This window comes from Drosophila novamexicana, unplaced genomic scaffold (genome assembly GCF_003285875.2).
Source record: "Drosophila novamexicana strain 15010-1031.04,08,12 unplaced genomic scaffold, DnovRS2.1 tig00001690-arrow-arrow-pilon, whole genome shotgun sequence".
In the NCBI taxonomy this organism is placed as follows: Eukaryota; Metazoa; Arthropoda; class Insecta; order Diptera; family Drosophilidae; genus Drosophila; species Drosophila novamexicana.
The window spans coordinates 313038-385126 of record NW_020824876.1 but is presented as its reverse complement, the minus strand read 5'-3'; the positions used below and the strand labels follow the sequence as shown (position 1 = coordinate 385126).

The 72089-nt window shown below is 42.3% G+C and overlaps 2 protein-coding genes across 2 annotated transcripts; both read left to right on the top strand.

Annotated features, from left to right (window-relative positions):
- Positions 1–17411: 17411 nt before the first annotated feature.
- Positions 17412–21164, top strand: LOC115768152 (mucin-19; the record flags this gene model as incomplete). Its single annotated transcript, XM_030712647.1, has 4 exons — positions 17412–18985; positions 19951–20103; positions 20159–20881; positions 20944–21164. Coding segments are annotated over 4 exons (2671 nt in total), but the record flags the coding sequence as incomplete, so codon positions are not given.
- A 27449-nt stretch (positions 21165–48613) lies between these two features.
- On the top strand, positions 48614–57538 carry LOC115768129 (protein yellow). Its single transcript, XM_030712624.1, has 2 exons — positions 48614–49076; positions 56082–57538. Exons 1-2 carry the CDS (start codon positions 48827–48829, stop codon positions 57452–57454), a joined length of 1623 nt encoding a protein of 540 aa, XP_030568484.1. The 5' UTR covers positions 48614–48826; the 3' UTR covers positions 57455–57538.
- The last annotated feature ends 14551 nt before the right edge of the window (positions 57539–72089 follow it).

The following is a 72089-nucleotide window of genomic DNA, read 5'->3' as shown; positions in this document are numbered from 1 at the left end:
GGGGAATGCTGTTCACCTTTTACAGCTGGTTCGAGCGGGGTTCGCTTTGGTTCAGATATGTCAGTCACTGCAGCGTCTATTACAACTGCTTCTTCTTCTTCTTCCTCAGTTTCTTCTTCTTTGTCTTCTTCTTCTTTTTCTTCTACGTCACCTGCTCCACCTGAGCGAGAGACACACACACACACACACACACACACGCGCGCGCAGACTGTCGCATGCAAATGCCAAATGCTCTGGCATCAGGTTTTCGCCTGTGGGGGGTATGCCCCTCTGCCACTCCCTCTGCCCCCCCACCCCTCGCCCCCCCCTCACTCACTCTCTATCCCACTCTGTCTTTCTCGAGTCCCCACTCACCCTCGCCCGTCCCCGGTCGACTCATTTGCAGTTATGCTTTGGTCCCCACAACTCAATCTCTGAATCGTTTTAATGCCATTTTATGTAACTTCGAGGCTGCGCTGCCGCTGCCGGCGCCGACGTCGACGCCAGCTGCGCAGTCAGACGCCGTGACTCAATTTCAAGTTAAACAATTTTAAATTAAACAAATTTTGTAATGAAAGAGCAGCAAAAAGGAAACAACAACAACAACAACAACAACAACACAAACATCTTAAAGTGGGTCAAAAACTACAACGCGATTAAATACCGAATACCGCAAAAGTGAATACCGAATACCGAATATATGTATTCGTTAACGTATTCGTTTACGTATTCGTATTCACAACTGCAAAACTTGATCACAATTTAATAATCAATATTTGAGTGTAGTTTTTTTCTGTATTTTATTTTGCACTTGGAATTGAGACATTGCGCGAGACTTTGGCTGGGGCGCAAAATGCGGCTGCTGCATGGCGCATTTCAATGGCGCATTGATTGATTGATTGACCGATTGATTGATTGATTGATTGTTGGCCTGATCGAGCCAGCGACTGCAACGGCGGTCACTCATTAGACAGCCTTTCAGGTTTTATGCTCATGATCAAGCTGCAGACCTGCAGACGGCTTGACCCATAGAAAACCCCAACACAATTTGACAGATGATACCACATTCCACACACACACACACACACACACACACACACACACACACACACACACACACACACACACGCACACATACCAAATAGCCCACTCGAGGAATGTCAAACATTTCATTGAGCTTTAAGCAGGCAATTCGTATAACTAAGAGTTTTTGCAGGCGCAACAGAAATTGTGCTGAGGAAAATGCATTTTCTTCTCGATGCGTTTGCTTCTCTTGAGTCGCATCTTGTCACGCTTTTCTTTAAAGTCAATCATTTCCATATATAAATTATCTTATTTCCCACTGTCGTTTATATAATCTATCTATCTATCTATCTATCTAACTATCTATCTATCTATCTATCTATCTATCTATCCAAGTATATCTATTTATCTATCTATATATCTATATATCTGTATCTCTATATACATATATATATATAGATATATCTATTCAGCTCCTCACATCGATCTTCATATTTCCCTATACACTTCTGTCTGTCTCAAATTCTTTTTAGCGCATTGAAATCAATTTGTAGGCAAATTTGTTCTACTCGAACTGCATAAACTTAAGTCTAGGAAGTTCTTTCAGCTCCATATATGGCATATATGGCTTTGTCCTTCCCAGCTTGATCTGTTTGGTATGCAGTTCAGTTTGCTTCCTTGATAAATGCTCTTTGTTTGCTTGTGTATTTTGGGTTTGTGCGAGCTGCTCTATAAATAGGTAGATGATTTAAAAGACCTCCAGATGAGCACCTCAGACTGTTGCCAACTTAATTATGCACTACTCGAACTTCAAGAGTGACGACTGACTGACTGAATAATAATAATAATACAAAAAAAAACCCCCAGACCGGAAGTCGTGGAAACGCCACGACATTGAAGGTCGCAGTTCAGCCAAGTTTTTGCAAAAACTTCAACAACAAAAAAAAATGCAGTGAATCATTTAATAAGAGCCTACATCAGATCCATCATCATCATTAAGCTAATGATCATTATAATAGTCATTATTGTTGTTGTTGTCATGCTTCTGTCAATTGGCGCCCCACACACGCACGCGATGCGTGCCACAAGGTGAGGTTCTTGAGGCAACTCGCCAACTCAGGCACCTCAGGCACCTGGGGCACCTCGGGCGCCTCTTGAGCCCGCGCAATTGACGTACATTGAACCCAGGGGAGGGGTGCGGTTCGAGCCATGATTCTGCTCGCCCGGGGCACTCCCAAGAACAATCAGTGCCAGCGGCCAATAAAGAACCAAAATTAAAACCAAAAATAAAACGACAAGAGCAGAACGAAAATATAAAAAAAAAGTGCTGAAAGAAATGAGAAACAAACAAGATATCAAATAATTGACCGGGTCTGGTAAACAAGCTTCTCGCTTCTGCTAACTACGAAAAGCCGAACTACAAAGATACCCTGTAAAATGATTCACAATGTATAGGAATCTTGTGATTGAATTCAAAGCGCAGTGCGGGAAATATGCCTAAATCTGTTTATAATCAAACAATTATCAGTTAGATATCTATATATCACTTACCCAATCTATCTGGTATAAGGTAGTCAGATTTTCTGAAAGAACAAAAAGAAATAGAATACGGATTAGATTAAGATTCGGATAGGATAGATAGGAAAACAGACAGAGATAAATCAATGAGAGGGAGAGAACGAGATAAAGTGCAACAGAAAGAATTGCAGTGAGAGAAGTTTATGATTCATGAGAATCGCAAAGAAGGGCGATATATTTCTATATCTATATCTATATCTATATCTATATCTATATCTATATCTATATCTATATCTATATCTATATCTATATCTATATCTATATCTATATCTATATCTATATCTATATCTATATCTATATCTATATCTATATCTATATCTATATCTATATCTATATCTATATCTATATCTATATCTATATCTATATCTATATCTGAGAGCGATAGCGGAGCTATATCTAGAGCTATAGCTATAGCGATAGCATATCAGAGCGAGATCGATAGCGAGAGCGAGAGCTAAGCGAAGCGAAGCGATATCTAGGATCTATATCGATATCGAGAGCGAGATCGATAGCTAGAGCTAGATCGATATCTAGAGCGAGAGCTATAGCGATAGCTAGCTATATCTATAGCTAGAGCGATAGCGATATCTAGAGCGAAGCTAAGCTATATCGTATATCGAAGCTATAGTCTAGATCTATATCTTAAGCGATATCTATATCTATAGTCTATATTATCTATATCTATAGCTATATCGATATCTATATGCTATATCTATATCATAATCTATATCATATCTATATCTATATCTTTCTATATCTATATCTATATCTATATCTATATCTATATCTATATCTATATCTATATCTATATCTATATCTATATCTATATCTATATCTATATCAATATCTATATCTGTATTGGTAGCTATATCGATCCATATCTATCAATATTTAGGTTACAGGGTATACGAGGAGCGTATCACAGCAATAAAAGATATTTCGAGCCGAGAAAACAATATGGCAAGAGGCGGCTCACAGGCAACGGGAATGCCTTTTGAACACTGGACACTGGGTTCGGGCATGGGATTGGGCAATGGAATGAGGAATCGGGAATGGAGCCATGGAGGAGGCTAGACGGGTGGTAGGGGGTACGGCGGGGAAGGGGGTCTCTGTGTATTGAGTACTACGTGTTCCGATTTTGCGAGTGGATTGCGGTATGCTTCTTATTCAAGTATAGATACAGACGATACTGGAGTCAGGGAGGACCGTTGACTGTAAAGGGTAGAGCGGGGCAAGGGGGTAGGGGGGCGAGCTGTAGGGGCCACTTAATTTCGGTTAACTGTGCGTGCGTGTGTTTTTGAGTGTTGGTAAAGTGTTTATAACTTTGGCCAGTGCTCGTCTCCGTCGCCCGCTGTCTGTCTGTCTGTCTGTCTGTCTGTTTGTCTCTGTGGGCATTCGCTGGAGATTCGGGTATTTCCTGATTGCTTTCCGTGGAGCTGAAGGAGAAGCAGAAGAGGAGGAGTAGAAGGTGAAGGAGGAGGTGAAGGAGGAGGTGGAGGTGCTGCTGCTCACAGCTCTTGCATAATAATTGACAGTTATAAATTTTACTCGACGACGCGGCAGACTGTCGAGATGTGATGGCAGGGGAAGGAGCGGAAGGGGGTGGGGGGCGGACAGTTGCAGAGGCCGGTTAATTCTTTTGGCTTTTGTCCAGCTGCCGACGTTACCTGCGCCTCGGCCACTTATCGCACTTAACGGACAACACGGCGCATGCTGCCCCACACACACACACACACACACACACACACACACACACACACACACGCGTACACACACACACACACACCCTACGCCCTGTGCTAAGCTCACGTAACTCTTGGGCTCAGCCCAGCGCCGGGCTGGGCTGGGCTGGGCTGGGCTGTCTCTGTCTCGCTCCGTCGCTGCGTTGCGAGCGTTGGTGTTGCCGCTGACGCTGGCTGCGCTGTCGGCGTCGACGTCAGCGTCGGCGTCGCTCTGTTGCCTACGTGCGACTCTTTTGGAGTGGCTCTCGGCAACACCAACGATTGCAGCGCATTAACATTCCAAGTTGGCCACTCCTGTATATTTATACACTACACACACACACACACACACACACACACACACACACACACACACACACAGAGAGAGACACACTCACACACAGAGACACACTCTGATGTTGTCTTCCAAAACGGTTGAATAACAGTTGTTGTTTATTTTTATTATTTTTGTACTTTTTACTTTTTATAACAACTTTATTTTTATTTTTCACGCCAGGCGCAAGCCTGTGCCTATCTCTCTCTCTCTCTGTGTGTGTGTGTGTGTGTGTGTGCTTGTGTGCTTGTGTGTGTGCGCTTGTTGTCTAAGTTCCTTTTGGGTGGCTCGCTTAGCAGCAGCAACAGGCCTACAACAACAACAACGACAACAATTTGAATGTCATTTGGATTCGCTTTTCGGATTTTTTCCAGTTTCAAAATTTAGTCATCGTCTAGGGTATGGGAAGGGAGAGGGGCGGGAGGCTCAGGTGCTAGAATGCAAAAAAAAAACTAATAAATAAGCAAAAAAAAAACTTTTGACAGGGCCAAAAGCCAATCAACAGCTGAGCTGACTCAACTGGCCAAAAAGTGGCCGACTGAAGTCTTAACTCTGCCAAGAATTTTAAATCAAGCCAAATTTAGCTTAATTCCAGCTAAAAACAAATGCGTTAACAAACTCATCTCGAACCGTTTGTATGCTTCGCAGAAACAATAAGAACGCAACGAATTCTGCGTACCTCACTTTATCTTGCTTTAATCTGGCTTTTAAATTAACTTGACTACACTTAAAACAAGCACAACGAGCTTTACACTTAAGTGGCAGATTATTTTGACGAGCTTTGAGCTTTGAGTGAGCTTGACTTAACATACGAAACAGAAATGCACGTGTCTTCAAATAACAACTAAGTTTTGCATTATTTCTGTTTATTTTTTTGCAAACATATAAAAAGCTCAGGATTAATCATGCACTTAGCAGCTCTTAGCAAGTGCTTTGAAAAGATCGCCTTTTGCATTAAGCTTTTACAGCTTTTGTGCTTTTTCTGAGATTAAGCTTTAATGCGCTTTTATTATGCATTATGCTTTAATGAGCTTTCATTCTGCATTATGCTTTTACAGCGTGTGCTTTCCTAAATTTCAAGCTACAATAATAATTTCTTGTGGGTGTTTCTTTTACAGCCTGTGCTTTTACTAAGCTAAAGCTTTAATGAGCTTTCATTCTGCAAAATGCTTTTACAGCTTATACTTTTTCGCACATGAATTAAAAAGCTTTTTGTTACGGTCCAAGCACAATTTCTGTCACTGGATATAATAAAAGCAACAATGTGCTTTTTAACTAAAAGTATATATTTATATATAAAGCTTTTTGAATTTGGAACTTGAACTTAACATTTGTAATGCCATGATCAACTTTTGAAACATTTGTTTGTCTACTTGATAGAATAAATCATAGCTGAAGCCCTAATGAGCTTGCAAAACTGTGTGTCAAAGCTTTAATGTGCTTTCAAAGCTAGCGTAAATGATTGAATGTACATATGTGGCGCCCTCAGCTCAGAAAGCTCTGCTCATGACAAAGTGTTGTCGACTACCTTTTAGCTGCTATGCAACACTGGTTTCAGTTTAAACGAATGTCATTGTTTCTTGCGGGAACAGACTCCGCAATGACTGCAATTACACAGCCGAGGCATTTCTTACTGTACGAAACACACATGATTACAATTATTAGCAAGGCCTGGAGTCGAGTGTCCTTCGGCTCTGGGCACGCCTTCTTGCCCTCCTGGCTGCATTAACACTGCGATGGTTGTTGCTTTTGCTGTGTTGTTGCTATTTGTTTTTTTTTTACAACCATCGGACGGGATCGACAGCAATTTCTGTTGCCCGTTAACGAGGCTCGCTTCGGGTCTGCCGGTAACTTGATAAACGTGACCTCGGAATAACTTGACTTGACTCATTTTCATCTTGGCACAACCGACTCGACTGAGTTCTGGGGCCCAGCCAGGAAAACGGCAGGCGGTGATCACATGAAATTTAATCGGGCCATCTCCAAGGCCACAAAAGAAAAAAACAAAAAACAAAAAGCAGAAGAAGACAACAGCAGAAAAACTGCGCCGTAATAATGAGGGGGAATATACGATCCAAAAAAAAAAAAAAAAAATGAAACAGAGGTAAAAACCCAATACCTTAATTACATGAACAGCTTTGGGCATTTTTTTGTTTTTTGTATATTGTTTAATTTGCTTCTGCTTTAATGTCTGGAGAGGATCGCTTCCCGGTTCGCTGGCCCGCAGCATATTTGGACTGTCCGTAAGCGTTTTTGCAAGCATTTGTCATGTTTTCAATTGCAAAGGCAAACGGCTAGGGAAATCAAAAGCAGGCCAGCAATAATTTATCGATCAATGCTAATTAGAAAATCGATTGATCAAGCGCAGGCAAACAAGCCCAAGCAACAGGCGTAGGACAACGGGGGCACAGCCGAAGTTGGCTCAAAAACAAACAATGACAAAACCAACAAAAAAAGTTAGCAAAGCGGGAATTTTGACTTACTTTCAAGCCAGGCCCGTTGTCGAGCTGGACTCCAGTTAAATTTGACTAGACTAGACAACTAAATGTGTTAATTAATCAGTTTTAGTTCAAGCTTCGGGCACAGGTAGCTAGATTTTGAGCAATTTTTCTCAATAAGTTGTGGATTTAGAAGCCTTTTCCCATATATTACAATATTATCAATATTTTGTTGCCAACTTTATCATATTTGTTGCGCTTTTCACACAGCTTTAGATGTAAATTGGGCATACATCAATACATTTTTATATCATATACATCGCTTCTTGGCTGTACATCAGTGTTACATCAGAAAGAGCTTAAATCCTCTTTCTTTTAACTGAATTCGAATATTTTCATAAATGAACTCTTTTAGGACTCCTTTTTACACTGCCTTAGATGTAAATTGGGCGTACATCAATAATATGTCATATCATATACATCACTTCTTGGCTGTACATCACTTTTACATCAGCTTTTGAGCTTATTTTGAACTAAAATTCGATTAAGCCTCTTTCTTTTCTCTAAATTCTAATATTTTCACAAGTGAACTGTTTTTGGAATCCTTTACATCAATACATTATCATATTATATGCATCAATACTTGACTGTACATCAGTTTTACATCAGCTCTTGAGCTTATTTTGTACACAAAATTCGATCTGTTTTTTATAGCCAAATTTTCTTTTAGACTACTTTTACAAATCACTTTCAGAAGTAAACTTTTTTGAACTCCTTCGTACGCTCTTTTGCAGCTCTTTTAAGAAGTCTTTAATTTCAATTTGAGCGTCGTTTAGGTCTGGGGTAAGCCTGGGTCCACTTGAAACTCGCTTTAATCCCACTTTGTTTGTTCTGTGAAAACCTTCAAACTTTTCTTTGAAGGGCCTCTGCCCCTCCCTCTTCCTCTATCGAAGCCGCTTTTTTGAACACTTCTAAACCAATTCTGACTGCATAAAATCGCCATTTCGAGACAGTTTTTTTGGGCCCAATTGACATCACTTTGGATTTCGGTTTTATTTGTTTTATTTGGCTACTTTTGAGCCTTCTCCGAGTGGCTTTTGGGCCCACTTGAGGCACTTTTGCGTCACTTTCGAAATGAGCTCATAAACCAATCCAGATCCAATTATTCAATAGCTGAGACGTACGCATGGAACATTCCCAGATTACATTTCTCAGCCAAAGATCACATTTCACAAAAAAAAACTATACAATTAAATAAAATACAAAATAAATAATAAGAAATGCACTTGATAAGCATGTCGGAACCAGTTCGACGGACAATTGGCAATTCGAATCCGATGCACGAATCCGATGCGATTCAATGCGATCCGAAAGTGCATTTCGCAGTCAGCTGAAGAGCGGCTCGCAGCATTTCACTTTGTGGGCAAATGAAAGAGCGAAAGGGGGGAGGGAGGGGGAGAGGCAGGGGGAGAGGGGCAACAAAATTGTGGCATAAATGATAAAAATTGCATAAATAGGCAAATGAACAACGGTTAATCAATAAGCCAAAAGATTGAATAATAATATTTACAGCAGCAGCGACAACAACAACAACAACAACAACAACAAGCTGCGGATTGCGCAGCTGGCTAAAAAAAGAAGAAGAAGAAGAAGACGAAGCAGAAGCAGAAGAAAGAAAGAAAACAAAATGCGAGCCGGCCGGAGCTGAAGCCAAATCTTTGGCATAATTTACATGAGGCGATCATCTGCGTCGCTTTTTGTTGTTGTTGTTGTTGCTGCTGTTGTTGTTGTTGTTGTTGTTGTCGCTGCCGGATTCGTCTTCGGCTTCGGTTTCGACTTCGGTTGCGGCTTCGACTTCGGCTTTTGGGGTTCGGCATTTTGGTGCCCTGCTAATTGCAGCTAAAAGCGTAGCAAAGCCGCGGCCAGCGCGTCGTATGCGTAATGCGGTTAATCAACGATGCCAATGATCATAAACGGCTCATGCTAATGATCATTATGATGGTCGCTGCCGCTGCTACTGCTGCTGCTGCTGATGACGACGACAAACGGCCTTGAGGCCAAGCAACAGCAGCAACAGTTAACCAGTTTGCGCTTATGAAATAGCAGCAAAGAAAGACAGACAGAGAGCGCGAGAGCAACAGAGAGAGAGACAGAGAGAGAGAGAGAGAGAGGGGTAACGGGTTAATGTGTGCGTGTGTGCGCTGCAGCTTAGAGCAAAGTGGAGTGGAGCAGAGCAGAGCGTCGCCGAAATGCAAGTGAATGTCGCTGGGTTTTGCCCCAGCAGCAGCAGCAACAATCGGGGCAACAGCAGCAGCAACATGCAACAACAACATGTAGCTGCAGCAGCAAGTGTTGCAGCTAAACTGAACTTCCTAGTCCCGTTGCAGCGCCATTGAAAAATGGCTGCGTTTCAGAAAGTATAACACGACAGCAGCAACAACAGCAGCAACAGCAACAACAGCAACAGCAGCAACAACAACAGCAGCAACAGCAGCAACAACAACAGCAGCAACAACAGCAACAGGTGTGAATGATTTAGTGTTAACATGGCCATAACTAAAGCCAAAGCTCCTGCCAATCGTGCTGCTGCCGCCGTTGCCGCCGCCTGTTGCTGTCTCTGTTGCTCTGTTTTATGTTGCTGGCGTCGCTGCTGGCGTCGCTGCCGCTGCTGCTGCTGCTGCTGCTGATCGCTGGCAACGGCAACGGTTTTCGATGTCTGTTGCGTTCATCATTTTGCCATTTCACGTTCAGCTGGCAGCGAAATCGAAAGTGATTGCTCCGTGAGCTGCGAGCCAAGATCGAAGACGAAACAGCCCCAAAACTTATATATATACATATATATATATATAAATCGAAATAAAAGTAATCAATTTAAATATTTCAAAATAATAAATGTAAATTAAAGTAAAGCACAAGACGTGCAGGCAGAGCCCAGACTGCCTTTTACATGGTATAAAACCAACAAATGCATGAGTGTGCATGCGTGTACATGTGTGCGTGTCTGCATGTGTGGCTGCATGTGTGTCTGCATGTGTGTCTGCATGTGTGTTTGCATGTGTGTCTGCATGTATGTCTGCATGTCTGTGTGTGTCTGCTTGTGTGTGTGCGCGTGTGTGTGTGTGTGTGTGTGCGTGTGTGTGTGTGTGGATATGGGCATATAAAGGCAGCCGCCACAAGTGCCGCGACTTCATTGCATATGCGACGCGAAGAAAATCAAAACTAAAAGACAAAAATCAAAACTTAAAAAAAAATAAATAAAAATAAAGTTGAAAGAAAAAAAACACCGCAAAAAGCGGCAAAGTGCAAGCTTATAAAATTATTTATTTTTTTTTTGATTTTGTGTTTTTTTTTTTTCAAAAAATTATATCAATAAATTTGTAACACACACACACACACGCAAGCACACACATGCGCGCACATGCAAATGTTGTGTGTGGCTGAAGTTGGAAATTTGTAATTGATTTTGGTGTCGAAAAAAGTGAAAAGTGAAAGTGCAACAATGTGAATATAAACAACGGCAACAGCAACAACAAGTAAACAAACACTCAAAGCAACAAACAAATAAACAAATACAACAACAACAACAACATCAACAACTATAAATGGCCGCAACTCGCGTGACATTCGATAAATAATCATAAAACATTTATTTTAACATTTATTTATATATATATTTTTTTGTTGTTTACTTTTCGTTTATTTCTTGTTTTTTTTTTTTGTTTTATAAATAGTTGAACATTTGACTTTCAAAAGTGCAAATTTAATAAACAACAGCAACAAATAGCTGCTGCCGGAGACACAACAGCAACAACAACAACAACAACAACCACACAAGCAATAATGCTGCTCAAAATGTGAGTATGATAAGCAGAAGTTGTCAAGAATATATATAATTATAATCCATTAAACAAACAATTGAGTAAACTTAACAGATCCATGCTAAGATATTCCAGGCTCACAGTTATAGTAGCCGATTTTTGCTATGGCATCTATAATATGAAAAGTTCTCATATGTAAAACGCTATTCATATGACAGCATATATACACAAATTTATCTATATATACTTTATATATAGTCGTATAACAGATCCATGTTTAAACATGCCGCACTTCGACATAGCCCAGTTTTCCCAAGGTATACATGGCATTAGAGACATAGTCGTCGTGTTTGGCATTTGGGACATATTTTGAGGTCGATTCATATGAAATAATCTATTCCCACGAAAAACTCTATTCATAGTGCAGCTATACCATATAAAAGTATATATAATATATAGATAGTAGTAGATAATATATAGTAATAGTTGATATATATGTAGTTGGAGGTCGACTGATTTGTAGTTGGAGAAAGTCAAGAGTTTTGCCAGGCAGGACCTTTACAGAGAGCAGTACACAGAAGAAGCCTTGCCTAGTTTCGGCACGGAACACCCTTGCCCCACATTATTTGCATTCGATTTAATGGCCAATCCTCTTGCCAGTTTGGCTTAAGATATAACGCAAAGCAAGCAAATGGAGTCTGTTTTAAATGCTGGCAACTAATGCAGCAATGTGATGTAAGATGATGTACAGATGATGTACTGATGTACAGCTCGATTTGGTTGACTTAGTTCAGGCATATGCCAAAGCTAATAACTCGTTTCTTTTAATACAGATCCAAAGTGTCTATATATATAAATTTATGTACATAAAGAGCGGGAGAGAGAGAGAGAGAGAGAGAGAGAGAGAGAGAGAGATATGCACTCCGCACGTGTTAAACTCTCGGCTAGAGTATTCGATAAAATACCGATAAAATATATTGCAAGCCGCATTAAAAAAGTTGCATTCATTCATCAGCCAATCAGGCGTGGGGCGTGCGGGAATTGCGGGAGCTGCGGGCCAACAATTGGCTATTAATTAAAAAGTTTTGAGCCAATGATCCTTTTAATAGAGCGCCGCGCAGGAATTTATTGGCAAGCCGCATTCTACTTATAATAACAGCGAAAAATTGAAAAAATAATTAATTAAAAATTTTAAGAAAATATATAACTGAGATAAACAAATTGTTGAAGCACAAGCAGCTGTAGCTTGAAATTCAAGCGTTCAATAAACGTAGATAAAGTCAGCTTCAACTTGTATTTATCTAAACAAAGATAACGATATGATTTGACAAGAGGAAAAGGTTTTCCTGCATACAGAAATCAATTTTGCAGCAAGCGTTGCCCTGAAAGCCATGTGATATATTGTTGTATGGATGTATGTATATATTGATGTATTCATTTTGATGTATTCGTTTTGATGTACTGCATCCGGATTTACATGGAATATATAAGAAGCAGCTGTGGCCAATCTGTTGAGCAGAGCTTCACGTTTCAGTTTCGATACGAGCAAACATATTTCTTGATGTGGCTGCAACTTTTGAAGCTTTTCGAGACATTTCGTAATTAAATTATAAAGCTTCCCAGCAAGGCTATCAACTTGTTTGTCTGTCATATTTCACAAATGTTTATTAACATATTCATTTAAAAGTAAATAATCGTATATATTTCTCTACAAAGACTGCAAACGACCTTAACAAAGAAAAACTTCAATAATATGCGCTTAAAGTTTTCTTTGAATGTTAACAATTCTTGAGTCTCGTGATATTTGGAAACCGATTTCAAATTGAGCTCAGTTTCTTGGCATTTACTCAACGAATTTTGGCCTTAAATAGCTTTTGGCATTTTATCTCGTCAAGTGATAGCTGCCCCCGCTCCCCGCCTCCCGCTCCCCGTTCACACATCCTTTCGAGCGCATTGCGTATACGCAGCGTGTGCCCAAGCTTATAGTTAGCTGCCTTTCACCTCCGACATTAGCTCCAGGGGCTGCCGTCTACAGTTAGTGGTCACTGGCTGTTAACCTATACACACACCTACACACACACAGACATATAGGTGAACTGTGCACAACAATGTTTTTGGCTTTAGCTAATCCCTCCGGCTTATGGTGGTTGCCGCCTCTCGCCCAGCTGTTATGTGTGCTTACAATGAGCGCAGAGCATAAAAATGAGTGAAGATGTGCTGCGGATAGGGAGGGAGGGGGCTGTTGGTTAGGGGGGAGGGCGTGACACAGTGAAAACAGCTCACGAATTTGGCATGCAGATTGTTGGCCTTGCACAGAGCCAGTTTTGGCTGATGATGTTGGCCAAAAGCGGACAGCCAAGCAGGCAGGCAGGCAGTCAATCAGTCAATCAATTTAATATGACTGCAGTTAAGAGAGAAGCCAACTAATTGACGAAACGAGACACGCTGAGAATTTTGGCCTGTGCTGGCCACGGCTGCACGAGGTGTGACAAAAGGTCAGCTCTAAAGGTAAAAAACATGGCCAAAAGCAGAAGTCAAAAACCTTTGGCTCCAAAGACGCAACCAACAATGCAACTGAAGAAGAAGAAACCAGCAGCAACAACAACAACAACAACAACAGAAAATACAACTTATTTTACATTTCATGGTTGTTGTTGTTGTTGTTGTTGTTGTTGTATGCTTCACTGCGCTCTCAACGCTTGTCGCGACGTCAATGGCCTCCAAGTGGCGTCTTAAACAGATACACACACACACACACACACACACACACACACACATAGCACACTCGCACACACACGCCGCCAACGCAGCCGCCGCATCAAATGGCCAAAAAAAAAAGCAGTCAAAACGCATGCGCAGCCGCTTTTCGGCTAACAAACAAAAAGCCAAAACGCAATTGCCAAATGTAAATTACAAATTGCATGCCACACACGCTAAAATGTGCTCCCCTCCCCGCCCATCACACTCTACTTCTCCCTACCGCATCTAAAGCTGCAATTGCCAATTGGCCTTTCCAAATGTCTTCAAAAGGAAGACAACAATGGAGCAGGGCCTACATAAAGGCGGAGGAGGGGCTAAAAAAAAGCCAAGACTTTGGCCATTTAGTCATTCACATACACACACACACACACACACACACAGACACACACACACACACACTCATGCACTCAGCCATCCATTCACTCAGCCATTCAGTTAGTCAATTGCACATTCGCCTGGCCCAACACATGTAACATGCGACGAGTACCCGTAATACACTCACATAAGTACTCAGTGCCCCGTTACTTGACACACACACACACACACACACACACACACACACACACGCACAGACAGTTAATCAGTCATTCACATTCACATCACTTTATAAGTGCTCTCTGACATTGTGAGAGACAGTGGGACAAGGCCAATAGAACACGGCCTGAAATCGCGTCGATCCCTTGAAAATAAACAAATACATTTACAAATAGAATGTTCAGCTGTGACCCAAAAGAGGAAGTGAAAGTTAAATGGTTCAAATCCTATTATTTATGACTCAACCAACTGAACATTAGATCAATCATAGAGCTGGGCGTGGCCAGCCTTGAATTGAACGGAAAGCTGTGTAAAGTCATGTAACAGCCAGAGGACGGCGAGAACTTGAGACAAATGTCTGGCAACTTTCTTGCCTTACACGAATAATTATCGATCAGTTATAAATATAAATATCCAAAAACGATATCAGAATACTTCTACTAAATGGAGCCGACTTTCTTTGGAGCATACTTCCAACTGGGTTAGGATATATCTATTCGCAGCTTCTCTCATTCGTTTCAATAAATACTTTGACTCTCGATTTGTATCGATTTTGGCTTCGCTTTTTGCATCAGGCAACAGTTGGCTGAAAATTCCCTTTATCGAATATTGAGTACATCCCATTTAAACAGAAATATCTTATGCAATAATACCCTGGCAAAGGAAGTATCTTGTGCTGGGGCTGGCAAACAAAAACTCTACCTCATTTCAGATTTTGGATTATTCTACAATAGTTTCAACTAAATGTTTGATAAGCATAAATATTGCCTATCGATAGCTGTTATCGATAACTTTTTGTTTCTATTTTCAACAGAAAGCTGCCTATTAAACCACAAAATAATATCGAACCCTGACCTTCTTATAATATTGAACCCTCAAATAAGCTACACATATTACGTTTCAATAGGTTGAACTGCTTTGCGCCCATGTTGGGCATACCTTGCACCACTGTGCCATAGCCAATATTGCACATTTCGCTGCGGTATTATGTGAATCTTGGCGCAGTTGTTGTTGTTCTTCTCAGTCCGTCCGTCCGTCCGTGCGTCCGTCCTTCTGCCAGTTGGTGTCGAGAGGCGATGTGCGCATTGTCACCTCATGCATAACATGGCCAAGAAGTTGGACAGCTGCCGTCGCAGTTCCCCTGGCCTAAGCTTACCCTTTAAAAACAATCGAAAAAAGGCAGAAGTTGCTTTGCAGCCCCTGCCTCCCCCTGCCCCCCCCCCCCCTGCCCCCCCCTCTGCCTATTCGTGTGATGTGTGTGTAGACATAATTATAACTTTTCTTGGGCTCCATTGTTGCTGTTGCTGTTGTTGTTGTTGTTGTTGTTGTTGTTCGTTGGGCTATTTGGGCTGCCTCTGGCTGCAATTGTTGCTGCTGTTGCAATTAAAATAAGTTGAAGTTGTCTACCTTTTGCGACGAGCTGTTGCTGTTGCTGTTATTGTCGAAACTTGTTCGAGTGAAACACACAAAACTAAGAAAAAAGATTATAAAAAGAAAAAGAAGAGAAAAAAACAACAACAACAACAACTAAATTTAAGCGAACTCGACGCCAACTGCACATAATTCAAAATGTTAAAAGTTATCGTCAAGAGCGCAAAACATGTGAGGAGGCAATAGCTGGCATCGGCAGGTGAAGGAAGAGTGAGGGGGGGGGGGGGGTGAGTCGAAGCAGAAGGGGACCCGCTGCTGCTCTTTAAATATCGAACAGTCGTCGTGTCGAGCTATTGCCCGGCTTTGGAGTCTCACCTGGTGGGTTTTTTGTACTCTTCATCTTCTTAAACGGGTTGGGCTGAAGCTGAAGCTAAGCTGCTCGAAATCGAAATTGAAATTGAAATCGAAATGGGCTAACACCTTTTGCATGAACCGGTTGCAGTTCACATTATCTATACACACACACACACACACACAGTTGGCCGGGTCGTACCGTCCCTCTGGTCAATATTGTGGTTTGCCTTGAGGCATGCTCCGTCTCGCTTTCGCCCCGCACTGGCCCATACGGTCCATCTATTTACCATCTATTCAAGTGTTGTTAAATGCATCGCAATGCGGATTCGCAAAGCCCAATGAACTATTGCTGCAATTGCACGAAACAACATGCCAGCCACGGCGATCGCATGCCGCAATCCCAGACGAAGACGAAGATCGCGATCAGCTCGGCGCTCTTGGCTGGCTGTTAAATGGTAGACGGCCGGCCCGGCCTGGCTAATGAAATTGTGAAAGGTATTTCGAGACACACACAAACAAAACAACAACAAATAAAACAAACAACTTCAAATGATGCAGCACAAAGACTCGCCCCAAAATATGATCAGTCATTAAAAGCACGCGATGATCTTGGGCTAAGCCAAATCAATCAACACTTCTCGAGCCACACGGGTTTTTGCCTTTTGTTTTCATTTCATTTTTTCATTTTTCTTCATTTTGGGTCTTAATTTTGATCGATTTCGATTACAGCTTTAATCTTAATTAAGCCAAGTCGTGGGGTTTCTTAACGTCAAATTAGTTCAAGGGCTTGCCACCTATTTAAAAAGCTTGAAGAAATTAATATCAAGCACGGATTTCAAGTTTATTTAGCTAATTATCAAAGCCAAAAACTTGCTGAAGTTGGGTTATTTTTAAGTGGAGAAGTAAGTGAAGACAAGCATCTTTGCTGAAGCGAACGGCAGGTCGCATAAGTTCACTTTTACTCATCCAGTTGCTAGGCAGCAGCATAAGACACCTTCTACAAGGATTCGTTGAATCCTTAGAGTGTCAGTGTTTAGTTTTGCCAAAGATGGCTGTAAGGAATATTTGATATTTGATAAGGTCTTCCAGGCCTTTGCTCCAGCTCCGTATACCTGAGCTGGATCATCCTCTTATGTAACTAATTCAAGATGGAATGGAAGATACTCCACTGCAGGACTTTCTTTCTTTACAAGCTTAATCTATCTAAAAAACATTCAGGCAAAAAAGAATCAATCTAATTAGGTTTTGATAGTCTAGAGTAGGAACTGTCTCTCACAATACCCGCCGGAGTAGCCGGATCTACTTAACCTCTCAAGGATTATTGAGGTAGGTTTCCATGTCGCCTGCTCTCCTTTCTCTCTCTTGCTCTAGAGTCTAGAATTGGGCTTAGATCCTTCAACCCATTTGCTTTAAGCGGCAGAGCCTAGGAGTTTCTGGATTGGGAATAGTTGGCAATTGGCTTGACCGCATTTACTTATAACTCTAATTTGTTCCTTTGCAGTTGTCTATTGGGCTGCCTGGCCTTACTGGTGGCTGGCGAGGAGCTGGCTGTGGGAGCGTCAGAGAAGCAGGACATCAATGCGCCGGCGACGGCTGAGTTCGAGACATCGCACAAGGTGCCGGAGGCGAACGTGTTAGGCGATGAGGGTTTCCATACGGCGCACAGGATTAGCATTCGTGCCACAGACCCGGCTGAATATTCAATGAATCTGCTGGCGACCAAGGAGCGGCCCGAACTGAACCCAGTGCTCAGTGCGCTCATCAACGAGGATGTGATGAAGAGCATTGAGGCCAAGCGCGCCATTGAGGAGGAGGAGCTGGCCGAGGTGCGTCGCGAAATTGAGGAGGCTGCTCTCATCGAGCTGGCCCAAAAAAGTGTCACAGAGCAGCCAGCACTGCAGCTGACCACACAGCCGACGGCGTCCAAGAAGATTGACAATCTGGACGATGATATGCTGGTTGATCCGCACGAAGACTTTGTCAATCAGAACTTTGCACTGGATGGTGCCGGTAGCGAGAGCAACAAGAAGTCGCGCATCGAAATCAAAAAGGGACCCAACGGCCAGGACTACGAGTACGAGTATGTCTATTACTACGAGGAGGACGAGGATGCCGACAGCAAGGCCAAGCCCGCCATTGAGGCACCCGCCGCCGTTGAGGCGCCCGGCGATCTAACGCCCGAGACGCGCGGCAAGACGCGCTATTCCAATATCGATCGCAGCACCCCGGCCACGCCCAGCGAGAATAGTCTGCAGAGCGGCAAGGCAAAGGGACGCGCCTCGAGCGCGGTCAGCGAGACCGCCGAGGATATCGAGGCGGAGCGTCTGCCCCTGAATACGCGCTTCCCCAGCCGTGGCAAGAACATTGAGGTGCAGCCGACGCCGGCGCTGGATTCGCTGGAAACGGCCGCAGAGCGCAAGAAGATAAGCGTAAAGCGTCCCAGCCTGGAGCTGGTCGACAGCTCCACCTTCAACACGGACGAGAAGCAGCTCAAGGGCTCACGCAATGGCGACAAGGAGCTCAAGCCTGTCATTGCCGTCGAACAGGAGGAGGCAGCAGCAGCCGCTGCAGCAGCCGCCGCCGCAGCAGCCGCAGCCAAAGAGCGCGAGGAGGAGCAGGAGCAGCGCGAGATCACAGCCAAGCTGGACGACGATGAGGCCGAGCAGACAACGCCGTCCATGGAGAAGGCCGCACTCGATCTCTATGCCATACTGACCAACGAGAACCTCAACAACGACGAGACCACCGCAGCGGATGCCAACGATGAGACCACGGTCAATCCCGACACGGCCAGCACAGATGTTGACGATGGCGCTCTGACCACGCTGCAGGAGGAGCTCTCCTCGACGACAACAACGACCACTACAACGACAACAACCACAACAACCACTACAGAGGCGCCCACTACGACAACCACAACGACAACCACAGCGGCGCCTTCCCTGTACGGCGGCAGACGTTCGGGTCTCAGCAGCCTGGCCGGACGCAATCGCTTCAAGTTGCGCGACAGCGGCTCCACCAGCACCACCACCACCACCGAATCGGCGCCCACGGAGCCAACCAAAACCGGCAGAAGTAAGTGCATCCATCAGACATCCTTCTTTAGTTCACGGAGATCAGAAGCTGGAGCTGGTTCGCCAGTAATTCGAAACTAGTTAGAGCCAGGGCTGAAACGGGCAGTTTTTAACTAGATCAGTAGCTGCGATTGGTTCGTCAGTAATTCGGAACTAGTTAGAGTTGGAACTGAAAGGGGGAGTCTGAAACTAGATCAGTAGCTGCAACAGGAATTCTGAACTATTAGACTCCGAATTAAATGGATCAACTTGGCTTTCGTTGATTTGGCTCTTAGACCAAATTTAGTTAGTGAGGGAGTCTATTCTCATATTTTCTTCTTCTTTAGTAGTTGAGCATAGTTGGGAACCTTCCACTGGTTCATTAGTGAACGGAAAGGGGTTCAGCTGTAGAGGAGATAATGGCGGAGATAAGCTACATTAGCTTAAGATCCTCTTATAGCCCCTTACTAACGGCTAACTGATTCAGGAGAAGCTGTAAGTAGCGCAGAAGTGCGCGGAACTAGTTCAACTGGTTCAACAGCAGCGTGAAATGTTTGAGCAATTGTTGTGCTTACAGTGCCTTGCTGTTGAACTGTCGCCTGAACTGGTTCAACAGTTGTGCGAACTAGTTCAGCAGTAGTTGAATAGGAGCTGAACTAGATCCGGCTCAGCAGCAGCTGGAGGTTGTTAAAGGGCAATAAGTGAAACTTGCTCAGAATTCCAGTGAGTAGCTAGAACTGAACCAAAAAGCAGCCTAGACTGGTTCATTAGTGAACCGAACTAGTTCATCAATTCAAATGGTTCAGCGAACTATATCGGATGTACTCTACTGAGCACAGACTGGATCACAGGCAGGCTAGACTGGTTCTCAATTAAGTCGAACTAGTTCATAACTGGCTTGAACTAGCTCATCCTTGGTCTAAAGAGTTCCATTTGTCTTGTTCTTTTTTGTTTCTAACCCATTTATTTATTGTTCCCTTGCTTTAGATCGCTTCTCACGTCCCTCGATTGGCGGCCGTTCCCGCCCGGGCGCCCGCACCACCGCCAGCCCGGAACCCGCCGCAGAGCCCGCTGCCGAGGAGGAGATTGTGCCCGCCAAGGAGGTGAAACCCGTCAGCTCTGGCTTTGCACGCGGCAGACGTAAGTCCCAACGGAGTGAAAGTCGAATGAAACCTAATCTCGCGTCCATTTGCAGCACGCAACCGCTTCAATCTGCGCGGCGCAAGCACCACCACGACCACCACCGAGAAGTCCGCTGCCGGCGAGGAGGGCGCCGATGGCGCCAGCTCATCCGATTCTGCTGCGCCCAGCACAACGGCACGCAGCTCGCTGCGTGGTCGCCCCGGCCTGAATCTGCGCGGACGCAGTCGCACCACGACGACCAAGGCGCCAGCCGCTGCGGAGGGCGCAGCCGTTGAGGAGGGCAGCAGCGCGGACGAGGGCAAGCCAGCATCAGCTACGGCACCGGAGCCAGTGCGTCCTTCGCGTTTCAATTTGCATCGCGCCGGCGGCAATCGGCTGCTGCCACGCGGCAAGTTGGGACGGGCCGGTGTGAGTACGGAGGCGCCGAAGGAGGCGGCCGAGGACTCGGCGGCCGATAGCAGCCATCACAACGATGTGAAGGGCACGGAGGCGGAGGGCGGCGAGGCCGCTGAGAAGACTGAGGAGGGCGATGCCGCTGCCGGCAGCGCTGCCAACCATGCCGGACCCGTGTCCGGCCTCAATCGCCTCAAGAACCGACCGCGCCTCAATGCGCTGCACAAGACTGACGCGGCCAAGCCGAGAGCAGCCGCTGCCGCTGCCGGCGCCGGCGCCGCATCCTCGCCAGCGGTGGCGCCGCGCAAAATCAACCCGCTGCTAGCCAAGCGTCGTCTGCAACTGGGCGGCGCAGCGGCCGCAGCGGCTACCTCGACAACAGGTAGACTCCAAGCAGCTTCAACTCTGTCCACCTGAGCCTTAACCTAATTTCGTATCTTACAGAGACGCCCGCTGAGGGTGCCGCCCCATCGGATGCGTCCGACGAGCAGGCAGCCAAGGAGGAGGCAGCGCCCGCCCCGGGCGCCAGCTCCGATGAATCCGAGCCCAAGGAGCAGGAGACAACCGAGGCCGCCGAGGCCACAACCAAGCAACAGGCGCGCGGTCTTGGCCTGCTCGGCCAGCGTCGGCGTCTACCGCTGCGAAAGCCGGGCACCATACTGTAAGCCGGGACAAGCCTTTTCAAATGACAACAGCAGCAACTATTTCCCGTTCCCGTTCCCCGTTCCCCGTCCCCTTTCCCTTGCCCGGTGGCAGTTTCCCCAAATTCTCAGACCCTCAGACCCTCGTGGACAAGTGTCCAATTCCATGCCAAGACTTCGTTCCACATCCCACTACTTGCCCCGCCAACAGCTCCTGCCATGTCTCCCCCCTCTCTCTCTCTCTCCCCTCTCTCTTTCTCTCTCTTTCTCGCTTCGCCTTCATTTGCTGCTATTCTCCTAATTGGATGGTTCCGCCCATCCAGCCCAGCGATAATAATTTTTACGATTTGCTCCTCCTTGTAAATTTTGGGTTTTTTTCTTTCTAATTTCTCATAAAATTCGCAACCCGCAAACCCCCTCCCTCCCACCCCTTCCTCACTCTTTGTCTGTTCTTAAAACGCGATTAGCTTTTTACACATACAATAATTAAAATAAAATATTGAAATAATATTTAAGTCTCCCTTGCGAACAAAACAAAAAGAAGTCACCAAAACAAAAACAAAAAAAAAAGGAGAAGAAAATGCGAATAAATCGAAAAAGAGAAGAAAATCAATTTGTAAGCAAAGTGAGCGAAGCCTTCCTAAGCTGAGTATAAAAATGATATGAAAATTCCACATTTGGGCTAGCCACAGATCAAAGAGCTCACAAGATATGAGATATGATATATTATGACACGAATTGTGCGTGAATAGCAAGATTTATTATAAAATCCCTTCCTCTCTCTCCCTTTCTCAAACACCATTTTTTTTTTTGATACAATATAAACAAACGACTTTTAATTATATGTTTTTAAATAAAAAACAAAAAATAAGTAAAAACTAAAAAAGAATATATATATTTCAATCGGGTTGGCAGGCTCACGACAAGTTGGCAGCACTTTCTAATAAGACAAGTTGGCAGCACTATAATATATAATGAAAAGTTGGGAGCATCAGTTGTCTTTATAAGTTGATTCCAATATTGAAAAAACATTTAAGCATTGATTGCAAAAGAAACTCTTCTGTCATGCTGCAGACAAGTTGGCAGCACTATTTAATTGAAACAATCTGGAAGGAACATTAGAAAAAGACAAGTTGGCAACACTGTTACTGAACAGTATGCGGACCATTTGGGCATTCGATGCATATAAATAAAGTAAAGTAGAAATTATTTTAAAAAGCAAGCCAAAGACAAGTTGGCAGCACTACTTGATAGCCAACAAGTTGGCAGCGTCATGTTTAAATACTTGACTAAACACTTTCATCTTCTCAGTCGTCGGGACAAGTTGGCAGCGCTATGAAAGGAAGTTGGCAAGAGTTGGCCACACCAATTCCTAATACAATATCGAAAAGGGAATAGCATAAGGACAAGTTGGCAACGCCGTGTAACTCCCAAGCGAAACAGAGTTGTCGCGCTATACGCTTGTTTAAGCTAAGCACTGAGCCATTTAACGTGGTCAATGCGCAAGTTGGCAGCACCATTTGGCCAAATTCGTCCCAGTTGACGAGGAATCAACACGTGCCCAGTGCATTCATTGGCCCCTTGGGTGCGCGCTGTGAACTGCGTCCATTACCAACTTCATTCGCTTCATTCGCAGCCGGTCAAAAGTGCCGGCAAATTAGCAATTCATAAACATTTGGACAATGGCCAAAATTTCCCATTATTTTCGCACTCACATCGAGTAGTAAACGAGCCGTTCACGAGTAACTCAATCGATTCACGACTCATATTCAGAGTCGGGTATTTGAATTCGGCGCTCGATTTTGGCCAACGAGCGATTCGGCGCGATGCAGCGACTGCTCGAGCGACTTTCCCGAGTGACTTTTGAGCCTTTTTCGAGCGACTTCTTGCCGAGAGTTGAGTCTTTGAGCAAATGTCCCGTTATTTTGTGTAGCACGTGCCACAGTCCAAGGAGGCCGCGGGGCAATGCGAAGGATTTGTGGCCAGACCAAATAAGCCCTCGTTCAGCTGCCAATTGTTGACCCATTGGGCTAAAAGACAACCTCGGATGCTGGCGGCAAATTAATTACCTAGACTTAAGTTCCCATTATTGTTTGTTATGCGCACAGTGGGACAAGTGCGCGATTACATTTGATTAATTTTTAGCAAGCAAATGGTGTAATTAAAAGTTGTAAAAGAACGCCCTTCCCATACGCACTCGGACACGTTGCGTTTCATTGGGTTCAGGGTATAATATAAGCTAATTAAGTTGGCTGCGCCTGAAAATCGTGTTCAATTTATCGATATCGATTATAGCCAACTTTTAGGGGTTCACATTTGATTCAAGCTTTCAGCTAGTTTGTAAGATATTTAAGCTAAGTTAAGGTAAAAGCTTGACAAAATTCAATGTATGCATAAGTACGTGAGTTTTTGGACCAGCGTTGCCACCTGATGTGTGCCACTTTGCGGCGTTGCCACACTTAACACAGATGGAAAGAAGAGCTAAATAGTATGTGGCTTTACTTGGAAGTGCCTAAATGCTGCCAGACTTGCAAAATTCCTAATGCTGCTGTATATTTAAGGTAACTACATGATCATATTTACCTTTAAATGACGTAATGCGTGTCTGGCACAGGGTTGTTACGTTACGTAACATTAGTAGGAGGCACGCGAGGCACGTAAGCATCTGAAATGTAGACCACAAGAAGAAGCGTAAGCACAACGATCAACATATGTTGCAGAGTCAGAGAGAGAGAGAGAGAGAGAGAGAGAAAAGGAGAATTCAAAAGAGAAATACCCCGCTCCCCCCTCGCCGCACCATCACGCTGCGCACTCTGCTCATGCAGTTCAAACAAGAATCGAATGATGTCAAGACATTGGCCCAATAGGCAAACTATTGCAATGCGTGTATTTATTTATTTATTTATCTGTTTGTATCGAAACCCCCTACACCCCCTACACCTTCCCCCTTCCCCCCCCACCGCGCAGTTAAACAAGCCCCGCTCCCACACACAGCGTGAACGCAGCATATAAAAGCCATGCGTTGCCGTCGAGAGGCAACGCAGAAGTATCGAACAGCTTTCAGCATGCAACTCGAGTGGATTATTATGGGCTTCGCTTTAATCAGCGGCAGCACCACCTGCACCACGGCCAGCAGCAGCAGCAGCCCCGCCCCCAACACCATTCGCACCCACTCCAAGAACAACAACATAAACAACAGCTCGCCGCCTGCAGCTGTTGCAGATCTGGATAATCGGAATATAATGCGCCTGTGGGCTGCCCTACTGCAAGCGATTAATGCAGCCGAACTGCAGCGTCTCGACATGGGCCACGCCCCATCGGCAGCCCAAACGCCCAACGCCCAGCGTTTGAATAGCAAACGCATGAAATGGCGACCCAACAGCAAGCTGCTGGACAGGCGCTCAGAGTTGGAGCCGGCGCCGTTTGCAGCTGCTGCGGAGCAACGTTCGGGCACATATACCAGCACCGAGGAGGACAACCACAATCCCACCTACATTGATGTGCGGGACAATGAACCACAACCCTCACCCTGGTGGTTCTAAGCGCAACAACTATTTGAATTCTGTCGAATTTATCGAAATTTATCTACAATTCAATTCGATTCGATTCGAAGTTCGATTACTCTTTTAAAAGTATTAGAAATTAGTTTTCTTTTGTGTGTTATTTTTTTTGCAAGTTCTTTCTTCTCAAGCTTAAGTTGTTGCCTCTGCTGCTGTGCTTATGTTTTTAGCCAAGACACAAACCACGCGCGGCACATAACAGCCAGCTTTTATACGCGAGTTTTGTTGCTTGTTTATAGAGAATGTTATAATAATTAATAGAAATGTACTTGAAGGAATATATCTTTAGGAATAAAGAAACGAATGGAGAATAAGGGAATATATCTCTATTAAATCTATACAGCATAAAAATGTGTTTGTATGTATATACTAATACATAAGTCTATCATGAATGTGGAGAAGCAAATGCACGAACCGAACGCTCGGCCTAGGCTCGAACCATGGCTTTCTTTTTTTTAGTTTCCAACCATGTTCAATTACATTAGTACCAGCGGGGTAACACATATCAAAAATATTCAAATGGCAAACAAAAAAGTTTCATGCCAACCATGAACATAGATCCAAGTCTCGTGAAAATCTTATGAAATTTGACCGAGTTATGGGGGTGGGATATGTCGACCCAAGTCTATATAAGATATTTGAGGGATAATTTTTTACATGAATTTCGACCAAAAATAATGTTGACGGCTTTAGATGCCAAATTGATTTTGAGGCCAAACCAGGAACAAAAAGCCAAACCTCGTGAAAATCTGATGAGATTTGACCGAGTTATGGGGGTGGGAAATTTTGACCCATGTCTAGATGAGGATTGATCCAAGTCCAGGGTAAAATTTGACATGAATTTGGACCAAAAAAATCGCTTCCAGATTTAAATGCCAAATTTATCTAGAGGCCAAACCATGAACAAAAAACGTAACCTCGTGAAAATCGGATGAGATTTGACCGAGTTATGGGGGTGGGAAATTTTGACCCATGTCTAGATGAGGATTGATCCAAGTCCAGGGTAAAATTTGACATGAATTTGGACCAAAAATAAGGTCCCCAAACTTAAATGCCAAATTGATCTAGAGGCCAAACCATGGACAAAAAACTAAACCTCGTGAAAATCGGATGAGATTTGACCGAGTTATGGGGGTGGACAATTTTGACCCATGTCTAGGTGAGGATTGATCCAAGTCCAGGGTAAAATTTGACATGAATTTGGACCAAAAAAATCGCTTCCAGATTTAAATGCCAAATTTATCTAGAGGCCAAACCATGAACAAAAAACGTAACCTCGTGAAAATCGGATGAGTTTTGGTCGAGTTATGGGGGTGGGAAATTTTGACCCATGTCTAGGTGTGGATTGATCCAAGTCTAGGGTAAAATTTGACATGAATTTGGAAAAAAATAAGGTCCCCAAACTTAAATGCCAAATTGATGTAGAGGCCAAACCATGGACAAAAAACTAAACCTCGTGAAAATCGGACGAGTTTTGGTCGAGTTATGGGGGTGGGAAATTTTGACCCATGTCTAGGTGTGGATGGATCCAAGTCTAGGGTAAAATTTGACATGAATTTGGACCAAAAAAATTGCATCCAGATTTAAATGCCAAATTGATTTAGAGGCCAAACCATGAACAAAAAACTAAACCTCGTGAAAATCGGATGAGTTTTGGTCGAGTTATGGGGGTGGGAAATTTTGACCTATGTCTAGATGAGGATTGATCCAAGTCCAGGGTAAAATTTGACATGAATTTGGACCAAAAAAATCGCTTTCAGTTTTAAATGCCAAATTGATGTAGAGGCCAAACCATGAACAAAAAACTAAACCTCGTGAAAATCGGATGAGTTTTGGTCGAGTTATGGGGGTGGGAAATTTTGAGCTATGTCTAGGTGTGGATTGATCCAAGTCCAGGGTAAAATTTGACATGAATTTGGACCAAAAATAAGGTCCCCAAACTTAAATGCCAAATTGATCTAGAGGCCAAACCATGGACAAAAAACTAAACCTCGTGAAAATCGGATGAGATTTGACCGAGTTATGGGGGTGGAAAATTTTGACCCATGTCTAGGTGAGGATTGATCCAAGTCCAGGGTAAAATTTGACATGAATTTGGACCAAAAAAATCGCTTCCAGATTTAAATGCCAAATTTATCTAGAGGCCAAACCATGAACAAAAAACGTAACCTCGTGAAAATCGGATGAGTTTTGACCGAGTTATGGGGGTGGGAAATTTTGACCCATGTCTAGATGAGGATTGATCCAAGTCCAGGGTAAAATTTGACATGAATTCGGACCAAAAATAAGGTCCCCAAACTTAAATGCCAAATTGATTTAGGGGCCAAACCATGAATAAAAAACTAAACCTCGTGAAAATCGGATGAGTTTTGGTCGAGTTATGGGGGTGGGAAATTTTGACCCATGTCCCATGATTGACCCATATGAAGATTGATCCAAGTTTGGGGTAAAATTTGACATGAATTTGGACCAAAAATAAGGTCCCCAAACTTAAATGCCAAATTGATCTTGGGGCCAAACCATGAATAAAAAACTAAACCTCGTGAAAATCGGATGAGATTTGGCGGAGTTATGGGGGTGGGAAATTTTGACCCATGTCTAGGTGTGGATTGATCCAAGTCCAGGGTAAAATTTGACATGAATTTGGACCAAAAAAATCGCTTCCAGATTTAAATGCCAAATTTATCTAGAGGCCAAACCATGAACAAAAAACGTAACCTCGTGAAAATCGGATGAGATTTGGTCGAGTTATGGGGGTGGGAAATTTGGACCCATGTCTAGGTGAGGATTGATCCAAGTCCAGGGTAAAATTTGACATGAATTTGGACCAAAAATAAGGTCCCCAAACTTAAATGCCAAATTGATTTAGGGGCCAAACCATGAATAAAAAACTAAACCTCGTGAAAATCGGATGAGTTTTGGTCGAGTTATGGGGGTGGGAAATTTTGACCCATGTCCCATGATTGACCCATATGAAGATTGATCCAAGTTTGGGGTAAAATTTGACATGAATTTGGACCAAAAATAAGGTCCCCAAACTTAGATGCCAAATTGATCTTGGGGCCAAACCATGAATAAAAAACTAAACCTCGTGAAAATCGGATGAGATTTGGCGGAGTTATGGGGGTGGAAAATTTTGACCACCCATGTCTAGGTGTGGATTGATCCAAGTCCAGGGTAAAATTTGACATGAATTTGGACCAAAAATAAGGTCCCCAAACTTAAATGCCAAATTGATCTAGAGGCCAAACCATGGACAAAAAACTAAACCTCATGAAAATCGGATGAGTTTTGGTCGAGTTATGGGGGTGGGAAATTTTGACCCATGTCTAGGTGAGGATTGATCCAAGTCCAGGGTAAAATTTTACATGAATTTGGACCAAAAATAAAGTCCCCAAACTTAAATGCCAAATTGATTTAGGGGCCAAACCATGAATAAAAAACTAAACCTCGTGAAAATCGGATGAGATTTGGCGGAGTTATGGGGGTGGAAAATTTTGACCACCCATGTCTAGGTGTGGATTGATCCAAGTCCAGGGTAAAATTTGACATGAATTTGGACCAAAAATAAGGTCCCCAAACTTAAATGCCAAATTGATCTAGAGGCCAAACCATGGACAAAAAACTAAACCTCATGAAAATCGGATGAGTTTTGGTCGAGTTATGGGGGTGGGAAATTTTGACCCATGTCTAGGTGAGGATTGATCCAAGTCCAGGGTAAAATTTGACATGAATTTGGACCAAAAATAAGGTCCCCAAACTTAAATGCCAAATTGATCTAGAGGCCAAACCATGGACAAAAAACTAAACCTCATGAAAATCGGATGAGTTTTGGTCGAGTTATGGGGGTGGGAAATTTTGACCCATGTCTAGGTGAGGATTGATCCAAGTCCAGGGTAAAATTTGACATGAATTTGGACCAAAAATAAGGTCCCCAAACTTAAATGCCAAATTGATCTAGAGGCCAAACCATGGACAAAAAACTAAACCTCATGAAAATCGGATGAGTTTTGGTCGAGTTATGGGGGTGGGAAATTTTGACCCATGTCTAGGTGTGGATTGATCCAAGTCCAGGGTAAAATTTGACATGAATTTGGACCAAAAAAATCGCTTTCAGTTTTAAATGCCAAATTGATGTAGAGGCCAAACCATGAACAAAAAACTAAACCTCGTGAAAATCGGATGAGTTTTGGTCGAGTTATGGGGGTGGGAAATTTGGACCCATGTCTAGGTGAGGATTGATCCAAGTCCAGGGTAAAATTTGACATGAATTTGGACCAAAAATAAGGTCCCCAAACTTAAATGCCAAATTGATCTAGAGGCCAAACCATGGACAAAAAACTAAACCTCGTGAAAATCGGATGAGTTTTGGTCGAGTTATGGGGGTGGGAAATTTTGACCCATGTCTAGATGAGGATTGATCCAAGTCCAGGGTAAAATTTGACATGAATTTGGACCAAAAATAAGGTCCCCAAACTTAAATGCCAAATTGATCTAGAGGCCAAACCATGGACAAAAAACTAAACCTCGTGAAAATCGGATGAGATTTGACCGAGTTATGGGGGTGGGAAATTTTGACCCATGTCTAGGTGTGGATTGATCCAAGTCCAGGGTAAAATTTGACATGAATTTGGACCAAAAAAATCGCTTCCAGATTTAAATGCCAAATTTATCTAGAGGCCAAACCATGAACAAAAAACGTAACCTCGTGAAAATCGGATGAGATTTGGTCGAGTTATGGGGGTGGGAAATTTGGACCCATGTCTAGGTGAGGATTGATCCAAGTCCAGGGTAAAATTTGACATGAATTTGGACCAAAAATAAGGTCCCCAAACTTAAATGCCAAATTGATCTAGAGGTCAAACCATGAACAAAAAACTAAACCTTGTGAAAATCGGATGAGTTTTGACCGAGTTATGGGGGTGGTATATTTTGACCCATGTCCCATGATTGACCCATATGAAGATTGATCCAAGCTTGGGGTAAAATTTGACATGAATTTGGACCAAAAATAAGGTCCCCAAACTTAAATGCCAAATTGATCTTGGGGCCAAACCATGAATAAAAAACTAAACCTCGTGAAAATCGGATGAGATTTGACCGAGTTATGGGGGTGGGAAATTTTGACCCATGTCTAGGTGTGGATTGATCCAAGTCCAGGGTAAAATTTGACATGAATTTGGACCAAAAAAATCGCTTCCAGATTTAAATGCCAAATTTATCTAGAGGCCAAACCATGAACAAAAAACGTAACCTCGTGTAAATCGGATGAGATTTGGTCGAGTTATGGGGGTGGGAAGTTTGGACCCATGTCTAGGTGAGGATTGATCCAAGTCCAGGGTAAAATTTGACATGAATTTGGACCAAAAATAAGGTCCCCAAACTTAAATGCCAAATTGATCTAGAGGTCAGACCATGAACAAAAAACTAAACCTTGTGAAAATCGGATGAGTTTTGACCGAGTTATGGGGGTGGGAAATTTTGACCCATGTCTAGATGAGGATTGATCCAAGTCCAGGGTAAAATTTGACATGAATTTGGACCAAAAATAAGGTCCCCAAACTTAAATGCCAAATTGATTTAGGGGCCAAACCATGAATAAAAAACTAAACCTCGTGAAAATCGGATGAGTTTTGGTCGAGTTATGGGGGTGGGAAATTTTGACCCATGTCTAGGTGAGGATTGATCCAAGTCCAGGGTAAAATTTGACATGAATTTGGACCAAAAAAATCGCTTCCAGATTTAAATGCCAAATTTATCTAGAGGCCAAACCATGAACAAAAAACGTAACCTCGTGTAAATCGGATGAGATTTGGTCGAGTTATGGGGGTGGGAAGTTTGGACCCATGTCTAGGTGAGGATTGATCCAAGTCCAGGGTAAAATTTGACATGAATTTGGACCAAAAATAAGGTCCCCAAACTTAAATGCCAAATTGATTTAGGGGCCAAACCATGAATAAAAAACTAAACCTCGTGAAAATCGGATGAGTTTTGGTCGAGTTATGGGGGTGGGAAATTTTGACCCATGTCCCATGATTGACCCATATGAAGATTGATCCAAGTTTGGGGTAAAATTTGACATGAATTTGGACCAAAAATAAGGTCCCCAAACTTAAATGCCAAATTGATCTAGAGGCCAAACCATGGACAAAAAACTAAACCTCATGAAAATCGGATGAGTTTTGGTCGAGTTATGGGGGTGGGAAATTTTGACCCATGTCTAGGTGAGGATTGATCCAAGTCCAGGGTAAAATTTGACATGAATTTGGACCAAAAATAAGGTCCCCAAACTTAAATGCCAAATTGATCTAGAGGCCAAACCATGGACAAAAAACTAAACCTCATGAAAATCGGATGAGTTTTGGTCGAGTTATGGGGGTGGGAAATTTTGACCCATGTCTAGGTGAGGATTGATCCAAGTCCAGGGTAAAATTTGACATGAATTTGGACCAAAAATAAGGTCCCCAAACTTAAATGCCAAATTGATCTAGAGGCCAAACCATGGACAAAAAACTAAACCTCATGAAAATCGGATGAGTTTTGGTCGAGTTATGGGGGTGGGAAATTTTGACCCATGTCTAGGTGTGGATTGATCCAAGTCCAGGGTAAAATTTGACATGAATTTGGACCAAAAAAATCGCTTTCAGTTTTAAATGCCAAATTGATGTAGAGGCCAAACCATGAACAAAAAACTAAACCTCGTGAAAATCGGATGAGATTTGGTCGAGTTATGGGGGTGGGAAGTTTGGACCCATGTCTAGGTGAGGATTGATCCAAGTCCAGGGTAAAATTTGACATGAATTTGGACCAAAAATAAGGTCCCCAAACTTAAATGCCAAATTGATCTAGAGGTCAGACCATGAACAAAAAACTAAACCTTGTGAAAATCGGATGAGTTTTGACCGAGTTATGGGGGTGGGAAATTTTGACCCATGTCTAGATGAGGATTGATCCAAGTCCAGGGTAAAATTTGACATGAATTTGGACCAAAAATAAGGTCCCCAAACTTAAATGCCAAATTGATTTAGGGGCCAAGCCATGAATAAAAAACTAAACCTCGTGAAAATCGGATGAGTTTTGGTCGAGTTATGGGGGTGGGAAATTTTGACCCATGTCTAGGTGAGGATTGATCCAAGTCCAGGGTAAAATTTGACATGAATTTGGACCAAAAAAATCGCTTCCAGATTTAAATGCCAAATTTATCTAGAGGCCAAACCATGAACAAAAAACGTAACCTCGTGTAAATCGGATGAGATTTGGTCGAGTTATGGGGGTGGGAAGTTTGGACCCATGTCTAGGTGAGGATTGATCCAAGTCCAGGGTAAAATTTGACATGAATTTGGACCAAAAATAAGGTCCCCAAACTTAAATGCCAAATTGATTTAGGGGCCAAACCATGAATAAAAAACTAAACCTCGTGAAAATCGGATGAGTTTTGGTCGAGTTATGGGGGTGGGAAATTTTGACCCATGTCCCATGATTGACCCATATGAAGATTGATCCAAGTTTGGGGTAAAATTTGACATGAATTTGGACCAAAAATAAGGTCCCCAAACTTAAATGCCAAATTGATCTAGAGGCCAAACCATGGACAAAAAACTAAACCTCATGAAAATCGGATGAGTTTTGGTCGAGTTATGGGGGTGGGAAATTTTGACCCATGTCTAGGTGAGGATTGATCCAAGTCCAGGGTAAAATTTGACATGAATTTGGACCAAAAATAAGGTCCCCAAACTTAAATGCCAAATTGATCTAGAGGCCAAACCATGGACAAAAAACTAAACCTCATGAAAATCGGATGAGTTTTGGTCGAGTTATGGGGGTGGGAAATTTTGACCCATGTCTAGGTGAGGATTGATCCAAGTCCAGGGTAAAATTTGACATGAATTTGGACCAAAAATAAGGTCCCCAAACTTAAATGCCAAATTGATCTAGAGGCCAAACCATGGACAAAAAACTAAACCTCATGAAAATCGGATGAGTTTTGGTCGAGTTATGGGGGTGGGAAATTTTGACCCATGTCTAGGTGTGGATTGATCCAAGTCCAGGGTAAAATTTGACATGAATTTGGACCAAAAAAATCGCTTTCAGTTTTAAATGCCAAATTGATGTAGAGGCCAAACCATGAACAAAAAACTAAACCTCGTGAAAATCGGATGAGTTTTGGTCGAGTTATGGGGGTGGGAAATTTTGAGCTATGTCTAGGTGTGGATTGATCCAAGTCCAGGGTAAAATTTGACATGAATTTGGACCAAAAATAAGGTCCCCAAACTTAAATGCCAAATTGATCTAGAGGCCAAACCATGGACAAAAAACTAAACCTCATGAAAATCGGATGAGTTTTGGTCGAGTTATGGGGGTGGGAAATTTTAACCCATGTCTAGGTGAGGATTGATCCAAGTCCAGGGTAAAATTTGACATGAATTTGGACCAAAAATAAGGTCCCCAAACTTAAATGCCAAATTGATCTAGAGGCCAAACCATGGACAAAAAACTAAACCTCATGAAAATCGGATGAGTTTTGGTCGAGTTATGGGGGTGGGAAATTTTGACCCATGTCTAGGTGAGGATTGATCGAAGTCCAGGGTAAAATTTGACATGAATTTGGACCAAAAAAATCGCTTTCAGTTTTAAATGCCAAATTGATGTAGAGGCCAAACCATGAACAAAAAACTAAACCTCGTGAAAATCGGATGAGTTTTGGTCGAGTTATGGGGGTGGGAAATTTTGACCCATGTCTAGGTGAGGATTGATCCAAGTCCAGGGTAAAATTTGACATGAATTTGGACCAAAAATAAGGTCCCCAAACTTAAATGCCAAATTGATCTAGAGGCCAAACCATGGACAAAAAACTAAACCTCGTGAAAATCGGATGAGTTTTGGTCGAGTTATGGGGGTGGGAAATTTTGACCCATGTCTAGATGAGGATTGATCCAAGTCCAGGGTAAAATTTGACATGAATTTAGACCAAAAATAAGGTCCCCAAACTTAAATGCCAAATTGATCTAGAGGCCAAACCATGGACAAAAAACTAAACCTCGTGAAAATCGGATGAGTTTTGGTCGAGTTATGGGGGTAGGAAATTTTGACCTATGTCTAGATGAGGATTGATCCAAGTCCAGGGTAAAATTTGACATGAATTTGGACCAAAAAAATCGCTTTCAGATTTAAATGCCAAATTGATGTAGAGGTCGAACCATGAACAAAAATTTAAACCTCGTGAAAATCGGATGAGATTTGACCGAGTTATGGGGGTGGGAAATTTTGACCCATGTCTAGGTGAGGATTGATCCAAGTCCAGGGTAAAATTTGACATGAATTTGGACCAAAAATAAGGTCCCCAAACTTAAATGCCAAACTGATTAAGGGGCCAAACCATGGACAAAAAACTAAACCTCGTGAAAATCGGATGAGTTTTGGTCGAGTTATGGGGGTGGAAAATTTTGACCTATGTCTAGATGAGGATTGATCCAAGTCCAGGGTAAAATTTGACATGAATTTGGACCAAAAAAATCGCTTTCAGATTTAAATGCCAAATTGATGTAGAGGTCGAACCATGAACAAAAATTTAAACCTCGTGAAAATCGGATGAGATTTGACCGAGTTATGGGGGTGGGAAATTTTGACCCATGTCTAGGTGAGGATTGATCCAAGTCCAGGGTAAAATTTGACATGAATTTGGACCAAAAATAAGGTCCCCAAACTTAAATGCCAAACTGATTAAGGGGCCAAACCATGGACAAAAAACTAAACCTCGTGAAAATCGGATGAGATTTGACCGAGTTATGGGGGTGGGAAATTTTGACCCATGTCTAGATGAGGATTGATCCAAGTCCAGGGTAAAATTTGACATGAATTTGGACCAAAAATAAGGTCCCCAAACTTAAATGCCAAATTGATTTAGAGGTCAAATCATTAACAAAAAGCCAAGCCTCGTGAAAATTGGACCGAGTTATGATGGTGGAAAACGTCGATCTATGTCGAATTTTTGATGTACGTCTACATATGATATTTGCGGGTATACCCCGTGCCCCTTGCCCGTGGCACGTATAAAACAAAACCTCTCAAAGATCTTTAAAAATGAGTTTGAGGTCGATTGGATGGTAATCAACAGGTTTCATCCAAACGTTTTTCGCGATTATGCCACACTTGCGGGTGGAATGAGCTGTTCGCTTATCACCAATCAGCCAATCAATCAGTCAGTCAATCAGTCAGTCAGGCAATCACTCATCAGTCAGTCAGGACAAACGGTTTTGTATATAGATATATATATATATATAAAGGGTATCTGTTAGTCGACGAGCGCATTCTCAATAATCGCTGTTGGCCAAAGTGAAATGCTAAATTGATGTGATTGATTGATCGAACGGGGGGGTCGAGCCAAGGCACCGCCAATGCCATCTGGAGGGCAGGCGGGTCACTTCGGCACTTTGTTTGTTTTGTTTGGCCAATTTGCATTTGCGGACTTTTCTTGGAGCATTACGCGGCCAGACACGGCCAGCCAAGCTGGCCAATTCATAAGCAAATCAAAGTACGAACAGTTGCTTTGGCTAATTTATTGTCAGCCTTGACGCTAGGGCGTATACGTAATCAGTCCAAAGAAAAACAAGCAACAGTTAACTTGAGCAACTAGACGATACCCTGCTCAAAACATTTAATACTATTTGGTGTTTGTTGACGTTCTAAGAACAAGGGAAGAACTGAAAACTTTTGTGTGGAAGGAAACTATTTTCAAAAATATATTATAATATTGCTTGGCATAGATATGTTATAGGCATGTTGATGATTCTGTAAGCAATTGGGGAAATTTAACAAAATTGAAGGTATCTTATGCAAGAAATCTTATGGAAGAAATCTTTTGGAAGAAATAGAATGGGAGAAACCTTATAGAAGAAATGTGATGGAAGAAACCTTATGGAAGAAACCTTTTGGAAGAAATCTTAAGAAAGAAACCTTATGGAAGAAATCTTATGAAACAAACCTTTTGGAAGAAATCTTGGGGAAGAAACTTTATGGGAGAAACTTTATGGAAGAAATCCCGTGGAAGAATTCTTATGGAAGAAACCTTATGGACGAAATTTAATGGGAGAAACCTTTTGGAAAATATCTTATGGAAGAAACCTGATGCAAGAAACCTTATGGAAGAAACTTTATGGAAGAAACCTTATAGAAGAAATCCTATGGAAGAATTCTTATGGAAGAAACCTGATGGTAGAAACCTTATGGAAGAAATCGTATGGACGAAATTTAATGGAAGAAACCTTTTGGAAGAAATCTTAGGGAAGAAACCTTATGGAAGAAATCTTGGGGAAGAAACCTTATGGAAGAAATCTTATGGAAGAAACCTTATGGAAGAAACCTTATAGAAGAAATCCTATGGACGAAATTTAATGGAAGAAACCTTTTGGAAGAAACCTTATGAAAGAAACCTTTTGGAAGAACTCTTACGGAAGAAACCTTATGGAAGAAATCTTATGGAAGAAACTTTATGGGAGAAACTTTATGAAAGAAACCTTATAGAAGAAATCCTATGGAAGAATTCTTATGGAAGAAACCTTATAGAAGAAATTTAATGGAAGAAACCTTTTGGACGAAATTTAAAGGGAGAAACCTTATAAAGGAAATCTGATGGAAGAAATCTTACGGAAGAAACCTGAAGTTAGAAACCTTATGGAAGAAATCGTATTCTATATGCAATATTAGAGAGTCTATATGCCAACGTGGCTCAGTCGAGCGCTCACAAACGTCGAGTTAGACTCAGCTTTAAAAGGCAATGACCATATTGACTACGGTCTGTTACAAGAATTTGCATGGCATTTGCATACCTTTTTTTTTGAGTGTGGGTTTTTGTTTTTATTTTTCCGCTTGTTTTTGGGTAACTTGAATTTTGATTTGCAATTGCGATTAACAGTTGCAAAATGCGTTCGTTTATTAGCAGTAAATAATAAATTTTGGAATTAACAAGAGTTGTTCGCAATTCGCATTTCGCATTTCGGGCTTTGGGCTTTTGGGTTTCGTTTGGCGTCTGTTGTCAAAAGAGGCAAGCAGAGCAGAACCGTGGCAAGGTCGACATCGCCACAGACAGCGACGTCGTCTGTGGGCCTGGGCTGGGGGGGAGGGCCGCAACCAGAACTTCATTTAACACAGTTTATTATGCTGTTGCCCGCCAGTTTTGCAGCTGTATTAACAAAACAAAAAAACGAAATAACCGTAGCACGAAACGACGACTCGACGTCTATTAGCCAAACAAGCTGTCATGTAGTTCAGTTGGCTCAGCTAGTTCAGGCAATCGGCATTGCCCCGGCCTGGTCTTAATTAAATGTTGTTGTTTGTTTCATCTTGTTTATTTCTACCCTAGCAGAGGGTATTCCAATCTGGTCTTCAATTATACATATATGTATATATTCTTGATCAGCATCAGTAACAGTTTGTCAGCCTACACATATGCCATGCCAATTTATCGATATCTCTGCCTATTTCAATGTTATCGATATATATCGATATATATAGCTCGAGAATTGTAGAAGCTAGATACACCAAATTATGGTATGCAGCTTCTTGTAGAGTTTGAAGAGTTGACAAATATTTCACATTTTCGATAGCTTTTCTCGTATCGCTTCAAATCTGCAAAACACACAAAACTCAAAACATGTTTCATGTATAACCTTGGTCTTTGGTATGTGCACACTTTTGCATGTCACAGTTAAGCACTGAAAATTTCATAAAGAACGGACTATAAGCACTCGAGTTAGTGAAGATTGTATTGCTTGACCAGAGGGTAAAAGAAGCACAGGCAATGCCTGAAATGCGCAGTCTTTGTGTGCGTTTAGAGTGTAAGTGTACTTCCTGTAGGTAGATATTTCAGGCAAGTTTAGATAACTTATAGTCTAAGTTTTGAGCCAGACAATCGATATATGTAGCGTATTGAATGTTCGGCTTGCCAAAGTGCCGTGTGTTCTTACTGGTTTTCATTTTTATGTGGCGCTTGCCGTTGGGCACAGCGTATTCAATAAATTATAATTAGATTTTGCACTTCGCATTTGAGTTTCGAATTTAATTATAATTTGAATTGCACAAGCACAAGGCGCAAGGCACAAGGCACAGGCACAGTTTTCATGCATAATTAGTTACTAGCTATTCGGTGGCTTACAGCTCTCAAGTCCTTCACATTGCCAGCGGGCCATCCAATTCGAATAATACCAAATTAACGTAATTACCAATTAAAAGCTTTACATTCGCAATGAATCACTTGTTTGTTCAAACCTATGCCCGAGAGGGCGGGGGCGGGGGCGGGGGCGGGGGCAATCAGCGTATTCGAGTTGATCTTCAAGCGAACACATATGTGGGCCAGCCTAGGCCTGAGGCAACAGTGAACGCTCCAATTAATGGCCAGCTTATGGCAAGCGCATGGATTACACGCAAAAGACTGTTAAATAGAGTATCACAGTGAACACTCTGTAAAGTAGAACAAAAGGGCATCAAAAAAAGGTCTAGAGGCAAGGCAAATAACAATTTTCATATAATTGAATGAAAAATAATAAAAAAAAAATTCGAAGCTTTCAGACAATTTTCATAAATATTTCACAAATATTGAAAATTGACTTGTACACACATGTTTGCTTATTGTTATGGCTCATTTCCTTGTTCAATAGCTGGCAGACGAGCGGGCGGGCGGACGGGCGGGGGCAAGAGTGAGAGCGAGATTGGGGTTGGGGGTGTTGCCTCTGCGTGTTGGCAAGAATGTGAAAATGGCGTGAAGGAAACGGGAAACAGGCATTGATTGACGAACAAACTGGGGGAACGTTTAATGGCAGCCAACTCGTTAGCAGCTGGCGATTTAAATAGTTTTTAATTGGCAGCTAATTGAGCCGAATGGCTGCCAAAACTGGACAAGTGCGAGGCAACTGGCCGACACGTCTTGTCGTCTCTTAAGCGAAAGACAACAACAACAACAATCTACACAACCAACAATGACAACTTTTCACCAGGAAACCAAGAAAAAAACAAAAATACAAAATCAAAAAAAAAAAAACTAAGAAAAACAGTTCACAACACGCACATTTGCACAGCCAATTGAGCAAAGTGTCCAATTTCAATTTCAATTACAATTGCTTTTCGCTTTTCTGATTTCATAATGCAACATTTTCCCATTGCCATGAGATTTCGTAGCGGCCAGCCCCTGTGTTCGACTCGTCGTATCGCCAATGTTGTACTCTTATCTAAATATTCATAATTTTCTACTGATAACTAAATTAACGATCATTTTCCCATGCGGAAGCAATTCATATGAATTTCTGGCGGCTTATAAACGCAGCCGTCGCCTGTGTCTCAGCGAACATTAAATGGAATTGACAGGTTTCGCGAAGGAAAGCCGAAACCTAACTCCATGTCAAGCGAAATTATCGTGATTTTCGATAAGGAAAAAGTGTTTACACTCCTTTCATATATAGCGAATATTCGCAGAGTGTTTGCGTGTATCTCATTTATCTCAATCTCTATCATTCGGCACAATTCAAGTAGATAAGACGTTTATACAAAATCTGGAGAGAACTTAGGCAGGCATCTGTGTCCAACCCATGCATGTCTGTCTGTCCCAGAAGATAAACACTTTCTTCGCAAGAAACAACCAGCAGCCGAGTATATTTTAAAGCTGAGCTAAGACTGTGTTGAATAATTGTATAAAACTATAATATTTGTCAAGTTTACGATAACGAGAATGTAAGGTAGATTTAATACCCTTGCAGACATTTCCCTTTTGTAGCTAGACAGATTATTGTAGGAAATCCATAAAAGAAAATACACTACTTTGGCAGAGTATCTATAACTATCTAAGATGTAGAAGTAAGCCAAGTTAAAGCTTTACCCAAAAAATCGTTGGTCTGTATTTTTGTAAAGATTCTCAGAAATGAGTTTGAGCTTGAAACATCGCCCAGCAAATCGTTGAACCCCCCATTTATACCAAGAAGGAATGGATTTTATGGAAAGTTTGAAACATCCCTCAAATGAATTTGAACAAAGATCTTTAAAATTGAGTTTGAGGCCGATCGGATGGTAAGGTTTTAAGGTTCCTTTATAAAATAAGGGAACTACTGTAAGAATGGAAGCTATTTATCTCTTATTGTTTTGGGCTGTGCGCTGATCACCAATCAGTCAATCAGTCAATCAATCAATCAGTCAGTCAGTCAGTCAGTCAGTCAGTCAGTCCGTCAGTCAGGACAGGCAAATGCTGCAGCGTATTGCGCAAATTGGAAGATCGTCACAATTTAAAAGCCTCATTTAGATAACCCACTTTGAAGAGAGCTCCCTCTCCCTCTCCCTCCCCCTCTCCCCCTCTCTCACTCTCTCTCTCTCTCTGTAGCTCTCGTGTGTACACACTGAGGCCCACACACATTTGTCTCTGATAACCCCAAAGTAAGCAAACAATTGGGCTTGCAAAAAAACAAAACAAATAGCATCAAGATAGAATAAGAATGAAATAGAATAGAATTGTTCTCCATAGTGTGGCTCTTGAGCGTATAAAAGCTGGCTGGTTGCCTAGAAAGCAACGCAGATTGGCAACTTGGTAGCGACACGGCCAAACGAAACGTGCACCATGAAGAATCACATTATTTTGGGAGCACTTTTTGTGATGGCGCTGCTTGCCCCGCTGGGTGGATCAGCGGCTGTTGGGCCAGCGGAAGCTGAGCAGCTTGACCAAGCGCTGGAGCCGGAGCCTGCGGCTGCCGAGCAGCCAGTCGAGGCTGTCGAGGAGGTGGATGCCTCGGATTCGGTTGAGTACGCTGAGCCTAAAGCGGAAATCTCCAACGATTACTTCATTGATGTCAAGGACAATACGCCCGGTCCGCCGCCCTGGTGGTGGTAAGGCGCCAGCCAGACACCGTGGACTTCAGTTGAAATTTATTTAATTTTCGTTTTTATTTAATTATTATTATTATTTATATGGTTATTAAAGTGTTGTGCGCATTTCATAAATTCGAGAGAACAACATGAAACGCTGACAAAATAAATGAATAATAAAAATGTAATTAAATACAATTTTTATCAAAAATACTTGTGATGCCAGTCTGAGTCAGTGCTCGACTAAGTGATACCCTGTTGTCAGACTGCGTACAGAAATTGTTGTTTTATGTATAAGCCACATCCGGAACTCACGATTGGAATATACAAACGATCTGTACTGAAAATTCGTATCACAAAATGAAGAGCTATAAATTGTAGAGTATAGACAAATATATGTATAGCTACAAACAGGGTTTATGGAGTAGAGTAGCTTTTTTAAAGCTATTGAAGTGAAAATTAACTAAAATTAACTTATGGGGAATAGAAATTTTATTATGGCCATTTGAGGCATAGGAGTACGACCCTTGTCGATTCATAGCGCAAGTATAGGGTATAAGATATGTAGATAGATAAGCTATATACCCCTTAAACAACGCGGCGAAGTTAATGGGCAGACAATTAAGAGAATCAAAGCAAGAACAACAAGTAAGAGGTTCTAGTCGGGAGCTCCCGACTAGGCGATACCCTGCACCCTCTTCTTCCAACATCAAATGCATATAGATATTCTATTCTAGAAGCTATATGTCAAGTTTGGTGACTCTGGCTCTTATTATCTAGCAAAATTGCCCAAAAAACACGATATCGATATCGATTTCATATCGATTACTTGGAAACGGAGCAAGTTATCAATTATCGGAAACAAACTCGATCTGCGCAGGCACTAGGAGCATCTACGTCTAGTCTCTAGCTCTGATAGGTTCTGAGATCCTTGCGTTCATACATACGGACGGATGGACAGACGGACACACAGACAGACATGGCTAGATCGACTCGGCTCTACTGATCAGGAATATATATACTTTATGGGGTCGGAGATGCTTCCTTCTGCCTGTTACATACATTTGCATTTCGCACAAATACAATATACCCTTTTTACGCATTTTCAATGGGTTCAGGGTATAAAAAGAACACAAAAACTCTTTGGCATGACTTTGGCTCGTGGCATTTTTGTTTCATCTTTATCGCATAACGAGAATCTGTGCATATTTACCCATCAAGACAAGCAGCTAGAGGTGTATTGTGCGACTGTCGAGTGTCTAATTTGCGGCGTGATTTAGATAATTGAGTTGTCGGTCTGTTGTGCCAACTATTCAGATACATATACACCGAAGCCAAATCCGACTGCAACAGCAGCAGCAACAGCTACTGTGACTGTGAATGCGACTGCGACTGCGACTAATGCAATCAATTTCCACCCATTTGGCGACAAGTTTGCCACTGTTGACACAACCTCTTATTGCCACAAGTCTTCGGTGTGTGTGTGTGTGTGTGTGTGTGTGTGTGTGTGTGTGTGTGTGTGTGTGTGTGTGTGTGTGTGTGTGTGTGTGTGTGTGTGTGTGTGTGTGTGTGTGTGGCAATGTTGCCTAGTCCATTGGCCAGACCATACATTAGCATTCGGATTCGCATTCGGATCGGAACAGGAAATCTTGGCACAAGGCACAACAATGTGGCAGTTGCAAACAAGCGAAACAACAACGAGAAATGCGCAAAGCACACACAATAAATTAAAGCCCAAAAAAATAAAAAATGAAAAAAACAAGTCAAAACAATGACATTGAACTTGGAGCTGGAGCTGGAGCTGGAGCTGGGGGTAAGCTGCAGCTGAGCTCAGCTAACGGCTAGCTGAAAGCTGACAGCAACTGGTTCCAGTTTCAGTTCCAGTTGGAGTTGGAGTTGGAGTTGCAGTTGGATGCGGAAAATGTGCACGCTTCACGCTGCCATTTACAGTCAGAGATAATGAGACAAAAGCCGCCAAGAAAGTAAATAAACAACAATCCGAAACACACACAAATAAATAAACGCAGCCCGAGCCCCAGCCAAAAGACGTTGAGCTCTCATTAGTCCCGGGCTTGGGCAGATCTGTTGGCTTCCCATTCAAATGATGCCAAAATTGTCAGAGTCAGGACTCGTTCGGCGGCCGCAATTAAATTGAAATTAAACGACATTCAACTTCCATTAGATAAGATTTTTTGCTTTTAAAACTAATTGGTCAGCTCTGCTTTTAAGATTTGAATATGTACATTGAATAAATGAAATTAGTTCAATTCACATTAAACGACTTTCAACATTAATTTGATAAGATTTCAGGAAAAATGGAAAATGCAAATGAAAACTCTAAATAGCTAACATTTTTCTTTTTTAAATAGTTTCAGCTAGATTGACAGTCCTGCTTTTAAGAACTCAGCAGCTGTTGATTTGGCAACGCTGCTTATATTCAAAATAATGAATTTAATAAGTTATTATTAAATACTTTGAAATAAACCACATTTCACTCCCATTAGCTAAAAATTTGGTTTATTGTTTAAGCTAGATTGACAGCCCTGCTTTTAAGAGCTCAGGAGCTACTGATCTGGCAACGCTGCTCTAATTAAAAATAATGAATTTAATAAGCTATTATTGAATACTTTAAAATAAACGACATTTCACTTTCAGTAACTACAATTTTTTCATGTAGTTTCAACTAGATTGGCAGCCCTGCTCTTGAGAACTCAGGCGCTGTTGATCTGGCAACGCTACTCGCATAGAACCCAGCCTAACTCAAGAGCCTTCCACGTGATCTCTACTCTTATTGAAAACAATTGTATAGGAAATGGGCGTAGTTGCGTCTTCAAACTTCAGGCAAAAGAAAGCTTGAGATCCAGCGAATCGGCTGACTAAATATACGACTGCATGCAAATAAATGCTTTTCAATAACCAATTGACAAAGTGCCATACTTTTACACAGAAAAGGCTAACTAGTATGTAAGACTCATATTAATTTTATATATATTTTATGTCCCACATGATTCTCTACTATATTCTGGCAAGGATTAGCTTGAAATTGATTTTTGTATTGAAAAGTTTTGCATTCGTGCGCTTACTTTGTTTTTCAAATCGCTTTTTACCTTTGCTTATATCTACACATATATATGCCTATTTTTCTATATATATATCTCAGATCTCTATATCTAAAATGTCATCTATCTATCTATACTACGTATTCTCCGGCATGTATATCTTAGATTTCAAACTCTATCTATTTTTGATTATCTCAATAAGCCTGGGCTTTTAAACTTTCTCAGCCCGTGAATGGCTTTTCCTTTGTGTTTATTTGTTTTTCTTGTTTTTTTTTTTTTTTAAGGATAGTTGTAATCGGATTTGTCATTTCCACATGCAAATGAGGCAATTTAATGGCCACAAACAGCAGCAGATTTCAAGATCTTGGCGGACATTGGGCAATCGCTTTGGTCCATTCACAAAGTTGTTTGGACTTGGCTTCGATTTCAGTGCACATTTCATTCGGTTTCACCGTCTCACGCGTCACGGCCTGTTGGCAGAAAATTTAGGGGCTCAACTAAAAAACACTCGAACATTGCGAGTCGGTGCGTAGCCAGGCCGTGTGCACCTGTACAGGTGCATAGCATGCGGCATGCCAAAGGCAGGCCGGGCGGCCGGGCCTGCCGCACAAGACAAGCGCGTCGTTGTAAGGCACAAATCATAAATTAAAGCTATATAAATGCACAAAACTAATAAATATATATAAACGCAATACTATCGTCGAAGTGCATCGTCTGGCCGCTGTCTGCTTGCCCCTCGCTCCCCCGCCCAACCTCCCTGACTCCGACTCCGCCCAACAGAGTTCAACCACTTGTCGACAATCCAACTGCGATTCCAGCTTCAGCTTCAGCTTCAGCTGACCCAACATCTATCGATGTGTTGCCAGTTTTTCCTAAAATGTGTGTTCCCTGACCGCCTGTCATCATGTTTTACAATTAATTATGTGTGCTGTTGTGCGTTACATTGCGCAGAGAGAAGCACAAAAAAATAAAGAAGTAAATTAAAGCAAAACTTTTGCAATAATTCACATTTAATTAATTAACGCAACGCACACGGAAAATGCGCGGCATGTTCTAAAACAACAAGTTCATTAAACTAGGCTAAAGAGATACATATATTTGACTCTATATATATTCGATTTGTTTAACTTATATAAATATAAATGTATTTGGTGCCTCTTCCCAATTAGGTGGAATATAGCTACTGCAGACGCATTCCCGATGAATTCCTCTTTGAAAGAAGTTACGTGCCATGAATTCGATTAGTTCAATTTGGTAATACCACAATATAAGTTCATTTACAGAAGCTCAATCAATCAAAAGTGCCGCCACGCAATTAATTAGTTCGCTTTAATGAACTGAGATCCAAAGTGGTTCAAGCCAAGTACTTGGATATGACGTTTATGGCGCATTAAAATGAACAAATCCTTTAAGCTTTAAGATTTGAGAATAGCAACTTTACAAGGAAATGAACTAGTTCATTTGACACACTATTTGAATGATCTGTGAATGAATAAAGTAGTTCAATATGACGCATTAAAAAGAACTAGATATATAAATCCTTTAAGCTTTAAGATTTGAGAATATCAACTTTACAGGGAAATGAACTAGTTCATTTGGCACACTATTTGAATGATCTGTGAATGAATAAAGTAGTTCAATTGCAGGAAAGTAGTTCACAATGACGCATTAAAATGAACTAGATATATAAATCCTGTAAGCCTTAAGATTTGAGAATATCAACTTTACAAGGAAATGAACTAGTACATTTGGCACACTATTTGAATGATCTGTGAATGAATAAAGTAGTTCAATATGACGCATTAAAATGAACTAAGCTTTAAGAATATGGTTCAGTGTATAAACCTAACAAGTAAATGAACTAGTTCATTTGACACACTATTTGCAGCTAATCAGTGAATGACTAAATTAGTTCAATTGAAGCAAAGTAGCTCAATATGATGATAACACAACAATGAACTTAAAATAAAATCATTTTCTTAGATAAGCTGACAGATTTCATAGTTCGATTGTAGAAAACGCTTCAATACAACAACCTGAAACGGCAATGAACTAGCTCATTTGAATCATTTGACAATCACACGCACGCACAGTTCATTTTGTGGTCTCAACAAACGAATGACAAATGGATTGTGGCTAGTCTATGGATCAGCAGCACAAATCAGCATAGATCGATAACAAACGCAAATCGCAAACAATTTAAGTATGTTCCGGGCGAATGGCAAAACAGCCACAATATGTATTAAGTGAATGACAACATTCGATTGGAATGTCAACAAACAAATTTGGCAACTGAAATGTCTTTAACAGTATTGAGGTTAAATCACAACTGATACCAATTAGGTACCATAAAATATATCTAGCCAAATTCTTGGCCAGCATTGCAATCTTGCATAAGTAAAAGCCAAAAAGCCAAAAATTAGCTGATTGTTTATGTGGCAATTTGCATAAGACATCGCACCACATTGCCGTTGCGGTGGCTTAGCCGACCAGACGGCCGTCTAATGAGCCACACGCACCACGCACCACGCACCATGCACCACGCACCACGCACCACGCACCATGCACCACGCACCATGCACCACGCACCATGCAACGCGGTAGCTGCCGCAGCTTAATGCCACTTGCTGTTGCGGCTGCCGCTTTGCGGCATGCAACGCAAATGTGAATTGCGTATCGTCAAGCGGTTAAACATGAACAAGTCGGCCTGCTCTGGTCGGGCGTGCCAGTCCCATGAATACCCCATGCACACACTGCGCCAGCTCATATCATAAATAAACCTGAGTTGCCATTAAGGTGAACGTATTGTGTTAATAAATAAATGGTTGTTCATAAACAAGTGTCAAATATTTTTGGCACAAGCTTTTTAAGTAACTGGGACACGTTTGAAAAAAAACAAACAAAATTCATAAAATATTACGATAAACTTGTTTCTTCAATTTACAAAATAATTTTAATACAAATGTGCAATGACATTGAGAATAAACAAGATCTCGGATCGTTGTCCTGATCTGTTTGTTGCACGAGTCTGTCATGCCCTCACCTCGCTCACTGCGGTACAGGGTATGTCGAGCTGGCCATTACATTTTAGCAGCTGCAAAAAATGCACTTTAAGTCAGATTGGCTCGTGTTAATGCAGATCGCAACGCCTTTTAGCTGACAGCTCCAGAGATTCTGGTTACTTGCCGGAGGCTGGGCTTCTATCGGAATGGTTCCGTTTCGCTGTCAGAGGACCACATGCAGAGGAAACGCTGTCACAATTGCCACAAATCGCATTTATACATATATATATATCCATATATCTGTCTATATATAGTTTGTACTCTCATAAGTCACACAAATCGCTGAGTAATGCCCGAGACCGGGGCGTTAGCAACAGCCGCAGTTTAACTGACGCACCTCTCTTGTGGAAAGACCTGCCCTACAAATTTGTACAAATTTGCCCACAAAGCAATTATTATTATTATTATATTATATTATTTTATTTTCGGTTATGGCGCGCAACGAGCAATTGATGTGAATGCGACGCATGCGAAACACTGCACTTTAAATACTCTGCAAAAGAGCTGAGCAATAATTCCAATTGCGAGACTCAAATGCGGCCTATTTGTAATACGAGTCGAGTTTTTGCAAGTATTTTATGCCATTTCCAGTTGTTGCTCTAACAATGTGTGTTAGGCTTAAATCACAGGCGCTTGAAAATCATATTCCAGACAATTTTTGAAAGATTCTCGAAAGTAAACTTGAACGGAGCACTGTTCGAGTTGAAGAAGAAGTCGCTTAACTTTATCATGAGAAAAATAACCCTCTCAATTGACATTCAAAAGAGACCCAAAGCTGCCAAGAATGGGCTTGTTTTAAGCATAAAGAAGCTATTCGATTTAACTTTTAACTAAAACTGAATATTCGACCGACATTTTCTATGTCAGATATGCGATATAATAGTCCAAGGTCTTGAGAAAGAAAGCTTAGTGCGGGATCTAGATTGTGATTAAGATGTATATATATATATATATATAGAGGTGTAAATAACTTAGGCACGATCTATCGAAAAGGCATTCAAAACATATCAAATATGTGACATAGAAAAAGTTGCATATAAAATATATATATACTTGATCTGTCTGTTTCTGTACCCACAAATATATATGTGCTTACATATGGAACAGATTTTTGGAAACTGAATGCAAGTTTATAAAACGCTTCTTTTGTGCTCAAAATGCTTAAAAGTTCATAAAATGCTTGGAACTCCATTAATTGATTGCCTTTTATACGCATAGCGAGAGCTCTATATAAATTCCAATTGGCATAAGCAGAAACTCTAAACGTTCCAATAGAGTTAGGGTATGGACGCAGTTAGAGTATATCCGACGCACACCTTAGGCGGAAACTCTGCGTATTTGACCCTCGGCTATGAATCATCGTCTTGGCCCCAACCACACAAAAACAAAAAAAAAAAGAGAGAAAAGCGAAAAAACCAAAAAAAAAAATTTTATTTGAGGCCAATTAAAAACGCAGCGAAAGGCTGCTTCGACGAAGGCGACGGGTCTGCTGGTCAGTTGGGTCACGGGTGCGCTTTTTTTGGTTTTTTTTTTCGCTGAGCCGCTTTGATTAAAAGCAAATTCATTAAACGGAACTACAGCTGTCGGCAGCAGGGGGAGTGGTGCTGCGGGGGAGGGGGGAGGGGTGGGGGGGGGGGGGGGGGGGGGGTAGGGTGGTCAGCATGCGGTCTAAACATGCGTGAAAATCAATCACGGAGGGAAAAGACAATGGCAACAGAGCCGCAGCCGAACGCGCCGAACTGCTGCCGAAGAGGAAGCCACGCGCTTGCGCCTTCGGCAACTGTTGCTGCCGCAGCGGCAACTGTTGCTGCTGCTGCTGCTGCTGCTGCTGAAAAAATAAGTTTATATAAAACGTGAGCGCGAAATTATGGCCAACAGTCGCAAACGCGCCAGCCGCTCGAGCTGAGACTTAAGCCAAAACAATAAATAATTAGAAATTAAAAATAAAGAAAACAATTTTAAAAATTATCTAAACATATACGGGAGGTTCCTCGCCAGCCACGCCCACTAAACACGCCCAAAAGGACAACCGAGTTTTTTTCCATATAGATTTTCTTTTTGTTATTGTTGCTGTTGTTGTTGTTGTTGTTCTCAGTGCTTAGCCAAGTGTCAAGTCAAGTGTTCCTTAGACACGCCAACTGTTTCATTTGAACAATTGCGCATACGCCATGTTAGCCCTACCAACGCTGCCACTGCCGCTGCCGCTGCTGCTGCTGCTGCTGCTGGCCGGCTGCACACGGGCCGCCTACAAGCTGCAGGAGCGCTACAGCTGGAACCAATTGGACTTTGCGTTTCCCAACGAACGGCTCAAGGAGCAGGCGATCGCCAGCGGCGACTATATACCGCAGAACGGCCTGCCCGTCGGCGTCGAGCACTTTGGCAATCGACTCTTTGTCACAGTGCCGCGCTGGCGCGACGGTGAGTACATGCCCACCTCCCCAGTTTCCCAGATCTTTAAATTTCCGCAGCCCAACTTGGGTTCTACATCACGCGTTTGGGCAACATTTGTGCGACTGTGCGACAAATCGCTTTGCTGTTATTGCTCGTGTTTGGCACTTGTTTTCGCCGCAAATTAACATGCTCAATTCAACTACAAATTGACGCGATTCGAGTGATTCGAGTGATTGACTCGTCGTGTGCGCATTGCAACTTGTTCAGCCAATTGACAACTGCGTCTGCTGCTCAGCTCTGCTTTGATCACTTTGCCTGCGAATATAATTGCCACTCGCGAGATGCATTTATGCAATGCAAACACAAACTCCAGATTGCATGCACTACATCTTTGTACCCTAAAAATGGGTAAGGGTACTTGATTGTATTTGTGCAAAATGCAAGTGTATGTAATAGGCAGAAGCAAGCTTCTTCGAACCCATAAAGTATATATATTCTTTATCAGCATCAATAGCCGAGTGGATCTAACCATGTCCGTCTGTCTGTCCGTCTCTCCGTATGTATGAACGCAAGGATCTCAGAACCTATCAGAGCTAGAGACTAGACGTAGATGCTCCTAGTGCCTGCGCAGATCGAGTTTGTTTCCGATAATCGATAACTTGCTCCGTTTCCAAGCAATCGATATATAATCGATATCGATATCCTGTTTTTTGGGCAATTTTGGTAAAAAATAAGAGCTAGAGTCAGCCAACTTGACATATAGCTTCTAGAATAGTATATATACATATATGCATTTGATGTTGGAAGAAGAGGGTTCAGGGTATCCCCTAGTAGCGACTAGAACCTCTTAGTTGTTTTTTTTTTTAACTTTTTATATTCTTGCTTTTGAAGCCCAACTTTTTCTTAAAACCAAAAGAGTTTTTCTTACAATTTTTGGATTTGCACAAATTTAAATAAAAATCTCCGACTTTTTCCAGCTGAAACTGGATTTGTTTTTAATCTATCTTGATAAATATAAAACAATATGTAATGTTATATTTTATATTATGTGCTATTTGATAAATTGAAAATAATAATCAAAAATTCCCTTAGTTAACTCCAAAGTCTTTGCCAGAAGCATTTGATTTGATTTGTGTTTCATTAGCTTTGCACGAGCACACAAAAGTTTTTATGAAATCAAATTCGATTTAATTATTAATTAATAGCTATTAATAATAACTGCTAACGGCAACTGTTTTAAATAGCAGACATATATGCGGCATTGCGTGGTTCGCTAGAATTCAACCATAAAACCAATTGAATGGAATAAATAATGGCAAAGCAACTGTGAAGGCTTCTTCGCAGCCTTGACTATGCTTTACCGTTACAAATTTAAGTAAAAAAAAAAAACAAAAACAAAACAAATAAATGAACAACAACAAACTAAATAAATGGCAATAATCAACAATTAGCTGCGATGCTATTCAAAGTGAGAGCTGCATTTGAGTGCAACAAGTTTGAATACTTGAATACTTTGTATTCACTTTTGGCTATAGTTCTGCACGATATGAGCAGGTCAAGGGATTGGCTGGCTAATAAAACAAAAAACTTGAAAATTTGTTAAATTATTAATTAAGCAGCAGCTTAATAAGTAAAGCACATTTTTCATTGCAATTGAATGCGTACAATGCGAGAAAATATAGAAAAGGTCAAAGATAATCCAATTGGAGTCGCATTCCAATTGGAGTAGCAGCTTTGTGCTCTGCTGGATAGATATAGTATTAGGAGATATAGTATAAACAGATATACTGTGTCTTTCAGTTGAGAGTTTTTGGAAATCTTAAAGGCAATCCAATTGGAGTCACATCCCAATTGGAGTTGCAGCTCTGTGCTCTGCTGGATAGATATAGTATTATGAGATATAGTATAGACAGATATAGTGTATCTCTCAGTTAAGAGTTGTTGCAAATCTTAACGGCAATCCAATTGGAGTCGCATTCCAATTGGAGCTGTAGCTTTGTGCTCTGCTGGATATAGTATTAGGAGATATAGTATAGACAGAGTTAAGAGCGGTTGCAAATCTTAACGACAATTGGAGTCATATTCCAATTGGAGCTGCAGCTATGTGCTCTGCTGGATAGATACAGTATTAGAAGATATAGTATAGACAGATAGTATAGACAGATATAGTGTGTCTCCCAGCTTAGAGTTGTTGCAAATCTTTGCGACAATCCAATTGGAGTCATATTCCAATTGGAGCTGCAGCTCTGTGCTCTGCTGGATAGATATAGTATTAGGAGATATAGTATAGACAGATATAGTCTGTCTCTCAGTTAAGAGTTTTTGCAAATCTTGAAGAAACGCAAGTCTTGTATGAAACATTTTAAGAACTTGGAAAATATATTTAACTAAATATAGGGCTCATATTCCTATTAAACATACCTTTCTTAAAAACACCTTCCCTTTGCAGTCAGGCAATTGATAAGGGGGAAAGCACGCTTTAAATCTTCGACTGGTTTTACCATCTCGTAAGATCTTAGCTGAAGACCATGCCAACTTCAGAGCTTCCATTAACAATGATAATGCGGATTTAATGAATATCTGAGTCTATATATCGAGACCGTGAAACGAGTTGAAGACAAAGTTAAAGCCAAGCACTTGCAAATAGCTAAATAAACATCTTCGTAGCTAATTGAGTCACAAATCTATCCAGGGGAATCTTCTAGTTTAACCAGCTCAGCTAGGCTTAGCCACACGTTCAGCGTCATCGTAAACACAAACATAAAGTGCGAAACTTGACAGCTGCAACAACTCTGTCTGGCATTTAATGAGAGCTACTTATGAAAACCTATCTCAGGCCTAAGCACCAGAAGCTACTTGTATCGAGAAACTTGACAGCTGCGACAACTCTGTCTGGCATTTAATGGGAGCTACTTTAAATATCTCATCTTAGGCCTAAGCCCCAAGTCGATTTCTAGCATTTACAATCCGAGCACAGCCTTGGGACGTACATTACATTTATCTCAAGAACGGCATCAAATATCCATTGGAATGCCAATGTCTGCAATGCCCAGAGAAGGTCGTCCAAAACAAAAGCCAAGAGCCAAGTGTCGAGCGAAAGTTGAGACGCAAAATGCGTATCAAAGGCAAATCAATTAGCTAATCTCAAGTAAATCTCATAACTTACAACAACAACGACAACGAGAAATGGCACCTGCAATCAGTTGACATTTATAAGTTATTATAAGGTAGCCAAGTGGCTGCTCAAGTGTTCGGCTCAACTCAAAGACAACTCAAAAACAAAACAAAAACAAAAAAAAACAACAAGAAAAAACTATTGAAAGGGCCACAGCAAAACAGCAAAAACAAATCAATCAATTTCAGTCCCTTCGAAAAGTGTTGGTAAACAAAGCATGAATCACAATAAGATTGTTTGTGGACATTTACAATTTTGGCTAAAGAATTGCCGGTTCCCATATTAGTCAAGATAGAAATCGATGCCGGACGTGATACAAGCAAAACGAACGGTGAACGGGGCTGCCTACGGCCAGTGTTGGTAAACAAAAGTTTTGCAAACAATACTTCTTCTATTAAATAATTTTTTACTAAACTTAATAGAAACATTTTTAGCTTGACGCACACACTGCAAACTTTTCAAAGAATGCAGACAATTAAATCGTAGTCTTAATGAGTCCACAAATAAAATTATAAATAAAAAAAGTGTTGGACAGCGCAACTAAGTTGCAAAAAACTTCATGTTTTGTCGGTTTTTTAGTTAATTTAATAATTTCAGAATCAAACCGAAACCAACAATATAATATTCTACAATAGTCGTTGTCAGTATTAAAAAAAGTGTTGGAAAATGCAACAACAAATTTAGCAAATCGGCGTTGTTAAAGGTTGTCTTCATTTAAATTAAAATGCTCAAAATATTCTAAATAAATATTCTAAATATTCACAAATAAATAAATTAACAATTTTTGAACAGTGTTGAGTAACGAAAGGGTAGATTGAGTTGTATTGCACTATGAATATTTCGATTAACTCGAATATATACAGTAATGTCTTACGACGATTTAAATAGAGGAAACATTTGCGAAAGCGACACACTTAAATTGCCCGTCTACTGAGGAGCAAGTGTTGGAAAACGATAATTTGACAAAATTAGTGTTGTCAATTTGAAAATGTTGTTTCTCACATGAACTCGTATCAATTATGAGACAAAACAGAAGCATATGCCGCGCCCATATTGCCAACTCCTTTTGGCTAGTGTTGGGAAACAAAATTCAAGAATGCAATTCTGAGAATAAAATGTTAATCAAAATTGCTAAGTGCAGTTCTCACATAATTTAAGACCGGTAAACCAAGCTCGACCCCAAGCTCAATTTCGATTCCGAAACTAAAATCGTTTGGTAAGTCGCTTGGCAATTGCAATGCGTCCGAACCATTGAATTACAAATTGACACCAACAACATGTGAATGGCTCAATGAGCCTACATTAGCTTGATGTGGCCACATGAATGATAACACATTGGATATGACACATACACACACACACACACACACACGCACAGAGCCAGCTGGCTAATGGCTAATGGCTAATGGAAAATTCATTGGCTCTTAAAATTTGCAAACGCGCTAAGCGACTAAAATTAATATTATTAAAGTGCGCTCATTGCGCTACTGTTATTAAGGCTTGGGAACAGGTCCCAACACACAAATATAACCAGACTGGCCAGGCATATGAACAATTAGACAGAGACACCGACAGGCAGCTGACATCAAATGCATGCACAGCTAACACAAAATAAAGTTGTTTACTTAGCCAAGCCAAGGCATAAGCAGCCGTGCAGTCGTTTATCATCACAATATGTGTATGCGAAATTTTAATATGCTAGCGAGTTGACATTCCATTTGAAACCGAGCCGGGAATGTGTCCGAAACGATTGCCCAAGTCCACACTGAACTAGACAACAAGCTATGACCGGTTGATAACTCCTACGATAGGCCTACAATGTACTGAATTCTAGCCAAAGCCCAAAGCTGGAATGCTGCAATGTTGAACAAGCTTAAGCGTATGCTTCAATAAAGTGCCTCGAGCTGAGGCTTGCTGTTCCATATAAAAAAGTTATCGATAAATTAAAGTAAACCCGATTAAAGTCATAGTTATCGATATTGTATTTATCGACTTGATCGAAATGCAAAACGATATCGACAACGACAGCTCATGCGAAGCTAAATATTCAAATCGATCGATTTCAGTTAAGCGAGGAATATTATCGATAAATGAGAGTGGAATAGTTATCGATAAAGATAAACGATAGTCTCAGCTGAAAATGCCAGTGCTGTAAAACGATAGTCATCGATTTTGCTTAAGCATATGCTATAAGATAGTTAAAGTCCAGGCTTGCAGTCAATGCCCAGACTCTGAGCACACTTCAAATATTCTAAATCGATTCAGTAAAAGGTTCTAGATCCAAGCCAATTCCTAAAGCAGCTTGACTTAAGTGAGAAGAAGCACAACGATTGTTAGAAATCGATTTCAGGGAAACGTGAGAAACTGTCGATAAATTTAAATAAATAATCTTTATCAAGTTATCGATAGACTCAACCGATATGACAAGCATAAGCGATATTTATCGATTTCGAATAAATTAAAGGCATTATTGAAAAGAGAGCATAAACAAGTTTGTTATATCTATGGGAAATCTTAAATTCCAATACCGCCTGTCGCTTGCATTTGCATACAGCTGCAATACGCCCCATTTTTTTCTGGTCGACTGTTAATGTTTACACAGGGTATTAGAAACCAGATTCGAGCATCGAGAGGTGTGAATTGCTTTAACAAACGACGCTTAATGGCTTAACAAAATGCGGGTCTACGACTTAATGTGCATTCAGGCAATAGGCAACATGCGGCAGGGTATTGACAATTTCGGTTAATCGCCAGCAAATATTGCAAAAAACTGCAGAGCAACTCCTGCTGCAGGCAAACCCTAGCCAGAGCTAGTTAACTGGGATGGGGTAAATGCAATGCCCGAACTCTAATTGGAGTGATTTAAAAAGACAAGTTGTTGTTAAACAATAACTTTGTTAGCCGCAACTCGTTGTTGTGGCAATGCGGGCGGGCACGTGGCGAACGGGCGACAGGGGCGGGTGCCAGGAGGTCGATGCCACTTACAGAATTGGCCAAGACAAGTGGAGGCGATGTCGCACGCCCGCAACCGACAGCAACTGGTTATATGGCCACGTCATCCGGCGGCTTGTCAACTGGAGCGGAAACGCTTGACTACGACAATGATGATGGTAATGATAAAGACAATAACAATGATGATGATAATGATGATGTATATACATGATGCAGTTGCTCAAAATGTGTCTAATAGCATCGAAAAATTGCTAGCACTCAATTTGTGTAGGGGGCCAGGAAAAGCTTGCAACAGTTGTTTTTGTTCATGAGCTAATCGTTCATGCATATCAATCATCTCTTGTCTGATTGACTGACTGACTGACTGATTGATGGATGAACGCACAGCTCGAGTCATCAGAGCTGGAATGTTGGATTTTGCACAGTGATTACAATTTGTGATGCAACTGAACATTAGGCATATGCAAATTGATTGCCGACTTTTGTAAACAACTTTTGAATTTTTCATTCAAATCGCTTTAAGCTTATTTCTGATAATATTTCGCAGATTGACATACAGATATTCAGGCTTGACTATCTATCATTCAACTGATTTCGTATCCTATCAGAGCTCTTTGTGAAGACTCGTTTGGTATTAGTTTCACACCTTTCGGCAAATCCACTTGCTTGCGTGGAAATGGGACTCATAGGTTGATCAATATTTAAGATTTAAGGATTTGTTGCCCAATTTTTATCAAATGCAAATGCAATTCATTTACAAGTCACAAATGAACGCCTCAGCTTTACGTCGAGATGGAGCGGAAAATGAGCGGAAAAACTGAATGAAAATTTGATTGAATAATACCTTGCCCGAACAAAGTTGGTTAATATTGTAATCGTGTTTGCAACTTGGCTATCTTTTACAGGCATTCCGGCCACGCTGACCTACATCAATATGGATCACAGTTTGTCGGGCTCACCGGAGCTGATACCGTATCCGGATTGGCGCAGCAATACGGCCGGAGATTGCGCCAACAGCATTACGACAGCCTATCGCATCAAGGTGGACGAGTGCGGACGTCTCTGGGTGCTGGACACGGGCACTGTCGGCATTGGCAACACCACCACCAATCCCTGTCCGTATGCAGTGAATGTCTTTGATCTGACCACAAACACAAGAATCCGGCGCTACGAGCTGCGCGCCGAGGACACAAATCCGAATACGTTTATAGCGAACATTGCCGTGGACATTGGCAAGAGCTGCGATGATGCTGTTGCCTATTTCTCAGACGAGCTGGGCTACGGCCTGATTGTCTATTCGTGGGAGCTGAACAAATCGTGGCGCTTCTCGGCCCACTCGTACTTCTTTCCAGATCCGCTGCGCGGTGACTACAACATTGCTGGCCTGAACTTCCAATGGGGCGAGGAGGGCATCTTTGGCATGGCTCTGTCGCCCATACGCTCCGATGGCTATCGCACTCTCTACTTCAGCCCGCTGGCCAGCCATCGCCAGTTTGCGGTCTCCACGCGTATATTGCGCGACGAGTCGCGCACCGAGGACAGCTACCATGATTTCATTGCCCTGGATGAGCGCGGCCCGAATGCCCATACCACGGCCCGTGTGATGAGCGACGACGGCATCGAGCTGTTCAATCTGATTGATCAGAATGCTGTCGGCTGCTGGCACTCATCGATGCCCTATACGCCGCAATTCCATGGCATTGTCGATCGCGACGATGTGGGTCTTGTATTTCCGGCCGATGTCAAGATCGATGAGAACAAGAACGTTTGGGTTCTGTCCGATCGTATGCCCGTCTTTTTGCTCTCCGATCTCGACTACAGCGATGTCAATTTCCGCATCTATACCGCGCCGCTCGGCGCTCTCATCGACAACACCGTCTGCGACCTGAGGAACAATGTCTATGGTCCCTCGAATTCGGTCAGTTCGCCCAAGCAGCCGACACAGCCGCAGCTAGTTGGACCGCCAGCGACAGCTAGCTATAAGCCATATCGTCCGGCCCAGAAACCGCAGCTATCGACCAGCTGGGTGCCATCGCCGCCCACTCGCACCTATTTGCCGGCAGCCGGCGCTGCACCCGGCCACAGCATCTCCAGCGTCAGCGTCTCGACGGGCGTCGATGTGCCCAAGGCGTATGTGTTCAATCAGCACAATGGACTCAACTATGAGACGAGCGGACCGCATCTCTTCCCCACGCATCAGTCGGCCACGCAGGGACGGGAGGCGCTCAAGAGCTATGTGAATGCCCGTCAATCCGGCTGGTGGCATCATCATCATTAGGTCAGAGGCGACTCGGCGACTTGGTGACTCGGCGACTTACTCGACAAGCTCCTTTTCACACCTTTCACTTTTAAGCAAACGATTTCCTTGTTTTTTTTTTTTTTTTGCAAATTATTTGTACATGAATTCTTGTCTGCTGTCGCTGTCAGCCTGTTGTCTTCTTCTTCGACAACAATTTTAGCATTTTAAGCAATATAAATAAATTTTTTTTTATAAATTTGTCAAAATAAACTTTTGCGCAAGTTTGGCTTTTCTTTGTGGGTCTTTTGAGCTTTGGTAGAAAAACAGCTGAAAATGTCAGCGACATTTAAAAAACTCGTAAATGCAGTTGCGGCAGCTTGCCGCCAGATGTCGCTAGTTAAAAAAAAAGTACAGTGTTGCCTCTCGATGACGAACTCGATGATAGCATGCGCGACAATTTGCTATTGAAATAACAAAAATATCATTTTGTCATGCAATTTGTGAAGCATAAGAAAAGAACTCTCCCACAACATGAAGCATATATATTCCTGATCTATATCAGTAGACGACTCAATATAGCCCAGTCTGTATGTAACTTTCTCTCTCTCGCTCTCTCTCTCTCTCTCTCTCTCTCTCTCTCTCTCTCTCTCTCTCTCTCTCTCTCTCTCTCTCTCTCTCTCTCTCTCTCTCTCTCTCTCTCTCTCTCTCTCTCTCTCTCTCTCTCTCTCTCTCTCACTCTCACGCGATCTTCATCTAACTTTCAAACCTATCACAACGTATGGTATTTCTGTTGCAGGTAATAAATACATAAGTCGGCATCGACTGGGTCGAACCAATATTTATATACATAGCTGGTTATAGGAATAATTAGTCGAAATTCTAGTTCTTTTATAAAAAACATATTAATTTTTCAGATATCTTGAGCAAACTTGGCAATTGCAAGTGCTTGGCAAGTCCATGCACTTTACCTAAGAGTTATATTTAATCGACATGCCAAGATATAGCTGTGTTTAACAAATGTCTAATATTTCCAAACAAGAAACCCATCTTAGCAATCATGAGGCTTACAAATGGGTCGCTTATTACTATATACCATAGTAATAATTACAGCGATTCGGTCGAAAAAAGGCTTTCATGACAGCCCAAGGCTCATGCCTGCAAGGGTATTTAATCATCGACATGCCGTTTAGTATGCTGCAATAATATATTGCGAAACACTTTCCCATTTGTAAAGCATGTTTTTTGCAGCAGAACGAAATATATTTTACTTTCGGATTTTAGCTCGAGAGTTATTTAACAACTTTTTGATGAGCAAAAGAAACATTTTGATCACAATAGTGTATGCCCTGCATTTAGGCTAACATTATTTGAAAGTCTATTTTCCAGGGTATTCCTGTAGTGTTAGTACCGCAAACAGCCGCTGGTGGGCGCCACCAGCGACCACAGCACGTTTCATTGCATACTTTCAGGCAGTTCCAAGAAAGACGCAACACATTTTTGGACTCATAAATTGTAAAGAAACTATACGAATATAGCTAAGTTCATCGGAAGTCAATAAAATACAAATATCTGGCCTATATATATGATATATATATATATATATATATCATATGATTATGAATAGATACATTCACGGACTGCAGCATTCATTCAGTAAAGAACTCGTTTGACTGGCGGCCCATTCATTTGCATGCACCACGCCCGCTCGTAGAGGCTGCTTCCTCTGAGACACAAGCTGGTGTGGGGTGGGGAGGGGAGGGTGGGTGGGTAAGGGGTTAACAAAAATGATGGCTGTGCCAAAATTCACACATAATTACAAGTGAGAAGCTGAGGCAGCAACAGCCAACAGGGAATTCGAGCTGGGCTGCATTTCGGCCCGCTTAGAGACTTGATTTATGTGTACAGACTGGCGGGGCCTGGACGGGCGTGCTGTTGCCGTTGTGGGCGTGGCATACGGCCCGCTTGTGACTTTCGCGCCAGGCGAAAACAAAACTACGCCAAAAGCCGCAACAAGAAACAAACAAACAAGGCGAAAGCAACAGCAACAGCAGCAGCAGCAGCCGTTGACGGCCGGCATTTATTTACTTTTTGATTACGAATACGCGCATTACCCCCAGCCCCCCAGCCCCGGCCCCGGCTACGGCCCCGGCCCCGGCACCTGGTGGTAGCTGCTGTGCGAAACACTTAACGCCAAAAGTGAGCAAAACAACACTTGCTCTATTAACGCGTCTGCCTCTGCCAGAGCAGAGGCCTGGGTCGGGGTCGGGTTCGGGCTCGGGGGCTGCCGTTTTGACCAGTTCGTGAAGTGAATCTGGCAGCGCGATTCGCGCGACTGTCTGAAAATTTATTGAAAAGCATTAAGAAGCCGCCGCACGTTAACGAGAAACGTACGCGGAATTGGACAGCCCCAGCACCAGCCACAGTCGTCCCAGCGACAGCGACAGAGTCCCTGCCCCTGTCCGGGCTAAGCACAACGCATACGTGTGGCTAATTTGCGGTTGCCCGAATGATGATTTACATAGGCAGCCGGGCAGGATCAGCACAAACCGAGTGAGATTCAGCAGCAGACCCCAAAAAAAAAAAACAAAAAGAAGAAGAAGAAGCTAACCGCACATGCAAATTATAGAAATTTCATCGTGGCGCTGGCAGAGCTTAAACAAATATTGAGATAGTCGTCCGATAACTGGCCAGGACTATCATTAGTTCAGCTGCAACGCATATTCAAATGAAATAAATCGCGAGCGGCTCTGCCAAAAATGAAATACACTCAAAAAACCTGTAAAGCGTCGTCCTTTCAAAGCAAGCTCACCGATATCGTGGGCATATATAGTAGCTATATGATACGGTACAGGAATATCTATAACATATGGCAGGCCGATGTGACTGTTGAATCAATGCTGGAATGCAGCAGTACACGATGGAACTATAATGTTCAGAATTATATAGAAACTCGTTCTTATTGAGTTGAGACATGTCAGCAACAAATATCACAGCTATATTAACTACTCCATGATATAGTTCAACGATATTGATCAGACTTTGCAGAGCATCTTTTTCCAATGCCTTGCAGAATCCTTTATATATGCTATATATGCTATACTCTTTCGATCAACGGTCAACTCAGATTGATGACAAGTTCTATTGAGCAAGCTTCGCTGAGAATAGTTGCTGATATAGATATAGATATATAGATAGATATAGATAGATATAGCTAGAGATAAAGTCAACTTAGCTCTACATTTGGATCAAACGCCGCGATTAAGTTCTTATGCTCGCTGCTAGAGTATTATAAATTGCAAAAACGCTACTCAGGAAGGCGAAGAGTAAGGTGAGAGAGAGAGAGAGAGAGAGAAAGAAAAAAAGAAGAAACCAATTGCTAATTTAATGCTAGACGGCGTTAATATCAAGCTGCCATTTATGGCTTCCGTTTTGGGCCAGGCAGTGGCAGGGCGATGCATTTAACTGATGAGCCAGACTGCCAGCCGTATAGAAGAGTGACAGGGGGGGGCGACTCTGTAAATAGAGCCACTTAATTGAAGGCGCCAACACGCAGCGGGCGGTTTGTGGCGTTTTGGGGCGTGGCACTTGAGTGCAATTGCTGACCTGCAGCTGTGCAGCTGTTGCCTTGTTAACAAGCCGCCAGCAAGTTCGCTGCTTAAGTCATTCGTTTGTTAAGTTCGTTGCTTAAGTCATTCGTTTCACCTGATCTCCACAGCTCCTGAGCTCGCTGTTTTCAATTAAAAGCGACGCTAATTTTATCGAACAATGCAACAAATTTTATGCGCATTTAACAAACTCGTAATTGATTGTACAAAAGTGAAGGCGTGAAATGCCGCCAACAGGCAGCAGGCGGCAGGCGGCAGGCAGCAGGTTGCCGCATGAAATTGAGTACTCGTACGAGTACTTGCGAATAGCTGGCATTGTGGCGTCTTAGCCGGACAAAAAGAAAGTGCAGCTTAATCGCTCAATTCACGCGGCCTGCGACAAACAGAAAACCGACAAAAATGTTTTAAATATCTTTCTTTCTGTTTTTTTTTTTTCTCTCTTCGGGCCGGAGGGATTTTATTGGTTCAAGCAGAATTGGGGCGGGCAGGCGCAGGGGCAGGGGCCCAGCGCGATGCTGCGAAATTATCTTGATTGACATTTTATGTCTTTTTAATGAAAGCAACTTCAAAGGACAAACACACCAAATTGTTCGCATCGCAAACGCATTCGCCCCGCGCACAGCCCACATTTGCCCCTCAGCGTGGTTGGTGGCAGGCGCATAAAAAATTGTAAATGTTGATAGCAGGACAGACAGCCGGCCGGACGGACAGACGGACAGACGAATGGACGGAGAGTCAGTCAGAGAGAACAAGTGTAGCGTGTAGCCACACAAAGACCAAAACGAGATACAATTGTATCTTGCGCTATCTGCGGCCAGGTAGAGCTGACAACGCAGCTGTGCAACTAATGTACTTGTGTCCTGCCCCAGAGAGAGACAAGCGCGACGCACTCGGGCAAGCTCGCATATACGAATACTCTCGCTAAGGTCATCGGCAACGACTCAAATATACCACGTAAATAGTTCAAGGATTCGAGAAAGATTCAGAAGAAATTATCTTTCGATGACCCCTTGGTATAAATTTGTATAATATTATGCTTCCTTAATCAATAAAGAATCATTGCTTAAATATAGCCCGAAATTCAATTGTGAACAACTTTAATACTTTTCTTTTAATATCTTACTTCTACCCAATCTCTGAACTACTCGTATTCTTCTTCACATATCTCAAATATTTGATCATTTAACTCAAATAACTCATATTTACCCGTATGAATGATAATTTTAAATATTTATTTATATTCTTTGCTATTCGAAGAGCACACATACTAAGCTTCCAAAATATAACTTCAATAGTTCCCGAGTTTTGAACCACTTCAAATTGATCCATGCTTCTCATACCTTCTTTAAGTACTAAGAATCGTATAATATACTTTACTCGAAGTGTCTCTAATTGTAAGCCTGCATGAGAAATTTCAGCACTGGCGCTTTGTTAGTTAAGGAGTTATGGCTGTAAACCACTAATTGAACCGGTTCACAATCTTGAAATATTGATAATGTTCATAAGCAGCATAGCTGTGACATATAAATTGATATAAATCAAACGAGTTTCAGCTCGCATACGTTCATAGTTCTTTAACAAAGGCAAATAACCATTTTTCAATTGCATGCGAACCGGTTCAGGGATCCGAAATGAGTGCAGGTATAACAAATACAAGAAAATGTAGTTCCGTTAAACCTTAAACTCAAGTCGTAGAGCCACAAGCAGCGCTCTAGCTAGCTCTGGCTAGCGCATATACCTTTTCTAACGCTCAGTGCACAGGGTATGGCAATATGCAGGCAATCTAATCGCCTCGCCGCTGCATTGGCAAATGTCAAACGGCCGCAGTTTCAGTTTCAGTTCAGTTTCAGTTCAGTTATTCATTCATTCATGAGAGAGAAAGAGTCGATCGCTGGAGTCGGGTGTCTGTTGTGGGCATTGCCGTTGCGAGCTCTCCATTGATAAAAACGCTTGAAACGCTGCGTGCGAGCGATAAGTCGTGGCCAGTTGGCTCGGACTCGGATACGGATGCGAAGATCGCATTTGGGTATGACGGCGATCGGGTTTGAGTTTTGGCCTGGCGATATGACGCGACACGCGTGAAGAGCAATGAGAGTGGAGCGTCAAACGATTTTGTTATCGTTGTCGCCATAACCGTTGCATGGTTTAATTAAAAGGTTATTCGTGTATGTCGCCAGGCGGCTGGTCTCTAACCCGGATAACCATACAGATAATGCCCATAAACAGGCCAACCGAGTGAGCCGGAGAGACAGAGACAGAGACAGAGACAAACACATTTGATTGAGTTGTTTAAATCGTTGTTGCTCTCTCACGGGCTGCGATTGTGGCTTATCTTAAAGACTTTTACCCTTTGTTAACCTTTTGCGCTCCCTAGACCCTCACCGACCTTGACTGTGGGCTGCGACTGCGGCTGCTGTTGATCAAAACTGAAAGTTGGCCGCAAAGAAAAAGTCAAAATACTCATCATCAACGCTTTGGGGTCAGACCACAAAAATGTGCCACCGTTCGGCGTCCGAGCGCTGTCCACTCGTTGTTGCCAGGTGAGAATTGACAAATTTCCATTTCGTCAATGCAATCAATAAACCAACTACAGCAGCAGCAGCAGCAACAACAACTCGTATATTTAAAACAAGTAAAAGTGATCTATTTGCAAGCGCACGACTCGAAGATATCCTGCATACTAACTATTTCTGCTGCCTCCTCCTCTCTGCTGCACAATATACAAAATGCTTTTCATTCTCTGAACAATCGTTGTGCAGTTATCGGAACATAAACCTGGCATTCAAATTGATGCATATATCAAACATCAGAGCTGAGGCTTTTAAAAAGCCATTTTTCTATCTTAATTCTCTGCGCAGCTCTTTAGGTGTCTGGCATATGGTAAGAAAAACCAGGCGTGTGTTATCGATAATTATCGATTTTGAAAAATACAATACGAGAATTACCTTTGAATTGCGAAAGTTAGCAAATCATACTCTCGTATGGATTCTCATCCAATTGCGTGTTCATAATTTCAATAATCGCCGAGATATGTTTAAAGAAAGCTGGTGTGCCACATCGATATTTATCGATCTTTGGGAAATGTGAGCATGTATCCAGAAATGAGATAATCTTGATTTGTGATGCTCTTGCGCTTCAAGCAATTCAGCATACTTGATGTCCTTAGCTGAGCAAATTTTAAGGATATATATCGAAAAATATATGTTTGAAAATCGATATTTATCGATTTAGCATTAGTATATATTAAATGCTGGAAGCGGATGGTAAATATGTAATAAATTTGAACTTCATTTGACAAAGGAGAGTCCGCAATCAAATTCTAGTTATTATATATACCTGACATGCATGAATCGGTTCGCACTGAACATATTTAACTATATATATATATATGTGTATATGTAAGGGAATCAAAAATGTGTTACATGTCTGTTACACGCATGAAATTACGAAGCACAGAATTTAACTAGAGGGTATAACAACAATTCGTACATTTAAAACAAGTGCAGGCAGGCTCTGATATAGAGCTCACACCTCGAAGTATGCCCAGTTGTTGTTGTTGTTTCTGTTGCTGTTGTTGTTGTTGTTGTTGGCATCAAGGCCGTTACTTGAAAACCGCTTTCAATTAAACTGGAGCACACTTTTGCCTGCGGTCGAATATAATTATGATCAAAGGAGATCATCATGAGAAACCCTTGCGGCTGCGCCCAGAGTGAAAATGAATTTCCAATGTGGCTCGCGGCTAAAATCGAATTGCATCGATTCGAATGGAAGCACTTGTGCCGCCGCCGGCAGCCACTTGCTCATCCCAACAACAACCATGAAATAAAAAACAGGTAGTTACTCACTTTTACCCAGATCGAAGCAATCGAAGCGATCGTCCAATCGTCCAATTGCCACTGTCGCATCGCGTTTTAATATTAAAATTGAAACTCCTGATGGAAAGTTATGGCCCCAGCAGCACTTATGAGCCAATGATCAGGCATGCCCCCATCCCACTTCCCGCTAACCCATCTACTCTCTACCCTCTGACGATGATGATGATGATGGCTGCAGATTATGGGGCCGCCATCTAGCCATTGATAACATACTCACAGCCAACCTATAGGCGGCCAATTAGCTGAAAAGCTAAAATCGAAAAGCCTGAAGAGCACAAAAAGGCAACAAAATAGAGCGCAACACATGAGAAATGCAGCAGCACAGGAAACATAAACGGAACGTGTCAATGGGCCTTTGAAATGCATATTACGATTTTGTTCAACAAAATAATTGACATGGAGTTGTGCTGCAAGAGAAACTGACAGAAAGGGCAGCTCGATGATCTTCGTAAAGAGCTTGAAGTTATTTGAAATTGTGAAGAGAGCTTCTATCGAGCAATGCTTGACTTGACTAGAGATTTGAAAGCGTAAAGGTTAATATCTTGTGTTAATTTTCCAAATTTAGATTTGTCAAAAGGCTCAGAGCTGGATCTAAACTTTGATCTATTTGAAACAGAGTCATATTGGCCCTGAGCCTCGGTAGTTACCTTAACATAAGCAACACTTAGATCTTAGCCAAGGAGAGAGTCGGAAGAGTCAGAGGAGAGTCTTTCTTTGATAATTATTGGAGTGGCTTTTGGGCAGTTTGCAAGCTCTCAGTCGGTACAGAAATCTACTGAAACTCGAATTTCATGAATGTAAGAGCTTAAGAATAATCAAATAATGTTGTCTAAAAACCCATCAGAAAAGACATACCTATAAAATGATTCAAAGTAAAATTGAATTGATATGAATTGAATCTGAGAATCCCAATAATAAAGCCAGGAAAGAACGAACTGTTGTCAGAGTCCGAATTGGACTTAGCTTGAACCAAGCGAAAAGCTGCTGTTAGAGAATTTCTAGCTTCCTCTAATGCACACACACACGCACACACACTTCAGCACGCCTCCTCCTCTTCCCTTATGCCCATGGAAAAAGCTTTCTTCCTCTTCCCTTATGGCTATGGAATATACTTTCTTGATTAACTTCGATTTCAATAACAATAGTATGACTATAGTAAGTCTTTTTACAAACATTTTAGCCAATTTTCAACATTTCTGTGGAGAAATTGTTCAAAAATGGAAATGGAATAGAGCTCTTAGAATCGATAGTTATCGAAATTATGTAAATGGCAACAGTTATCGAGAGAAATTGACAAACTCGTACATTTTCTTTAAATAAGTCGAAACACGCAAACTTGGCGAGATTTGACTCTCTTTCTAGATGTGCTTTATGAAGGCAGCGCTGCCTTCTTCTGCCTCTCACAAGGCCTCATTACGCGCTTTCAATCGGTTGAGGGTATACAAAAAATACGTTGCAGCAACTTTGTCGAGGCATCTAATAAATGCGGCAAAGCCGACAGCAATTGCACTCGCCTGTCCGACTGTCCGGCTGTCCGACTGTCCGGCTGTCTGTCCGGAGCCACCGTAAATCTGTCGTTCTGTCTGTGCTTGGGCTACTGTGCAGTATGCTAGCTAGGCCAGTTCCAGTTGCAGTTGCAGTTTCAGTTAACAGCTGCAGTTGCAGTTGCAGTTGTTGCTGCGTGTCGTGACCCGTCGCCTGGCGTTGTCTGCGGCTCTTGTAATGGATTTTCAGTTACGCGCGGATTGCGTGCGCCCAGCGCAACCAATACCAAACCCAAGCCGAGGGTTTCAAAGGTTTTGTGTTGGGGTTCGCGTGTCGCCGTTGGCAAAGGCAATGCCATTTTGGCTTTTGCTGAGAGCTTGAAAGCTGGAAGCTGCAAGTTGGGCATCTGCAGTCTCGATTGTGCGCCGATTCACTTGCAGTTGGGCCAACAATTTGTTAACAATTAGCACGATTCAGCCCAGTGGCCTCTGCAACCCCCCCCTCCTCCCAGCCACCCTTTTGGCATAGCAGCACTTGTTGCTGGCCTTTTAAGGGGCGCACATTAAGAGCCGCATTCCATGCGAAGACCGAGCGAGAAACAACGCTGGTGGTCGCCCATTTTCATGTCCCATCTACATTTGGCATCATCGAGCTCTTGGTGCTTGCTTGGCTTTCATATCAATCATGCCGTCGTTTCCATATGCTAATGATGGCAATTAATCAATGAGAATCAGTTAAGACTCCAACGCTCTGCGACGCTTCGTGGACGGCGCACGCAATCAGCTCATTGACTCGACTCGGCTCGACTCGACTCGACACGACTCTCCTGCCCGACTTGCTGCTGCTGCTGCTTCTAATGATGTGCTAAGCTGCAAATATTATAGCTCAGCAAAAACAAAGAGAAGAAGAGTGCACTAATTGCACATCTAATTACCTGTGCCGAATTCTGGGCGAGGTGCGCGCAGCGGGCGGGCTGGCTCTCTGGCTAACAAGATTTTGCGTGCACCTGAAATTATTTGCTATTTTGTTTTACTTTACTTTTTGGTCTAATTAACGCCCACCGACTGGGCCGCATGTTTCTAGGCCGTATGCACGTGGCAGCAACGCGCCACAAAAACCAGTTCTTGGCCCGTCGCCAGACTCGTGGCCAGACTCGAGTTTTTGGGCCCATGCAAATAATAATATATAAGTTACTGTGTCAGCAACAGGTGAAATTGTCGCCGTGTGCCCCAAGACTGTTGCCCCCTGCCCCTGTACAGCTGCCAGCCGGTGGGCAAGTCCAAGTCAATGTCAAAGTGTTGCCTGGCTTGTTGTTGCCTTACAGCAAAGTTAATTGCGCTGCACGCGCACGCCACAAGACGCAAGTGCCAGGGCTCGGGCCAAGACTCGTGTGACTCGCCATATCAAGTTTCCCCCGTGTCAACTTTGGAGCCCAGTCGCACAGTGGACCGAAAATCTCGAGAGGCAGCAAAAATTACTACGCAAATGAGTTGAATTTTTGATTGCTCTGGCTAGGGGTATTCAAGTATTCCAGCTTCTATTCTGGCATATAATAGAAGCAAATTTTAGTTAACAATCGATTTCAAGTTAAGTCTATCGATAGGCAAGAGAGGAAAGCACGAAAATCAAAAAACCGAATTCTAACTTTCCAGCTAGTCTTATAAGGCTTTATTTTAACCATAATCATTTATGAATTGACTGCATTGTGAAATTTTGAAGAGATGAGAGTCGAAAAACATCAACATACTATGTAAAATGAAATTTAATAATATTTTCGTATGCCTTAAGATCCAGTTGAAAGCTAACAACTTGACTTTTAGGCTTCGCTGGAGACATAATGGAATGAGATTCGAACCAGCTTCCTTTATGCTCAGGGTTAGTGGATCACCTCTAGATTCAAGACGTCCGCAGGCATTGATAAGTTCGATTCTGAACAATGTTGCAAGCAAATAAAGCTGTTGATTTCATCGCAGTGCGCATGCATTTCGTACCACTGTGCGACTGTGGCTGCCACCGTCGTCGTCGTCGTCGTCGTCGTCGTCGTCGTCGTCGTCGTCGTCGTCGTCGTTGTGGTTGTCATTAGTCCGCTGCACTTGCTGTTGTAATTGTGACAGGAGCAACGAGCATGGTTCGCCAAAAGGGCGGCGTGACGGGGTGACGGTTTGGCCTCTGGCAGGGCCACTGACAAGCGAGGCGAGGGGCGAATGTAAACGGGGCGGCAGGTGGAGGAGGAGGGGTAGCCGTGATCGTGAGTGCCAGAAGCTGATTTCAGCGCGGCTACCGATAAGCGGCAGCGGCAGCGGCGACTGCGCGACTGACAGACGCGTTGATTGGTTTTGCTTGCTAAAAGAAGAGTTGGAGAGGGGGAAGGAGGGAGGGGGCACGGAGTGCAGGTGGGAAAGAGGGGGGGTAGCTGGTATAGAGACATGTAAATTGCATGCAAGCTTTGCGTAAAAACTGGTACAATTTTGGGTGCCTTTTTTTTCATTTTTGTTGATGTTGGGCACATTTTTCAGTTGTTGTTGTTGTTGTTGTTGTCGGCTCTGCTTCTTCTTCTTTATTGTTGTTGTTGTTGATTATATTTTGTTGATAGTCACAGCGGCCACGCCCCGCCCCAGGCAGTGCGCCCTGCGCCCTTGTTTGTAGCTGAATTTGACAACTTTTTGCATAATTACAGAGCCAGAAGCGGCCCGCGCCCTGTCAAAAGCGAATCTTGTTGAAGAGCAGAAGGAGGGGCAAGGGGCCAAGCGGTAAGCAGTCGAGCCGCTTCTTTGGCTGGCTGCTTGATGGGGCTTTGAGGGCCATTCATAAATTTGGCAGCAGCAAGTCATAAATTTCCTATCGATATATATTGCGATATATATATCGATAACGATTTAGGCCCCAAAAAGGTGTTGGCCATACAATCACACGCCTTTGACAGCGAGCAGAAGAGGTGGAGAGAGGGGGGGGGGGGGGGTCGCACATTGATTTAATGCAACGCGAAAAAAACAAATTGTTATGTTCTGTTGTTGTTGTTGTTGTTGTTGTTGTTGCAGCAACATTGGCCCGCAATTAATCAAAGTTCTGGCATTACAATTAATCAAAATGAATTTCGCACTGGCCACGAATGTGGCCCCTGGCTGGAGGCCGCTGGCCATAAATATCGTCGCGAATGTGGCCAAATAGAATTGACGGCGGCGTCAAAATGCGCACCTTAGAAGTCACAACAGCCGCTGACAGCCGCACATAAATCAGCCGTGGCCAACAACGAACAACGCACAACGCACAAGCTCTGCGCCAAAGCTGACCATTCCGAGTGGGTGTCGGCGTTGGGCATTTGGCATTTGGCTTCTGGTTGCGGCATTTGCGCTTTTATGTGCACATCAGGCGGCAATTTGATGGCCATGAACAATTGACAGCCGGTGTCAAACATTTCATGATCAAATTGAGAGCAGCAAACCAAATAAAAACTGAGAGTGAGAGCGAGAGAGAGAGAAAGAGAGAGAGAGTAGGGGCTGGGTGGAAAGAAGAAGCAAGAAAACTATCAAGGTATTCTATAATATTTATACATGCATTTAACTGGCAGTTAATTTAACAAGCAGACTTTGCAGTTTGACAGAACCTAGGCTGACAAGGACCTAAGCTCGTCTTCATAGTTGACTTGGCTTTATGAATGCGTCTGTCTTACAACCCATAAAAGCGAGAGACCTGGAGTTTTGAACGTAGTTTGTTGCCGATAAACGATAACTTTGCCCGTTTCCAAGCAATCGATAGAATTCGATATCGAAGTGCTCTTTTTTGAGCAAAACTCTTACGTTTTAAGAGCTACAGTAAGTGTATTTGACATGTAGCTTCTCGTTTAGTACATACAGAGTAGGCATCTTTTGGCTTTTAGTTAACCCCGAACCCCATCCTTACCTTACCTAGAGCTGCATTTGCTTTTGGTAGAAGAAGGTTCATTGTATCCCCAGTTCGGGCAACTGCGACTAGATAACTTAACCAAACCAAGACTTGTAGCCAGCCTAACATATACTTATAAGGTCCTTAACTGCTTAGACGGTTCTCAAGTCTTTAACTTTCTCAAAGTAAGAGCTATGCGAGATTTCAGTTCAATCAACTTATCCCATTGAAAAGTTCCTTCCCTTTGATCAAGAACAGTCCAGCAATGATCCTCTCTTAACACCTAGTTAAATGAAATGAGCTTCTGTTAAAGTCTTTAACGTCGAGCATTACGAATCGATTAACTCAGCAACTGGATATATATATATATATATTGGTCGCTTGATCGTACGGATTCTGGTGTTCCAAACTCAGTCGAATGCAGCGAGTCTTCGTTGCCTTTGTTGCTCATTATTCTCCTAAATACGCACACGTGACCAACTCACGTCACGCCGGAAACACAGGAGAGCCAAAAGAGAGAGACCAGATCTAGCAACGCATACGAAGCCACACACAGCCTCAGTTCGCAAACTGAGTCCCCATTCTACCAGAACTAGTATCTACCAGCACACCTTAAAGTCTCATGCCTATCGAGAAGCTGCAGTACTTCCTCTCCGACATACATACATATATATTATTTATTTCTGGTAAATTTAATTATTAGTTTAAAAATCCCATGAAAGTGTCATCTAGCAATAACTTGCATTTCAATTTGGTTCAATTTAAAATTAAGTACTTTTTTTTTGTGTATTTTTTTAAATTTCCTGGTCAACAATTATGAGCAGGCAGCTCTTTAGTTAAAAAAAAAACAAAAACTTTCGCTTGCACAGCAAAACTCAAGATGACACAGTCAAAATGTGATGAACATAAAACTTATGCAAAGTGCAGCGCCTGTAATGAAAGCAACAACAACAGCAACAACAACAACAACAGCAGCAACAATAAGGGTAAAATCTACAACAAATACCTGGAAGCTCGACCTTGGCTTGGGGCGCGTCAAAAATCGTAACGCCAAGTGTCTGAAAGTTGGCGGAAAACAAAAAAAAATGGAAAAAAAGGGAAGCCAACAACAAAGTGGAACTGCGAATATACGAATGATCGTCGCGCGTCTGGCCGAAAAGGAGTTCCAGGAGCCGCATGCAGAAGTGTGCGAAAACACCAAAAACACAGATGAGGGGGAAAAAAATGAAATAATAATAATAAAAAAATAAACGAAAAAAAAAGGCAGCGAAATGATGATGCGATGTCAAGTTATTGACAGGCCCAAGTCGATATTAATGACGACTTCATTCGCGGCAATATCGCGCCAGTTGTTGTGAATGCATTTTCGATTCATATGCGATTCGTTTGGGTAGTATTCGTTGCGATTCGTTGCGATTCGTTTCGATTCGTTTCGTTTTGTTGCTGGCCGTGTCTTACTAGCAATTATTGCGAGCGCGCTGCGGCAAATATTATTCAACTAGTTAGGCGCGATTCGCGGCGTTCAGCCAAAGGCTGTGCCCCCCCCCCCCCCCCCCTCCCCTCCCTCGCCACGTTCAGCAGTGTTTTCCAGGTCGCAGTCCCATATTTAAGCCAACATGTCAACATAATTTATATTAAATTTTTGTGTCAGATAATGATAGCGCCTGCTGCCGATCGCTAAATATATCTGCATGCTGCCCTGCCGCATGTTGTTTTCGACCTGTCTCCATCTCAGTCTCACCTCAGCCGCAAAAGGCTTTAAGCCTCACTATACAACAACAACAAGGCTTTGGCATCGGTGGCGGCATCCACAGTTGTTGATTATGT

Excerpts from the sequence above, each read along its gene's own strand:
- LOC115768129 (XM_030712624.1), top strand. The coding sequence starts at position 48,827 with ATGTTAGCCCTACCAACGCTGCCACTGCCGCTGCCGCTGCTGCTGCTG. Across the intron at positions 49,077-56,081 it reads AGTGCCGCGCTGGCGCGACG|GCATTCCGGCCACGCTGACC; the intron begins GTGAGTACATGC and ends TATCTTTTACAG.